Source organism: Zootoca vivipara, chromosome 6 (assembly GCF_963506605.1).
Source record: "Zootoca vivipara chromosome 6, rZooViv1.1, whole genome shotgun sequence".
Lineage (NCBI taxonomy): Eukaryota > Metazoa > Chordata > Lepidosauria > Squamata > Lacertidae > Zootoca > Zootoca vivipara.
This window is the reverse complement of record NC_083281.1, coordinates 24,519,957-24,591,593: the sequence shown is the minus strand read 5'-3', so window position 1 is coordinate 24,591,593 and position 71,637 is coordinate 24,519,957. Positions and strand designations below refer to the sequence as shown.

At 45.0% G+C, this 71,637-nt stretch overlaps 2 protein-coding genes across 2 annotated transcripts; both read left to right on the top strand.

The window, feature by feature from the left end:
• The first annotated feature begins 11,419 nt into the window (after positions 1–11,419).
• LOC118086231 (phospholipase A2 inhibitor and Ly6/PLAUR domain-containing protein-like) lies at positions 11,420–22,661 on the top strand. Its single transcript, XM_035117617.2, has 6 exons — positions 11,420–11,480; positions 12,657–12,861; positions 18,290–18,429; positions 20,242–20,394; positions 21,158–21,295; positions 22,453–22,661. The coding sequence occupies exons 1-6, from the start codon at positions 11,420–11,422 to the stop codon at positions 22,659–22,661; spliced, it is 906 nt and encodes a 301-aa protein (XP_034973508.2).
• A 26,512-nt stretch (positions 22,662–49,173) lies between these two features.
• On the top strand, positions 49,174–61,724 carry LOC118086230 (phospholipase A2 inhibitor and Ly6/PLAUR domain-containing protein-like). The gene is made up of 5 exons (XM_035117616.1): positions 49,174–49,222; positions 57,633–57,749; positions 58,301–58,453; positions 60,179–60,316; positions 61,609–61,724. Exons 1-5 carry the CDS (start codon positions 49,174–49,176, stop codon positions 61,722–61,724), a joined length of 573 nt encoding a protein of 190 aa, XP_034973507.1.
• The last annotated feature ends 9,913 nt before the right edge of the window (positions 61,725–71,637 follow it).

Genomic DNA, 71,637 nt, shown 5'->3' with positions numbered 1-71,637 from the left:
TTTGTCTTTCGTCTCCCCTTTTTTCAATATTATTTATTGTTGTTTTCCAACACCTCGGAACCTGATGTCCCATCCAGTACAGCTTTAACAAATTATTATCAACTCTCATTGCTTTGTTCCAGGAAACTCCTCTATGGGATACTATTCGTTCCCTTACAGTGCTAGCAAATGGCAACAAGAAGCGAGATGCAAATATTTGTCAGTTATGCTATCTACAAAACGGTGCAAATCTTTGGGGCTGGTCTTTCATTTTCTGGTGTCTTTGTTAAATGTAATAAAGTTCCACCATTCTCCAGCAAATTTGTCCTTGTGTAGCTCTGGGTTTTGTGTTAATTTCTCTGTGGGTGCTGTTTACCACACACTCTCATATCAGGATAATACAGGTTCCCTTAGTGTCATACTTGCTGCTGCCAACAAAAATCCAGTTAAGTGTTTATCTACCAGGTCTTTGTTGTTATTCATATACAGATTCAGTAAAGCTAGCTCTGGAGTGCTGGTGATAGGCTGATGGGTCATTTTATCTATATCACCATCACCTGGTCTCAAAACATTGTCCCCTTGGGGTATATCCATAGATGTGCCAGTAATGACCCCTTTCTCTGCAGCCAAGCCAGCACAATGGTGAGCTATGTTGCAAATGTTAGTGAGGTAAGATGCCATTTTTGCACCATTTCCAGTTTCATACCTTTAATGTGGTATTTCATATATTTAATGCCGTTCCATATCTTTAATAATGGTATTCATGTTCAATTCCAGTTCCTTAATCTGTTTCCCACATACATTTCAATCCCCCAGATTTGTCCATAGCCATCCATTTATAAATTTGGGGGACAATGCCCCCCCTTCCCTTATCAGGGACCCTGGTTATCAGATGTTTCTTTCCAACAAGTGTATAAACTGCACACTCTCTTTTAGTGAATTCGGTGTTTAAAGAAGCTGGCAGATTTTTCACTTGATGTCGCAGTTAGATCTTTCCACTTTTAATGCACAAGAGTTTAATGTTTCATCTAGCAGATGGGGGCAACTGCTGATTTCTTTCTATACGTGTTGTATTTAGGGTGAATTTGCTCTAGGTAGTAACGTGGAACTAAATAGATGCTAATCAAAGTTTTCCAAGTGATTCCTGGGGTGTGCCAGGGTAAAGAGAAAGCTGTGATTCTTCAAAGGCCCCCCTCCAGGGCATTATAATAACTTTACAGCACTTTTTTTAAAAAATACATAAGATGGTAATGGGCCAACCTACCTCACAGGGTTGTTGTGGGGATTAAATGAGGAGGGGGAGAACCACATATGCCACCTTGAGCTCCTTGGAGAAAAAAGGTGGTCTATAAATGAAATAAATGGATGGATAGAGCATATAGTGCGGATTAGGTAACATACATGGTCATGGGTTGTGATGGGACCTGTTGTGATAATATTGGTAGGCTACTGTCACTTGAATGTGAAAAGAACCTTAGAGGCTCCCTTCCTATCATGCACTTCTTGCACCTCCGTCTCTTTTTAGTAGCGTATTAATATTTATTAAATTTGTATGCCGCCATTCGAAGATCCCAGGGAGGTTCCCAATATACGCCCAGTAGAATCACCCCAGGCCCATTCCCCTCCCTCCATACAATGGTGGGGCTTCAAGGATGCCTTTTATGGGCCTGTACACCAGGGCTGGCCCACCCATGAGGCAACGTGCAGCAACCGCCTCGGGCGGCAGGATCCACGGGGGCAGAAGATCCCGAAGCAGATCTTGTTCCCCTCTTGTTCCTTATCTTCACTAGCTCCTCCTCTGGCAGGGCGGAGGGCAGCATTTTTGTAGTTTGCCTCAGGTGCCAAAATGCCTTGGGCCAGCCCTGGTCAGGACAGTTCAGGCCCATCTCCCAGAATCCTTTGGGGGAAGAAGCCATAACTGTTTAAACTGGTATTCTAGATCTCTAAATGCGGGGCGTCGACGTGGCCTCAGGGGCTGCCTGCCACAGAGAATTCATTCATTCGTTCTCAATATTAATTTCATAATGGCATACACCGCTCTGCTGTAAAAGATCTCAAAGCGGTTTGCGAAAAGAAGGCCCTCCCGTGTGGCCACCATTGCCACCACTGAGCTTTTCAGGGTGGTGGGACAAGCAGTAGGGATTGTTCCCCCTTGCTAAGGGGTTCTATAGGGAAGGAGGAGGCCTTTCAGGTATTTGGGGCCTGAGCTGATTAGGACTTTAAGCGCAGGAGCACCTTGAAATGGGCCCAGAAACAGACTGGCAAGCAGCGCAGATGTTTTAAAATGAGCCTCGCAAAGTCTAATGGGGAGACTTCATTAGACCCATGGGCCAGAAGTCCCCCTGCCTTGCTGTAGGAGACTGCTTTAACTTGTTCCTATTCTTGGGGCAAAGATAGATAAATTCCTATCTCCAGTCCATCTTGTCTTGCACATTTCTGTATTTCCCCCTCTAAGCTTGCATTTCTGACTGCAATTAAAACAACAGCTAGCCCAACCTAGATGTGCTTGAAAATACAGTACATAACGTACATTTGCTATGAAGGTAGTCCAAGGACTTTCTTGAAATGTCCATACTCTCCAAGTGTCCCTATTTTCCAGGGACGTCTTGGATTTAGAGAAGCCGTCCCTGTTTCTGATTAATGTCCCACTTTTCTTTAGGGTGTCCTTATTTTCACTGATGAAATGTTGGAGGGTATGGAGTTATCCAACTGTGCCCCCCCCCAGCTGTCTGATGGCAAACCTGTATAGGAAAGGTTTTTTTTAATGTTTAATGTTTTATTATGCTTTTATATATGTTGGAAGCTGCCCAGAGTGGCTGGGGCAGCCCAGTAAGATATGTGGGATATAATAGTAAAATTATCATTCATTGGAGAGATGTTGAGGGTATGGAAACGTCCCTATTTTGTTTTTTAAGAACTAGTGATGGAGGAGAACTTTGCTTTTTAAAAAGCAAACAAACTTAATTTACACCTCTCTCACTAATACCTCAGTCAGAATGTATACTTCAGTTGAGTTTTGTGACAGTTTTTAGCTCGGAAAATGCACAAAAATGCGTATTTCCTGATATGATAGGTTCAGAATTGCAAATATTGAGATAAAATACACATTTAATTGCAAATTTTCATATATCTATATTTTAAAAACCCAACAGCAAGTCATACATTAATGGGATTGAAAATGGACTTCTGAATGCACACTTGATATGGGTCACATTGAAAATCAGTTAGAAAAGCCAGCTCTTGATTCTATAGCTCTTGCTGCCCATGTTCAAAGTGCCCCTGAGTGCAGCAGGCTGTGATTCTGTGATCTGCCATCTCAGGAATTTCATATGGAAATATAAAAAGATATGTCTTTTCCATGAACATTTGTGCTGTCATACTCTGCCAAATGTTCTAGTTCATTAAATATAATATAATATAATATAATATAATATAATATAAACATCATTATCATTGCATTATTAGTATTTATTACCCACACTACACAAAAACATCTCTGGATAGATTATAGCATGTGGGAAGGGAGTCTGACATTCATGGAGCCATCACTGAGAAGACCCTCAACTGAGTTATTGCCCTCCAAATGTTTAAGGTGGATCCTTCGCTGATCTTATTCTTCAGGCTGGCTTATAGGAAGGGAAGTGCTCATTCAGATATTTGGGGTCCAGGTCCAGAATGGGATAAGGGTTAGGAGTTTCCACATTTTACACACACACACACACACACACACACACACACACACACACACACACTGTACACATTCCACCAAGTGAGAATTGTATCACCCCTCTGCTTCTGAAGATTACTAGCAAGTCAATTATGCCTTATCAAGTGTTTGCATTTGCATGCACACTGCGGGAAGTTGCCATTTGACACACAGACATTTCCCTCTGCATACTCTTGCAGGCTCTTGGTGCCAGAAAATTGCTTCATTGTAGAGAGTTTCTCCACTGCTTGTCCCCTGTAGCTGTCCTACCAGGATGCAGACTCTCCTGGCATCTTTCCTCTTCTTTGTACTTCTGACAAAGGGTAAGAAGTAGCTGGGAGCAAGTTGGAGATGGGCATGCAAGACTGATAATATGCTGAGTGTTTGTTGTCGCAGAGTTGGAAGGAAAGAATTTAAAGTCTCCTGAGTAGAGGCTCTTTAGAGCCCGTGTTTCCAAAAAATCTTGAAAGAAGGGTCACAGCTTGGTGGCAGAGCACGTGCTTTGCATGCAGAATGTCTCAGAGTCAGTCCCTGGCATCCTCAAATATATCTGGGGGTGAACGCATCCTGAGAGGGCTGCTGTCAGTCAGTGTAAACTGCTGAGCTAGAGAGGCCAAAGGTCTGGCTTCAGTGATCTGGCCTGACCCTGCTTCTAATTCCTGGCTCCAGCACAGATTCCATTCTTGGAATCATTGAGGTAGCTTCCTGGCGAGGCCCTCTAAATATGGGTCATTAAGGTAACAAAAGAAGTGGCTCTGTGCCAGATTAAACAAATGGGTGGCTGCATCTCCCTCAACTCACTGGTAGTTAGAAACACAAAGGCCAGACTTGAGATTTGAGTTATGTGAGCTAGTGGCTGGAAGCAAAGCTGAAGGCTGGGAAGCCAGCAATACTCTGCTTGAATCCAAGGCTGCAGCTATGGGAGAAGCAAGATCCTTTTGGGGTGCTAATGCTGCAAACCCCTCCATTGCAGGCTCTGATTGTATATATGTGTAAATAAAGCATATACGGTGGTACCTTGGTCATCGAACAATCCGTTCTGGGAGTCCGTTCAACTCCTGGAACTGTTTGAAAACCAAGGTGTGGCTTCCGATTGGCTGCAGGAGCTTCCTGCACTCAGTTGGAAGCTGCGTAAGCCGCGTTGTGCGTTTGGCTTCCCAAAAATGTTCACAAACTTCCAGGTGTGCGGCGTTCGGGAGCCGATTTGTTTGACAACCAAGGTACCATTGCATCATAAAGGCACCACAATCCCCGCTGTCTTCCTTCCTCCAGGTAATTCTTTGGAGTGTGAAACTTGTACTGATGTTGGCAACATCTGCAACGGCAGGAGAAAGACCTGCGCTGAGGGCCAAGATACTTGCATTGTTGTGTTTACTGACACTATTATAGGTAAGTGTAAAGGGACACACACACACAATTAAACCCACCAAACCAGGAAAGGACTACACCAGTGTTTCTCAACCAGTGTGCCTCCAGTACACACACAAAGAAAGGAAAACACTATTGGGGTGGAACGATAGAAAAAGGTTTCTTTCAAGCTTAAGCAAGAAAGAGGCACAGAGAGTTAACACTCCAAGATTCTGCGCACCATGCAAATGCAAGAAGCTCATTTTTATCTGCAAAGTTTCACGCGAACACTACATGTTATGAATATGCATAAACCATAAAGAATATGAACAGCTCTTCTTAGCCTCCCTGGAGCAAATTCAGGAATCCCATGATGCGTCAATAGCTAGACTACTAAATACGTAGAAGGAATTACATCTCCCTCCTAGGCTCTCCTGCTCCTCTGGAATTCAACCTTGCCACTTATACTACAAAGCCTATATCCAATGAAGAATAGGCATGAAGTCTTTTTTGTCCCCAGGGGAAATGGGCTCTCCAGTACCCCCAACAAGACCCAGGACACATCAAGCCGAAATAGCTGTGCCGATGGTGGAGAACAGCTCAATCCTTATGGATAAACTGGGATCCCTGGAGGTTATTCAGGCAGAAGAATGAAAGACGGGCATGGAGAGTGGGCACCTTGATGGAAAAATCAATCAAACCAAACTACTACAGTGGTGCCTCGCTTAACGAATGCCCTGCTTAATGAAATTTCTGCTTAACGAAAGGATTTTTTGAGCGGAGCTTGCCTCGCTAGACGAATGCGTTTTACGAAAAATTCGTCTAGCGAATCACGGTTTCCCATAGGAATGCATTGAAATTCAATTAATGCGTTCCTATGGGCAAAAAAAAATTCAATGCATTCCTATGGGATTCGCTAGACGATTTTTTTCGCCATAAGAAAAGACCCGTGGAACGAATTAATTTCGTCTAGCGAGGCACCACTGTATCTAGTATAAGTGACCTCATTACTCCACCACATCACACAGTTAATATACCAGAACATACCCATCCAAAGAATGACCGTTTTTTTAGATCTAGACGGAGCTAAAACTCCTAAAACCCAAGAACCAGCCAATGTCATAGACAACCCTTCCGGGCCACTATTACCGGCAAAATTACGGATAGTACAGAAAGGATGGTACAGAAATCCACCCTTATCGGTCCTGTGTTGGAATATAGCAGGGTGGCAGAAGAAAAAATCTGATCCAGAATTCCAGGCGTATATTAATTTGTTTCATATTATTCTATTCCAAGAAAACTGGGAGGTTGGAAATATTATAAATGGATTTAAACTAATAACACTTCCTGCTTGCCCCTCTAGGAGGGGACGCCGACCTAAAGGTGGTCTTGTACTAGGTATTTCTCTTAATTTACAGACCAAACTTACATTACTGCAGACATCTCCCCCTTATGTTTTCTCTGGTTTGATATCTGCCGAAAAAGTTTCATTGTTAATCTCAAATGTATACTTACCACCAGGAGGCTCCTCTTCCGAACTTAGATCTAGATGGGAAATACTTGACGACCATCTAACATTATGTCATGCTAAGCATCCCAATGCCCAGGTTTTAATAGGAGGGGATTTTAATGCCTGAATAGCAGCCAACTGGGAAGCTTTGACTAAATCCAAGTGGTCTTGGTATTTATGATCTGGAATCCATCACTGGGCGAATCTCTAAAGATACTAAAGTGAATGAGGCGGGTGTTCTTTTCTTCCAGCTGGCTATACATTTAAACTTAGTCTCCTTGAATGGTAGTTGCCCCCCAGATGTACCGGGGGAATTAACCCATCTAGGCACAAAATCAAATAGTGTATTAGATTACCTCCTGATTTCGAGGGACTTGCTGCCGAACATATTTTCCTTCAAGGTCGACAATATGCCAACCAGTGACTATCTCCCCTTAGTATCTGCACTCTCCCTAGACTGGCAACGTCACCCAGTCACCCATTTTGGATAGAATCTAACACAGTGGCTACAGTGAGAGGTTTAAACTGGTCCAAGGTACAAAATCGTCTGTACTCTGACTTTTACGGTATCAAAAAGGGATTCGTGTCCAGTTAACTGATACAACCTGCGAATCACACGACCCCATTATGATACTGGATGTATTTAATCAATTTACTGCAGAACTTACTGCCTTCTTCACGTCGTCTCTCCAGGCGGCTAAGCGCACCCAGCACAATGCCTGGGCCCCTTGGTACGATTCCCAATGTAAACAGGCCAGAGTGCTCTTGCCCTCAATTTATAACGATTATAAGGCTTCAGGAGCTACCAACCTCCCAATTACATACTTCCAAGCCAAAACTGCTTATAAGCAGGCCCAGTTAAAGGCTAAACGCAGCTGGCAAAAAAAAAATCGCTGGCAGGCCTTAATTAAAGCACCTAAATCTCACAATCCGCGTGAATTCTGGTCAGTAATCAACAGAAGAACAAGGCAATACCCCCCAGTTTCTTCTCGCAAGCAGATCCTCCATCTGCACCTGCTTCTCCATGTACCTAAGTGGCCTCCTATGGACCCAGAGTTAATAAAAGACTTGATCAGCCAACTGAAAGCGGGTAAAGCACCTGGGCCTGACCTGGTTCCAGCTGAGGCCATTAGGTCACATCCTGAGTGGTGGGCTGAAATCCTGGCCAAAGTATTTGATGCCATAAACACCACTGGTCTCATTCCTAGGGCCTGGAAGGAGGCTATTATTATTCCAATCCATAAAAAAAAGGACCTACCTCTGACCTGGGGAATTACCGCAGTATTAGCTTACTATCAACCTTAGGGAAAATTTATGCCCGTTTTTTGTTGTTGTCCAAATTAGCCCAGTGGACGGAAGAGCATAGCTGCCAAGTTTTCCCTTTTCTCGCGAGGAAGCCTATTCAGCATAAGGGAAAATCTCTTTAAAAAAGGGATAACTTGGCAGCTATGCGGAAGAGTCAAACTTAATTGGGCATGAACAGGTGGGTTTTAGGTCTAATCGCTTCACAACTGATCACACCGTAATTCTGTACCATCTTGCACTGAAATACTCGGCCCCTAGGCGGGGCCATTTATGTGCAGCCTTCATTGATTTGAAGGCAGCTTTTGATAGTATTCCCAGGAACAATCTATGGGTGAGGTATATACGTGGGGTATAGATAGAAGACAGCTATGGCTCATGATTCAATTACATGGTTGATCAGCTGCCAGAGTGAGATTAACTCCTTCAGGTGAACTCACGAACAGCGTGCCTATAAATAGGGGAGTCCGTCAAGGCTGTATACTGGCACCCCTTCTCTTTAACCTGTATATAAGCGATATGAGAAAGCCCCTAGCTGATTCATCTGCTAATATCCATGCCCCCCCCCCCGCCTTGTGGATTATAGATGCCCGCTGCGCCTGTATGCAGATGATGCAGTGATTCTTGCCTACTCACGAGTTGCTCTAAATAGAGCACTGAAGATTTTTGTGTCCTATTGTCAATCCAGTCATCTAGCCATTAACCACTCCAAAACTAAAATAATGATCTTTTCCAGAAGCCGGAAACAATATACTTGGAAGCTTGATGGAGAGGCAGTGGAACAAGTTACTCAGTTCCAATACCTAGGCATACTCTTTCAACAAAATATGAGGTGGACAGCACAGATACAATACCTTCTTAACAAGGCAAAAGCTTTGTCTTATGCACTACTCCAATTCTATTTTATGGATAGTGCCCTACATGTGCCCTCGGCGTTGAAGGTGTATAAATCGAGAGTTGTTGCCACGGTTGGTTATGATGTGCCACTTTGGGCTGCCTTGGCAAATGTCTCAGCTCTTGAGTCTCTCCAAAATCAATTATTCCGTCACCTCTTGAAAGTTCCCACTTGTGTGAGTAATGTGTGAGTAATCCTTGGAGACACTCCTGTGGAAGCATGTTTTTAGCTATTGGTTAACACTTTGGCACAGATTACCTAATTATTATCTAGCCCAATCCTTATGGCGCGATGAGTTTACTGGCCCTTGGGCTAGTAAGATCCACGCCAAACTCTCGCTTTTTGGAATTTCGCCTTTAGAAATTCTGAAGTACGATCTTACTACAGCAAAAAAAGTTTATTACCCAAAGATTGGACGATGTAGAGATGCAACGCAATCTTATGCTTGGTGGGGGGGACATGTTCTCTGCAACATTTGGGCGTTAATCCTTCATTTCATGTGCCAGCTTGCTTATCATCCCTTCCCATTTCCACACATCGTTTTGCTTTTATTTAGGCACGTTTTAATGTCTTCCCCTCAAATGCCCTCCTTCACAGATTTTCTAAGGGCCAAGTTTCGGTTTTATGTGCCTGTGATAACTCTTCGATTGAAACCCTGCAGCACATAGTGTTTATATGTCCTTTATATTGTGCTGTCCGTAAGAATTTATTGCTCCCACTAATTCAAAAACTCCATGGGCATCTGGAAGATTCTCACCTTGCTTTTTTATTGCAAGACACAAATCTGTTTGTAACTCTACAAATGGCAAAAATTTTAACTTCTGTTTTGACATATAAAGAGACAGAATGGATTGTTATATACAACTTGAAATTCTTTTATTATATCCTTATCTAATTCTGTATATCCTTTAAGCTATTTTACCTTTTAATTGTAAATCAAATCGTGCACGGTTCTGTTTTTATTTTATTATGTCTATGAGCTTAAAGCTGAAATAAAGTGATTTGGATTTGAATATGTATAAGTTACTTGAGGGATCATCTCACACGTGTCCATGGTTTCTGTACATGGTTACAGAAACATGCTCCTACCTTCATTAAACAATGCCATGGCAGCGGGGAACTTTTCATCAAAGTTGCGTTCTCATATCTTCCAACTTTTCTCAGATGAAAATAGGGATGTCCTAAGGAAATGCAGGACATTCCGGGATCAAATCAGAAACCTGGACGGCTTCTGTAAATCCGGGACTGTCCCTGGGAAATAGGGACACTTGGAGGGTCTTGCATTCTTTAGCTAATTCTACTATCCCATATAAATGTTGCATTCTCTACTGCCTGCCTTATCAAGCTGTCTGGAATCACTTGAGTCCCTATTCCTCTTCTTTGTCCCAAGGCCCGTAGCTCCGACAACAGATAGAAAAGCCTTGCGGCTTCCAGGGAGCCGAGAGGGGAGGTTAGGCTTGCAAAGAAGAGAAAAATATAAGTTATTCACAAGGGGGAGAGCAGGGAGAGGAGAAAAATCTCAGTTTTTAAAAACAGAGAAGAGAAGGCCCTTTGTACCTTGCCCCTGTTCACATCAAGCACTCTTAATATTGTGTGAAATAAGGTGGATGCTTTCATTGTGAATGAATGAACCTCTTTCTCTTCCCTTCTTCTGCAGATGGCAAGCTGCTTCAGACTATAGTGAAAAGCTGTGCGTTCTCTGACAAGTGCCATTATCCCCCAAAGCACATGACTATAGGGAAAGGGAAAAGCATAAGGAGCACTCTGCACTGTTGCACTGGCAATGCCTGTGCATTGATAGCCCCTCCACACTGTAAGTGCATATATTTTCTCTTCCCCCTGTCCAGCCACCACTATTTCCTGTTCGTAGAATCATGGAGTCGGAAGGGACCCAAGGGTCATCTAGTCCAACCCCCTGCACTCCAGGAATCTCAGCTAAAGCATCTATGACAGATGGCCATAGCCTGCAGGCTGGTGCTTTCTGCAACACTGCATTCCGAAGGTTGCATCACATTGAGAGCCAGTGTGGCGCAGTGGTTAGAGTGCTGGGCCTCAGTCAGCAGAGCACAAGACTTTTAATCTCAGGGTTGTGGGTTCAAGCCCCACATTGGGCAAAAGATTCCTGCGTTGCAGGGGGTTGGACAACCTGATCCTTGTGGTCCCTTCCAACTCGATGAGTCTATCACCTTGGAGACCAAGGTTCAAATCCTTGCTCAGCCATGAAGCTCACTGGGTGCCCTTAGGCCAGTCACCATCTCCCAGCCTAGCCTACTTCACAGGGTTGTTGTGAGGGTTAAATGAAGAGTGGGTGAACCACGCCACCTTGTGCTCGCAGGTGTGGTATAGAAATGTAAGTGTTGTTGTTGTTGTTGTTGTTGTTAATTTCATTGCACTTGTTGCTGGATTCATAAATTGATGACCATCATAAACCTGAGTAGGATTTATTCTCAGTGACTTAAGTTCTGGGGTGGTGTGTGTGTGTGCGCGTGCGTGCGTGCGTGCGTGCAAATTGGTTGTTTCTGCTGTAGCATCTCTGTTGCTTTCTTCTCCAATCCTTCGGACTGAGAATCTTCTCCACTACCCCACCCCATCCCCACTTTCAGCGCAACCAATAAATCTGAAAGCCAATGGAAAACAGTGTCCTTCCTGCTACTCTTGGTCTGGCGCATGCCATGCAGATATGGTGAACTGTACTGGAAAGGAGAAGTTCTGCTTTGATGTGCTCTCACGCTCAAAAGCTGGTAAGATGCAGTGTGCCTTTTCAGCCCCAAACCCTCATGCATTTTGTAGCTGGACTGGTTTGGGATTGGCGTGGCGCATGGAACAAATGGGTGTTGTTGCCTTTCAGAAAATAAGAGGATGCTTTTACCAGAAAAGGGAGGTGGTCACTTGGGGAAAGGGTCATGGCTCAGTGCATGAACATTTACTTTGCATGGCAAAGATCCTGGGTCCAATCCAAAGAATCACAGGCTAGTTTGGAGGGACTGTTATCAGAAACTACAATTCCTTTCTAATCTGTGGGATATGATCCATGAGAGGCAGTCGAGTACAGTGGTACCTCTACTTACGAATTTAATGTGTTCCGAATGCACATTCGTAAGTCAAAAAAAATTATTGTAAGTCGAATCCCATAGGAATGCATTGGGAGAAATAATTCGTAAGTCGAAGCAACCCTATCTAAAAATTCATAAGTAGAAAAAATCCTATCTAAACCGCATCCAAGATGGCGGACGGAGCTTTGTTCATAAGTAGAAACAGTTATTCGCAAGTAGAGGTACCACTGTACAACATTCCTTGTAATGCTAGAGGAGACATGTGAGGGAATGTTTGGTCCAGCCAGCTGAAACTTCCTGTTGCTCCTGGCTGGAGTATCCTTCCTTTTACATGTGACTAGAAGTGGGCATAACCTAACCTGTCCAGGTAACAAAAGGACGAGTCACGCAGCACACCTCCCTCTTTTTGACTTCCTTCTTCTTTTGAGCAGCTTCTAGCTAGGACTGCTCTGCTAGCTCTCAGCTAGCAGAAGCGCTGGGATTATTCCCCTATATGGAGTAGACCCACATGTACATATTTGTAACTAAGTCTACCTTCAGGTATCCAACTGTGAACTGATGTGAGTAAACATCTTTAATTGACTTTGAATAAGATTGTCATGTCTTTATTCTTTTAAGAGGGATTCAAGGGAATTTACCAGGAACGTACAATTCAATCTGAGACAGATTGAATTGTATAATAGTGAGAGGCTCACACAAGCCTGCAACCAGCTATCTGCTGTGCATATAAAAAGGGGCAATGTAACTCTGCTACATAAAGGAACTTGCTAGCGCAAGTTGGGAAGGATATTAATAAACAATATATCCTCTCCTGCCACCCTGAACATTCCCACATAATCAGCCCATCTCATCTTCTGTTTCCAGATGGAGAAGTCAAAGACATAATTATGAAGGGCTGCACTATCAAGTCTACCTGTGTCACAATGAACAGAGGCATACCTCCCATTTTGGAAGAAAAAGATACTACCATCGTAAATGCCAGGTGTACCCCAGATCCTTCTAGGGGATCTCAATCCTCTGGGCTCTACCTGCCAATCTTCTCTGGGCTCCTGTTCCTGAAGATCCCCTGGTAAAAGGCACCTGTGGGAAACTTGCACCATCTCTGCATTCATTCCCTGCTCTGCTTACCACTTTTTCTTAACACAGCTTAGCCTTCCAGATATGGGCCTCTCCACACATCTGTTTGTCCTGCCACTTGCTCCCAGGGAAACCCAATATTCAGCACTGAATCAGAAGAAATGGGGTTTTCCCGTGGATTGCTGTTTGTTCCAATTTAGCAACGAAGAGTGGGTTTTCCACAGGAACGCAGCAGTGCAAAGGTGAAACCGCTCAGACCTATGCCTAGAAAGTGTGGGGCAAGCAGAAAACCCATGCTTTCCAGGCAAGCAGAAAACCCACTACGTCCTATGCTTTCCAGGCAAGTGTGAATGGGCCCAGTTTCCTTGCTTTCCTCAATGAAAATAGCAACCAGGAATAAAGCAAATAAAACATGAATGCATGCTTCATCTTTGTTTGGTTTTTTTAACTGACTCTCTGCATTCATTTATGCCTCTCTTTTGTTCATTCACCACTTTCTCTGAAGGCAGTTTGGCTCTCTAGATGGATAAACACAGTGTTTTTTGGATACACACCCACCCACACCAATTTATATATATAATTGAGTTGCCAGTATTCATATCTTGATAAAAATGTCAGCATACCGTGAGTACTTATCAGAAATAAATCCAAATGAGTGTGTGTGTGTGTTTATATGCCCCCCTTACATGTTATAAAACAGCTGCACTGGTTACCAGTTTATTTCTGAACCGCTCTCACATTATACAGCTTTGGGTGAATGCTGAAGACGCACCTCTTTCCCTTGGCTTAGGCCAGTGTTTCTCAACCTTTTTTGGGCCACGGCACACTTGTTCCGTGAAAAAAATCACGAGGCACACCACCTCCATAAGACATACCTCCATGCCCTGTAGAGCGAGACCACCGAGCGCCCCAGCCAGCCAGAGGGGCCTGGAACCGGCTGCTGTTGCTCTCTGCTGTAGAAACAGGGAGCGCACGGAGCGCCCTGCAGCGCCTGGCCTCTTCTTTTGGGGGGGGGCTGCCCGAGGCCTGCCGCCTCGGTGCCTGGAACCGGCGGCTGCAGAGCGGAGCGCTCTGAAACGGCGAGCGCTCGGAGCGCCCTGCAGCGCCTGGCCTCTTTTCTTTTCTTTTTTGCTGCCCAAGGCCGGCGGCTGCAGAGCGGAGCGCTCCGAAGCGCCGAGCACTCGGAGCGCCCTGCAGCGCCTGGCCTCTTCTTCTTTTTTTGGGGGGGGGGGCTGCCCAAGGCCGGCGGCTGCAGAGCGGAGCGCTCCAAAGTGCCGAGCGCTCGGAGTGCCCTGCAGCGCCTGGCCTCTTCTCTCTCTCTCTCTCTTTTTTTTTGGCTGCCCAAGGCCGGCGGCACGTGACAAGGCAGCAAGTCGCCCTTCTCGCTGCGGCATGTCGCGGCACACCAGCCAGCCTCTCGCGGCACACTAGTGTACCGCGGAACAGCGGTTGAGAAACGCTGGCTTAGGCACTTGAAATGTATTTTTTAAGGACCAATCTTATTTCTGTGATGGCAAGTACACACACACACACACACAACGACCCACCCACACCTATTTTTAATATTATGTCCTATTATGTTTTAATATTAATGTTCTGTTTTAATTGCTTTCATCTGCCCAGCAACCCTAGTGTGAAGGGCGGATAATAAAGTGCACCAATAATAACTACGACAATAATAATATCCTACGAAGACATCTTCTCTCAGCTAAAATTGTCTGTATATCCTACCCCCAATCCTGATGACTTATTTCAGGTCATTTGCATTCACTTATTTACACTGTTGAATTTATCTTAATGTGGCCAACGTTTTCAAATGTGCACACTTTTCACCCATATATTCATTAAACATTTTTCAATCTTCTTTAAATGCATATTCTTCTTGTTATCTTATTTTGTAAGTTAAATCTGCCAGCTGCATGTATTCCATTGAGATTCTTATTTAGTTGGGACCTCACTCGTTTTCCATTTTCGGGCTAACAAAACACAGGCTGCAGTAGTGGCATACATAAATAGCCTTTTTTTGACACCTGGGAATTTCCATCTGAATTATGCCCAACAAAAAGGACTCTGGTTTTTGTTTTGTTTTTTTCCAATTCATTATAAATTATTTCCCAATACTCTTTTACCCTTTTAGAAGTCCACCACATATATAATAGAACGTACCCTCAGCCTCCTTGCACCCCTTGATTCCATGCCAAGGGAGACACCCTCCTGCCTCCAAGTGTTGTGAATGACTTAGGTACTGTTGCTTTAAGGGAAACAGAATCTTAGTGGCTTAGACGACAGTTAGTGGAGGTAGACTGAACATCGGCTTCAAGGTGGGGTGCATTGCGTTCAGCGGGATTCAGCTATGATCAACCCATCTCTTCAGCTGTTTGGTTATTCCTGCTGATGGCGTGTACCTGAACGCAACATCCACTTATCAACAGGTGCCTACATACCGTAGAAGTTGACCTGGTTGGCCCCTGCCAAGGATTCAGGCCCCAGGGGTGTGTGCGCAAAAATCACACCTCTCCACTCTGGCTCAGTGTGGCTAGGAGCCCGCCTGCCTGTGCACTCTCTGGGCCATTCCTGTGCTGCTCTGGGCAGCCAGGCAAGCTCCTCTGAGTGCCAGTTTTTGATTCACCTTGGTGGCAACTTCTCTGGATTTCCCATCACCATGCAGAATGTCCTGGAATTCTTCTTTTTTGCCCTCCTTACAACAGGTAAGAAAGGGCAGCTCACTCACTGGAGATTTATTCCACTTGGGTAGCTGGGGTCAGATGCAAGCTGGTTTCACGAGACTGGTAGGGGCATAAGACGCAAGGTCTTTTGTAATACTTTTAGATTTGAATTTTTAAAAGAAATAGTGTGGAAAGCAATTGTTGCGAGCAATTTTTAAACTAAAGAAACCAAGGAGCATGATATTGTTGAAAAAAGAGGTGCAAATTGCACATTTTCCAACAGCTTCAATCTAATAGGTCACATTTTCGCTTGCCTGTACATAGCATGTTAAAATGAATAAATAAGAGTCCAGTAGCACCTTAGAGACCAACTAAGTTTGTTCTCGGTACTGTATAAGCTTTCGTGTGCATGCACACTTCTTCAGATATCGTTGGTCTCTAAGGTGCTACTGGACACCTTTTTAATTATTTCAACTGCATTAGACCAACACGGCTACCTACCTGAATATAGCATGTTAATTTATACATTATTGCTGTGCACTGTTTTCTGAAAAATGTGTGCACTTCCCTTCCTGCAGAGATGCACTGCGGAGGTGCACCTCCACATGCAGCTGCTGGGTGACCTTGGGCTAGCCACACTTCTTTGAAGTCTCTCAGCCCCACTCACCTCACAGGGTGTCTGTTGTGGGGGAGGAGGGGAAAGGAGATTGTTGGCCGCTTTGAGACTCCTTCGGGTAGTGATAAAGCGGGATATCAAATCCAAACTCCTCCTCCTCCTCCTCCTCCTCCTCCTCCTCCTCCTCCTCCTCCTCCTCCTCCTCCTCCTCTTCTTCTTCTTCTTCTTCTTCTTCTTCTTCTTCTTCTTCTTCTTCTTCTTCTTCTTCTTCTTCTTCTTCTTCTTCTTCTTCTTCTTCATTGTACAAATTTTTCATATGCTGTGGCAGACCCTCCAAGTGTCCCTATTTTCCAGGCACAGTCCCAGATTTAGAGAAGCCGTCTTGGTTTCTGATTTGATCCCAGAATGTCCCGCTTTTCTTTAGGATGTCCCTATTTTCATTGGAGAAATGTTGGAGGGTAATAGAGTTATCCAACGCTTGAGCCACCTGAAGGCAATCCTTTATAGGGAAGTGTTTTTTATTTATTTAAATGTTTAATTTTTGATTACGTTTTTATATATGTTGGAAGCTGCCCAGAGTGCTACTAAATAGTAAAAAATATCATCATGAAATGGGACGTCCCTATTTTCATTGGATAAATGTTGGAGGGTATGCTGTAGACTCACCATTTTACCCTATCTTTTGATTGTAAATTGAGGGATATTTTTGGGAGAAGAAATAACCAGTAAGCCCTACAACACATTCCAAATGGAGTTCCTAAGACAGTTGGAAGGTGTTTTGTACGCCTCCTTCTGGCAATTCCTACAGCCAAGCTGGTGCCAGATAAGATCCCCTTTGATTTCCTTTGGACCACACATCAGTGAGGCCGAGAGGGGGATCTTATTGCCTGGGCAGCCCAGGAGTTACCAGTCTCTGCAGCCCCAGCAAGTGCTGTGATTCTCTACTGGTTTGACCTCACCCCTGAAGGTACACTCCATTGCCTCTCAAGACAGGTAGATGCTCAACGACAAAAAGAAATGGTTTTCACTGATTTTCATATTGTGTTTTCATTTTATTAAATGTATTTTATCAACAACATGGATCAGAGAATACAATTTGCACAATGAAAAATTCCAGTATAATGAACACAGTTCCCTAAGATGAATAGTCAAGGAGTTTCAGAAGATGGGAACAAAATTATTATTGCTGCTGCTGCTGCTGCTGTTGTTGTTGTTATTATTTCGTTTACTTCCTCCCCTTCACACCAAGGTTACAGGGCAGGTTACAATGATTTTCTTTTTATTATGAAAGATTTTCTTGATTTACAAAAGTGTGTGCAATGTCTCTCGTAACATTTTTACAGATCAGTTTCATTTGTTGAGACATTGGGAAGAAAAGGGGAAAAGAGGTAGATGGGGGAAAGATGGGTGGGGGTGGGGTCAGGTGACAGTGTTTCTATTTTGCTTAGTATATGTGGGGGTTTTTTGGTGGTGAGAGATGTTGGAGTTGGCCTAGGGTATGATTGTTCATTTGTGGTTGGCTGTGGTGTTCTTTGTTTCGTGTGTGAGTGGGTGTGGGTGCGTGTTTTGGATCAGGTTAGCCATATTGATTTGTATGCTGTTGGTGGATTTTTGTCATTGTCTTGTTGGGCTGTGTATGTGATAAAGGGGAGCCATACCAGGGTGAAGCCGTCTTCTTCTATTTGTCCCCATGTCAGTTTCAGCTTATTGGTTAATTTTTCTAGTAAGGCTGTTTCCCATACTATTTGGTACCATTGGTCCATGCTTACTCCTGACAGGTCTCGCCAGTGTCTGGTTATGGTGTTTCTGGTTGCTGAGAGTAAGTGGGTTATGAGTTCTTTGTGGTGTAGGTGAGCATTATTGTCTTGGAAGATGTTTAGTAAGGCCAGTTCTGGGGTTATTTCTAATTGGGGTTACAATGATTTAAAACACAACATGAATAATAGTATCATTGAATTGTAGAGTTGGAAGGGACCCTGAGGGCCATCCAGTCCAATCCCCTGCAATGCAGGGATCTCAACCAAAGCACCCATGACAGATGACCAGCCAACCTCTGCTAAAAAACCTCCAATGAAGGAGGTTTGAAATAAAGTACAATCAACTGAATAGGGTGAGTCCTTAAAAAAATGGCCTCCCAGCCTCCTTCTTTTCCTTCTTCCAGGTGCTTCTTTAGAGTGTGAGATTTGTTCAAGCGATGGCATCCACTGTACCGGACCTAAGAAAACCTGCCCTCTGGGGAAAAACACCTGCATGACCGCATACACTGAAAATACTGTGGGTGAGTGGGATTATTGAAGCGGAAGAGGAGTCAGATCATCGCTACATTTGGCTCAGTACTGTCTATGCTGGCTGGTCCCATGACCTCAGACAGGGAATCCCTCTCCCAGTCTTACCCGGAGATGGCAGGGATTGAACCTGGGATGTTCTGCATCCACAGCAGGTGTTCTAACACTAAGCTATGGCCTTTTTTGGGATGGCAGAGGGCAAAGGACAGGATCAGTCAAGGTCACTTACTACTAGTATTGTATGGGCCCTCCGCCTTGTTAATTATCTCTAGCAAACCATCCCAGGGGACAAACTAATTGAATCATGCCTTCAGTCTGACACAGACTAAGATGATTTAAGGGCCAATGAAGTGTAACTGCTCTGCTTCAATAGTGGGTTTCAGTGGGTTTGATGCTACCCTACAGGGTGCCGCAAGAACCCATTGCTACCAGATTCCAAGCAACAAATGGAGCAGGCGGCCTCTTAGAAAATGAGGAATAGAAGGTGCCTTACAGCACCCAGATTGGATCAGACATTGGTTTGAGGAAGATTAGGCTTCATCACCAATATGCATAATAAATAGCCAGTTCCTCAAATCCAGTCACATCCTGAAGTGACTAACAGACAAGATTCAATACCGCGTAGGACTATGCTGGAGAAATAGACAATACTATCAAAAGAATTTTCATAAGGATCAATAATGTCACATGATTTTCCTAGCTTTGCCAAACCCAGACTACAGCCTTGCAGGCAGCCATGAGCAATGTGATGTCTTCTGACGGCTGTATAGGTCTTTGCAATCAATCAATCAATCAATGAATCAATCAATCTCCTAGGACATTCTATACAAGATCTCAAAGCAGCTGTTTTATTACAGAAAAATTTCAGAAACAGACTGGAAAGAGAAGTTGCTGAATTTGAACTCATTACCAAACTTAAAACCATGGAGCCACCTGGGATGAACAAAGACCTAGGATTCTTATCTCATTATGCATGATCAAGCTTTCTTTAGCGCCTTGCCCTTGCTTTCCCCCCGCAGGACCTATTGCAGTCATCAGCAGTCGTTAACAGCCATCAACAGGTTTACCACTCCTATCAGCCCATCACCCATTCCCACAAACAAACAAACAAACAAACAAACAAACCAATATTTTGGACAACAGCTCCCATCAGCACCAGCCACAATAGCCAATAGCTGACAGGGAACTGTGGTCCACAATATCTCAAGGTGACTGTACTCGTCTGCCCTTGTTTTAAGGAATGGACTAACTCTGGGATCATTTGTAGGAGTTGTTAAACTATTTCCCCTTCTCTACCCCCACCCTGCCTCAGATTAAGAAATCTGAAGAACTAAAGGGGAAAAATACTGAAAAATCAATTGTGTGTTTTATTGTGAATTGGCCAGAACAATTTCTACTCCTTTGGGAAAATATAAAACAACATGCTACATTTGGAAGACATATCGTTCTCTGATGTAGAAATGTGGAGAACTGAATAAGATTCGGAAAAGGGAGAAAAGCCAAAATTGACATATCCACCCATTCCTAATCTTTATATCATCCTCCCAAACACAACCCTGTTCGTTATCTTGATGACTGAACAAAATGGAAGCCAGTCTGGCATGCTGGTTTAAGGTGCTGGATTATGGCTGGGGAGATGGTTGAAGCTGATTGGATGACCTTGGCCCAATCTCACAGACTAACCAATCCTGAGGATGGAATGGGGTGAACCATGTCAGCAGACATGCATTCCTAGGAGGAAAGGTGGGAAGCAAAGGTTATAAAATTAAATTAACAATCTCCCTCCCCCCCGTCTTCCATTGCAGACGGAAAAACTGAACATACTATAGAGAAAGACTGTGCAACTGCTGACATCTGTACCAGTTCCGCCATTGAGTTGTACTTTGGACCTGGAAGAGCCATGAGGACAATTGTGTACTGCTGCATCGAAGGTTTATGCAAAAAAATTGAATCCAAATGTAGGTATACAATGCGGTTGAGGGCTTGCTCCTCTCCCCAGTCTTCTTCCCTCGCCATGTCCTTCCTTCCACCTGTTCCCTGAAGCCAGGTGTACACATGTGACATGAGCATGTCATGCAGCCCTGGCCCCCTCAATCGCAGGGGCAAGCCGGTGCCCCTAAGTATCTGATTCTTGCTGTATGGTCTGTAACTGTGGAAGTGGCCTTTAACCTTCAAAGCTACTGGCTGCCTTCCCCATGAATATATCCCATCCTTGAAGGTAGATATAATTAGCCGTGCTTTGGCCTAGTAGTGGCCGGTGCCGCTTGGGACCTGCGGGGAGTGGAAAGCAGAGAGTTATGGTCCTGTTCCTTCTCACTGCTGAGTTCTACAAGCGGCAACGCTGAGAATAAGGAGGAGGAAGCTGCCACAGCCAGTTCCACCTACTGGGTGTAAGCAGGAAGGTTGGCAAATGGTAGATGGCTGAAGACTGAAAGAGTTTGGTCAGGCAGCATGCCCTCCCTCTACAACCAGGGCCGGGCTGTCCATGAGGAAACGTGAATCAACCGCCTCGGTCAATGGGATTCACAGGGGCAGCAAAACCCAATGTAGATCTTCCTCCCCCCCCCTGTTCCCGATCTAGATATTCCCTGGTGGGGATGGGTACGCCATTTTGTGGCTCCCCGTAAGGTGCCGAAACGTCTTGGGCTGGTCCTGTCCACAGCTGTAAACAACCGAGCTGCCTCCTCCAAATCCTTAAGCATTTCCACACCTTGCTTTCAGTTCCACCAATTGAAACCAGAATGAACGGAAAGCAGTGCCCTGCCTGCCATGTGTGGTCAGACACGTGCAAAGAAGAGATGGTGAACTGTACAGGACACAACGTGTACTGCTTTGACGTTTCTTCGCATTCACATGCCGGTAAGCGCTGCCCCAGACATTGCGTCCCTTGAAGCCCACATCCTCCCCACCTATTTTCTAGGTTACGTATCATCATCATCTTCTTCTTCTTTGGCGACCACTCGTAGCCGAGTAAGATTGCCTTCCATAAACACGGTTTTAACAATGAGTCCGTAAGTGACTGTGGAGGCCAATTCTGGATCCTCACGTCCTTCCACAGTGGGGACATTGGTTTCCGGGCAGGAGTTGATCACGGTGTGGATTTGCCAAGCGTGCCTTCCTCTTAGCACGTTTCTCCCTTGCGTCCTGAGTTTGAGCATCTTCAAAGCCCATGACACCTTTGGTAAAGGCTGTTCTCCAACTGGAGCGCTCGCAGGCCAGTGTTTCCCAGTTGTCAGTGTTCATACTACATATTTCTAGATTTGCCTTGAGACAGTCTTTAAACCTCTTTTGTAGACCACCAGCATTATGCTTTCCATTTTTAAGTTCGGAATAGAGTAGTTGCTTTGGAAGACGATATCATCACATATAATCACCACATATAATCTGAGCCATGCTGAGTAGGGAGGAACAAGCAGACTGTCACTATTCACTTCCATAAGATGTGGGTTTTTTTAAAAAATAAAAAAATACCTACCTCTTATCTTCTGAGTTAAATCACACAGGCTTCTTCTTTCAGCTGTTTCTCACATAAATGCTTTGGTTGCATGTTGCTAGAAAGCTGCCTGCCGAAATTTGCATTGTGCTAATTTTTGCTATGCTGTTCCCCAACCCGGGAATGTCTAGGAAAATGCATTTATTGGGGGTAAACCATGCAAGAAGAAATATGCACATTAGTAAAAATCACATACAAAATGCATTCTATTGGGTAAATTTTCAAAATATAGAAAGGTGTATATTTGGCAACATTTGGCTACAACCCAGTGTATATTGGAGGAAAGACTGAAATGGTAATGAGTTTTCATGGGGATTATTTCATGGGGAAAATAGCAATCTGATGTGCAAATGTGGAGAACTGAATTTAAGACTGGAAAAATGAGAAACTGAGATGGACAGATTTGCTCATCCTTACACTGGACCATCATCGAGCTCCACTATCCAGGAAAAACGAGCAATTTGGAGAATAGCTGAATGCCAATATGGTTCCCATAATCCCCTCTCTTCTCTTCCATTTCCAGCAACTAACAGTGTGGACAGAACCATGAAAGGCTGTACTACTAAGTCTGTCTGTTCCTCAATAAGAAGTGGCCGCAGTCCCATTTTGCAACATTCTGATATGATTATGAGGGCAACATGCATTCCAGAGGTTTCTCGGGGATCTCGATGCTCTGGCCTTCTCCTACCAACCTTCTCTGGGCTCCTCCTGCTCTTGAAGATCCTCATGTAAAGGGACCTGCATGGGATTGTATCAGCTCTGCCTTCAATCAAGCCTTCCATCTATCTATAGGCAACTTATTCCCACCTCAGTTGGGCCTTCCAGATGGATTTTCTCTGCTTCACTGAGTGAAAATAAACCTCAGGTTGAAATCAATTGCAATTGGAGTTGGGGGGTTTTCTTCTCCTTTATACGTAAAAAAATGTATTTTGTGTAAGGAAGCTATGCAGCGAAGCATTCTGTCCTATTGCATTTCATAGGTTCGAGGTCCAAGCAATAAGGCTATATATTTACTTTGAACAAGGCAGGAGCAAATACCCCCACTTACAGTAGATAGATACTTTATTGTCATTGTAGATAGTACAATGAAATTGAATGCCACCCCATAAAAACAAAACAAAAACGCAATTACAGCCACACACATACATACACACACACCCACCACAACTCCCCAAGATCATATTATTTAGTTGCAGCATTTAAGATGGTTATAGCTGTTTTTTTATCTATTTGTTCTTGATTTAATTATTCTGTATCTCTTGCCCGAAGGCAACGGTGCAAAAAGACTATATCCAGGATGAGATGAATCCTGTAAAATATTATTTGCTTTTTTTAAGGCAACAGGAATTGTATAGTTCTTCCAGAGATGGGAGAGGATGACCGATAATCTTTCTGGCTGTGGTTATGACCTTCTGGAGCACTTTCCTATCCATGATTGTGCAAGCTGGAAAACCAAGCACAGATATAGTATGTAAGAATGCTCTCTATGGAACCTCGGTAGAAGGACTTTGTGGGTATTCACAGACCACCTTGGATTCTGAAGTGGTTGTCAATGAAGCGGGCTGGCAGCGATGTTTCAGAATCAGCCTTCAAAAAGGTTTTGTGGTGGGGAAGTCCTTCGGGCTCAATTTGATCCACTTTTAACCCCTTTCAAGATTTTAATAAATGGAAAATGAGAGGGAGGGAAGGAGGGAAAGAAGGGGTTAAGAACAGAGGGCAAGCCCTGTTGCATTAGCTCAGGGGCTCATCTCATCCAGCATCCTGTGCTCGCAGAAAACAAAATTATTATTATTATTTTTAATCGTTAAATTTGTATACTGTCTGTCAGAGGGTCGTCGTGGCTACTCTAGAGTAGCTCCGCTTGAGTCCAGTTTGTCTTTAAAGATTTTTATTGTGCAAAGTATTTACAGTGCAGAGACAACTTAAAACATGACCTCTCAGTCCGAATCAGAATCCGGCAATGGCGTACATCTGTTTCTACGCCAGCAAAGTGGTCTGGGTACCCCAAAATGCCTCCCCCTTGACCTGCGTCGCGGTGCTCTCCTTAACTCTTGCGCCGGAAGGAGCAATGCCCTCTTAGCCTCCACCTGCTCAAGGGAGTGGAAGGGCTCTCCAGCATCCTTGAGCCCTTGCATCTCTCCTCCCCTGAGCTTTCCCATCATTCCGCAAGCTGGCTTCTCTCTCCCTCCGAGTCTCTCCCCTCCCCCCTGGCTGCTTCAGACCCACTGCTGCTCCCTGTGCTTGGGCGAGGTGGACGTTAGGATGATGGGGGCTGGCTCCCTGTAGGGAGTCACCCTTACACTGTCCTATGCCCGCGGGTCTCAGGACGGTTCACAAGATAAAAAGACATCATATTAGGGGAAATTACTTCAAAAATGTGTACATTAGTTTCAACTGCGTACAAAAGTGCAGGGCCGGCTTATCGTAGACCCCCGGTGGCGCAGGGCACCATGGCGCCGGCCCGCCAGGAGGGCGCCACGAGCTGCGCCCGCCTGTTGGCCGGCCGGTCCGCTGTGCAGCTGCGTGTGGCGCCCACCTGCCCACCGCGCTGGGAAACGGGGCGGGAGGGCGCCGGAGAGATCGTGCTTTGTCTGCCCGCCCGCCCGCCGCGCAGCAGCGCCGCGCCCACCCGCCCACCGCGTTGGGAAACGGGGCGGAAGGGCGCCGGAGAGATCCGGCGCACCATGGCGACAGGGGTGCTTAAGACGGCGCTGCAAAAGTGTGCTTATTAGATTCTGCCCCCAAATGCAAAAGATTACAAAGAGTGCTTTTAAAAAAGGGAAATCTGCCGCAGAAATGTGAACTGCATTTAAGACTGGGAAAGCAAGAAAGGGAGATAACCGATCTTGGCTGATCTTCCCATCCCTAGTTTGGGTGGAGGAAAGAGTGGGGTGAATGTTTACTTGGCAAAGGTGGAATTTGCATTCATGGTTCTGCACAGTTTTCCCTCTGGCCTCACCCCCCCACTCGCAGGAGTCCCCGAAAGGTCGGCTCAGAAGGTATTCCAGCTGTTGGGCTGAAAAAGATTCCCCCCTCCCCTACTTTAGATACTCCAAGCTGATTAGGGCAGGTGTGGAAAAGCTTTGGCTCTCCATATGTCACTTAGCTATAGCTCCCTGTATCCCTAGACTTTGGCTATGTTTGCCAGGGCTGATGAGAGTTGCCTTTCAGCATCATGGAGGGACAAAGTTGCCTCACACTTCATTTCGGTCTTTCAGAGTTATCCCCTATATTTTGGACTGGAAGCCAAAGGAGTTCTTTTAATAGCATTAGCATGCTTCAAGCAAGTCGTCTCAGTGAGCTGTGTTCAGTATTGGCTTCAGTTTGAAAAGCACCTTCAAGGAGAGCCCCACATGCAACACTAGAAGTTACGATGGATGGATAATGCACGACTCCTCCAGGAGATGATGATGATGACGACGATGATAGGACTTGCGCTAGGAGCAAGTCGCAAAAATCGGAGCTCCGCGGACAGAGGGGGGAGATAGACGGTGGTAAATGAAGGGGGGCAGTTGGTGTCTGGAAACACCCCCCCCCGAAAGGCGAAAGTACGAAGCTTTCGCCAGAAGGAAAAAAGCGTCGAAAAAAGGCAGAACTCCGTGCTGGCACCGGCAAATGGTGGAGCCTACGCAAACTATAACGAGTACATACTGTCTCGACGCCCGAGAACCTGCTTCGGTAAGCACCTGGGACCCTTTGACTAAGGGGGCTGAAAGAAAGAAGTTACCTCCCCCGTGAAAGAACCAGAGGATTTTATTTGAAGAAACGTGGAGAACAGGGGGAGGGGAGCGAAGTCAGAGAATCATTTTATATTGTGAGAGAGAACTGCTTCTAAAAGACTGCTTGTGGGGTGGTGAAATAAAGACAAAAGAGAGCATATCACTGACGATACAGCAGAGGGAAACTAAAGAAAGTGAAGAAAGAGGAGCGGAGAAGAGAGGAGGAGGAGGAGGGGGGGGGAAGAAGTGGAGCGGGAATAAGAGCAGAGCAGAACCATATTTCTAAGCGATCGGGAAGTCTAAAGAACGGAGAGAGAAGGATATCAGAGAGATTACAAGAGAAGACAAGGGGGGAATCCCTGAGAAAAGAACACGAAGGAGGGTGACGAGAAAATGGAGGACTTATTTTAAGCTGAGTCAAGCAGAGACACTTATTTCTGTCGTGGAAGTGGGGATAAAGGGAGATTCAGCGGTGCAGCGAGTGGCGACATCTAGTGGACAATAAGTAACACCACTGAATAAATTTAACAACCAGCAGGAAGTGATTTCAGGACTTTTTACTTGAGACTGGCTGTATATTTGATCTCTGATTTTTATTGGGTATAGGAATATGCGCTGATGATACGATAGACATTCAATAAAGGGAACTCCCGGGTAAAGAAAGAAGGGCTAATTATAAACCTGAACCTCAGCAATTGTTTGGCAATTAAGATTGGACATAATTTAATTTGAATAATATGGGATCCAGAAGTGCGCAAGCTCTATCAACAAGAAGACAGTTGACAGAAAATGATCATGACAACTTGGCTGATATTAAAGAATTGATAACGGAAATGAATAAATCTCTGAATGATAAATGAGATTCGGTGAAGGCCAAATTGGAGAACAACTCGAAAATAATTTTGGAGATGACAGGCCAGATAAAAGATCTATATGGTAAGAATAAAGAAATGGAGAAGACAATGAAGGACCTAAGCGCCAAAGAGGAAGGCTGATAGCTGATGGCAAGGAATCAAAGAAAACACAAGAAAATGAAGAGAAGAAAAGACAAGATATTAAGAAAATGCAGGAGGAACTGGCTGGCCAACTTGCCATGGGCTAATCCATTAATAAAAAAATGTGAAATCATGGCAAAGTCTATAACAGAACACAATCCAATTATGACAAGAATTAAAAAGAGCTATGGACAAATTTGAAGATGGCGTCTAGATGAAAGAATTTTGGGTGATGAATTGTTTGTAGCTAAAGTGAGAGATTTGTTGAAGGAATTCTTCCAGAATAATGTCTTGGAAGAGATGGACTTAACTACAGCCTGGGATTTGAGCAAAGCCTATATCAGAGGAATGTATATCCAACAAAAGAGTAGACTTAGAAGGGAAAAAGGAGAAAGATTGGGAAAAAAGAGATAGAGTTGAAGGAGAAAGAGTTAGGGAAGAATCCAAAGGATGCAAATTTAGCAACACAAATTAAAATTCTACAAAATAATTTTAAAAATTTGATGGATGAAGAAATTGAAAATAAAATTAAATGGGCCAAACAAAGAACATTTGAATATGGGGGGAAAACAGGAAAAATGCTGGCGTGGCAATTGAGGAAAAGACAAAGTGAAAGGATAGTTACATCAATTAAGGAGGGAGAGAAGAAGTGGACAAATCCGGAAGATATACAAAGATGTTTTGTGAAATTTTATAAGAAATTATATAAGGAGAAAGAAGTAAATGAAAATAAATTAGAAGGTTATTTTAATAAACACAAAGCAAAGCAAGTTAATTCAGAGGAGAAAGATTTGTTAAATAAATTGGTGTCAAAACAAGAAATCTATACAGCTATTGCCAAACTTAAAATGGGGAAGACAGCAGGAACGGACGGCCTTCCTGGCTGACATTATAAATTATTTAAGGATGAATTGGTTGTGATATATCGAAAATTAGTAAATAAAATTTTGGAAGATTGGATAATGCCCAAAACATGGCAGGAAGCATATATAATTTTAATCCCAAAAGACAAAGAAGGAAATGTAGAAGTAGGAAACTTTAGACCAATCTCTCTCCTCAATATAGATTATAAAATCTTTGCAGAAATTTTGGCCAATAGAATAAAAGGGGTTTTAAATAGGATCATAGGACAGGAGCAACAGGGGTTTCTGTCAAAGAGAAAGATGTTTAACTATATGAGAATCTTTTTGAATTTATTGGAATATATTGATTGGAACCTGAGTAAAAGGGCAGCATTCATCTTTCTCGATGTGGAGAAAGCATTTGACAATCTGGCCTGGGGATTCTTGAAGAAAGCATTGAAGAAAATAGGGGTAAGGGGTATATTTTTGGAAGGAGTAAAAGCAATCTATAACAAACAAACAAACAAACAAACGGCCAGATTAATTATAAATTCTTCTTTCAGAAGAATTCGAGATATCTAAAGGTACTCGCCAAGGATGCCCACTGTCTCCACTATTGTTCATCTTATCGTTGGAATTTTTATTACAGGATATTAAAAAGGATGAGGAGATTAAGGGAATTTCAGTAGGGAGGGCTTTTGCAGATGACATTATAATAATGATGGAGGAACCAGTGGAAACAATAGTTAAGCTGAAAGATAAATTATCAAAATATGAAGAAGTAGCAGAATTTAAAGTTAATGGAAGGAAAACTAAAATAATTGTCAAAAATATGAGAAAAGAGGAAGTAAGTAAATTAAAAGGAATTACAGAATGGGAGATAGTGAATAAAGTGAGATATTTAGGAATAATGGTAACCCCAAATAATGTTAATCTATGATAATAATTATGCTAAAATTTGGACAAATATTAAGGAAGATTTTAGAGAGATGGAAAGGACTAAATTTGACGTTTTTGGGAAGATTAGCGGCAATAAAAATGATGGTATTACCCAAGATTTTATTTATATTTCAAATGCTGCCCATTAGGATTAAAAAAGAAACATTTGAGATTTGGAGAAGGGATTTTAAGCAAATTCATTTGGCAAGGAAAAAGGCTAGAATACAGTTTAGACTATTAACGGATACAAAACAAAGGGGTGGTCGGGGGGTTCCAAATTTGAAATTATACCACGCAGCGGCATGTTTTTGTTGGATGAAAGATTGGTTTTTGCTCGAGGACTGGGATTTATTAGAATTGGAGGGTTTCAGAAATGTAGGCGGCTGGCACGCATATCTATTAAAAGGAAAGGGGATTATAAAGGAAAGGGGCGTATAAGAATTTATTCGAGCCAAATATACCATGGTAGATCTCACCGCTGGAGATGACAGCAATGAATGGAGAGCCCAAAGGGGGAAAATAGCTAACCTATAAAGATCTATTACCGGTAGTAAAATAAAATGAGCAATTAGTGTTAAAGCCATACCAACAGATAGAACAGTATTGCATGAGCCGGCTACATTATCATCAAATACAAAGTTTATTTTATAAACATAAAGTAATAGGATTTTCAGAAAATAAATCTAAATTGCAAGAGTTATTGATAGAGAATTCGGTGAAACCATTGACCAAAATATATAAATTCTTTTTAGAATGGGATATGAAGGACGAGGAAGTAAAAAATGTGATGATAAGATGGGCACAAGATTTTGGCAGAATAATTAATAGGAAACAATGGGACAAATTGTGGAGGGTGGATATGAAATTTACAGCATGTATGAGAATCAGGGAAAACATGATGAAATTGACATATAGATGGCATTTGACGCCAGAAAAATTAGCAAAAATCTGTAAGAATAATTCGGATAAATGTTGGAAGTGTAAAGAAAAAATAGGTAATTATATCCATTGTTGGTGGAAATGACCTAAGGTTTTCAGATTTTGGTCAGAAATTTATGAAAAATTTAAGAAAATGCTGAAAATGACCTTCGAGAAAAAAGCAGAGATTTTTTTTATTAAGTTTAATACCTGATAATATCCCAAATGACAGAAAAAATATCCTCCTGTATGCGTGTGCAGCAGCCAGAATGCTATTGGCCCAAAATTGGAAGGGGGACAAAATCCCGTCAATCCACGAGTGGCATGTTAAGCTGGTTGAATTCATGAATTTAGCAAGAATGATGGTGGTAATTAGGAATAGCTCAAAACATAAACTAAAAGAGGAATGGAGGTATGTGGAAGAATATCTGTGTAAAGAAGGTATAAATGCGAAACTGGTGATTTGCTTAGACTGAGACTCACAAGAAAATAAATACAGAGTGAGGGTATTTAAAAGAGATACTTTAATTATATTAAATAAGGAAGAAGCTAAGTGAATGTAACATATTTGAAAAGGGAAGCGGTATTAAAATGATTGGAAGTTGTTCTTTTTCTTTTTTCCTTTTTCCTTTTCCTTTTCCTTTTTTTCTGTTTTGTTGTTGTTGCTTTCTCTCTTCTTCTTTCCTTGTTAGTTTTTTGTGTTCCTTTATATTTGGATGGAGTTTGATATGCTTTGATATGCTTTGCTATATCCATGTGTGCATTTGTTATGATTTGTGAATGTTTTAATAAGAAATAAAGCTTATTTTAAATCTTAAAAAATACCATCATAATAATGATACTACTACTACTACTACTACTAATAATAATTTATTTCTTTATACCCTGCCCATGTGGCTGGGTTTCCCGAGCCACTCTGGGAGACCCCCAACAGAATATTAAAAACATGATAAAACATCAAACATTAAAAACGTCCCTACAGGGCTGCCTTCAGATGTCTTCTAAAAGTCAGATAGTTGTTTTTCTCTTTGACATCTGATGGGAGGGCATTCCACAGGGCGGGTGCCACTGCCAAGAAGGCCCTCTGCCAGTTCCCTGTAGCTTCAATTCTCGTAGGGAGGGAACTGCCAGAAGGCCCTTGGACCTCAGTGTCCGGGATGGAAGATGGGGGTGGAGATGCTCCTTCTGGTATACTGGGTTGAGGCCGTTTAGGGCTTTAAAGGTCAGCACCAACACTTTGAATTGTGCTCGGAAATGTACTGGGAGCCAATGTAGGTCTTTCAGGACCGGTGTTATATGGTTTCAGCAGCCACTCCCAGTCACCAGGTCTAGCTGCCAGATTCTGGATTAATTGTATGCCACCATTACAGTCCATGACAGTGTCATCTAGTGAATACCGGTAGGCATAGAATGATTTCAATGGAAGAGCGATCCCATTGATAAGAAGCGCTAAACAACAATGTACTTTTCTGGAGCAGTCATACCATATCAGGCAAATTATTAGCTTGGGGCTCAGGGTTCAAAGGTTTGGCTGCTTCTGCTTTTTTAAAATTTTAAAACTTCAAACAAAGTTAAAGGTTGTAATCCAGCTTTGTCCATTGCTACAATACTACAAAATGATCACAAAAAGCATTAATTATACCAGTGCTTTCCCCTCTAAAAATGTTTAGGGGTACTCTCATTTTGACTCAAGAAAATCACCAAATTATAGGCTGCCATGGGGGGGGGGGTAGCAAAGGACCTGACAATTCACCATGCTAGAGAAGAAACTTAATAATTTTTAGTTTCTTCTCCTGTTAGATTCTTAAAATCTTTAGGGGTATGTGTACCCCTGCGTCCCCCCAGGAAAAAACCCACTGAATGATACATTACTGCCATGTTGGCTCATTTAGTGTTTTCAGTTGATATCTAACTCTACTTTCACTGATGTTTTTAAGCAGAGATTGGATGGCCATTTGTCATGGATGCTTTTGCTGAGATTTCTGCATTGCAGGGGGTTGGGCTAGATGACCCATGGGTCCCTTCCAGCTCTACAATGCTATGATTCTAACTCCCACAGTGGCTCATTAAAGGTTTTTAATCAATATATCCTGTTCATAAGCATTCTTCCAATGTTGATGGCATTAAAACTTTTTCATTAATAATAAAAGGAAAAGAAGAAGTCAAAATAGTGCCAAATGTATCTTTTTTGGAAATGCCTTTGGCCGCTCTACATGTGAGGTGTTCTGATAGAGATATGTTCCAGATATGGTTAACCTAAGCCTCAATTGGTCTATTAGAAGCTTCCTTCCGTTGCTGGGCAATAACTAGCTTGGCTGCTGTGAACAAGGAGGAAATAAATTCTTTAGATTTGAGAGTAGAATTTGGAATCACCTCTGGCTTCTATGGAATCTCAGGGGTGTTTGCTAATAGAAGTCAAGATGATAATGCTTCTGTCCCCTTTGAAGTCATGGAATCTTAAAGGCTTATACATCTGCTGTTGAGAGGTAGGCTGAACTTCCTTTTAACCACTGCTGACTTGAATCATCTTTTGAATACTCTTAAATACCTGCTTTTAACTGTGTTTTAGCAATCATTTTAATGTTCTGTTGTATGTTTTTGTAAACTGTTTAGAAGCTCTCTTAGCATCATGCGGCTTATAATATATAATAACAAATTCAATTTAAAAAACACTTTCAAACAGAGTTTCAGCCTTAGTGCAACATACTATTCAGTAACTGGATGTTTGTAACTTCTGGGGCTGGCATGCAAAAAAAAAAAAAAAAAAAAAAAAAAGCCTTCAGCTTCCCCCCCCCCCCCCCCGGCTGTCCTCAGGAAGGCCTGGAAAAAACCTGCTTCTCATGTCAAGTTTGTGGGTCAGCAGTGTGATGCAGCAGCTAAAAAAGCCAATGCAATTCTGGGCTGCATCAATAGGAGTATAGCATATAGATCTAGGGAAGTAATAGTACCACTGTATTCTGCTCTGGTCAGACCTCACCTGGAGTACTGTGTCCAGTTCTGGGCACCACAGTTCAAGAAGGATACTGACAAGCTGGAACGTGTCCAGAAGAGGGCAACCAAAATGGTCAAAGGCCTGGAAACGATGCCTTATGAGGAACGGCTTAGGGAGGTGGGTATGTTTAGCCTGGAGAAGAGAAGGTTAAGGGGTGGTATGATAGCCATGTTCAAATATATGAAAGGATGTCATATGGAGGAGGGAGAAAGGTTGTTTTCTGCTGCTCCAGAGAAGCAGACACGGAGCAATGGATTCAAACTTCAAGAAAGAAGATTCCACCTAAACATTAGGAAGAACTTCCTGACAGTAAGAGCTGTTCGGCAGTGGAATTTGCTACCAAGGAGTGTGGTGGAGTCTCCTTCTCTGGAGGTCTTTAAGCAGAGGCTTGACAGGCATATGTCAAGAATGCTTTGATGGTGCTTCCTGCTGCCTATGGTTCCTATGAACACAAATCCATCTTCCACAGTTATCCGTCTCTGGCAAGAAACCATGCAAGCTGTTGTTCCCAAGAGACATTGTATTATAGGAAATTTGCTTTGCAAAAAGGTGTACATTCAGAAAAACTGCAGAGAAACATGTTTATATCGGGAGAAATTCGCACTAAAATGCTGGTGGGTTTCCATGAGGACTTTTCAAAAAAACATACACTGATGTGGAAAGGGGGTGGTGGTGGTGGTAGTTTTGGGGCTGATTTTGTTTTTATAATGTATTTTGTGTTTTTATATAGTGAGCTCAGTATCCTACGCTGTGGCCAAATTTTGCACCTTAGCTCTTAAAAAACGTAAATCTCTTTTATTGAATAACATATTACAATTTGTCCTGCCCTCCGACGATGATATTGCTGCTACAGCTTTTAGTTAAATCTCTTGTTTTTTTATGGTGTTTTATTCCTCTGGACCTGTATTTTAAGTACTGTACATTTAATTAGTATATTGACTGTTAAAACCCCATATCAGTCATTTTTATTGTTTATGTAGAGAATTATGCAGAATTTCTGGTTTGATATGCTGGCTGTTTGCTGTAATAAACATTGACTGACTGACTGACTTTATATTGTGATTTTATGTTGTCACTGCCCTGAGACCTGCGGGTATCGGATGCCATACAAATTTAATAAATAATAATATTAAAATGTGGGGGACCAAATTCAGGATTGGAAAAAATGAGAGAAACTGAAATGGACAGATCTCCCCCATCACTCAGTACAGTGGTACCTCGGTTTATGAACTTAATCCGTTCTGGAAGTCCGTTTTTAAACCAAAACCTCTCTTAAACCGAGGTGTGCTTTCCCTAATAAGGCCTCCCGCTGCCACTGGCTTCCACCCTTCAGCTTCCGTTCTTAGACCGAGGTAAAGTTCGCAAAGCAGGACACTACTTCTGGTTTTGCAGAGTTTGTAAACCGAATAGTTTGGGGCTACCTTTGAAGGTGACCTGGAAACTACAAATAATCCAGAATGCGGCAGCTAGATTGGTGCCTGGGAACGGCTGCCGAGATCATATAACGCCGGTCCTGAAAGATATACATTGGCTCCCAGTGTGTTTCCAAGCACAATTCAAAGTGTTGGTGCTGACCTTTAAAGCCCTAAATGACCTTGGCCCAGTATACCTGCAGGAGTGTCTCCACCCCCATTGTTCTGCCCAGACACTGAGGTCCAGCTCCAAGGGCCTTCTGGCAGTTCCCTCCCTGCGAGAAGTGAGGTTCCAGGGAACCAGGCAGAGGGCCTTCTTGGTGGTGGCACCCAGCCTGTGGAACGCCCTCCCATCAGATGTCAAGAAAATAAACAACTATCTGACTTTTAGAAGATATCTGAAGGCAGCCCTGTTTAGGGAAGTTTTAATGTTTGATGTTTTATCGTGTTTTTAATATCCTGTTGGGAGCCGCCCAGAGGAACTTCTTCAAGATCCTCTGGGCATTTTACCCAGGTCAGCTGACTGGGTCCCCCCCACTGTTGTTTCAGGTCCTTTCAGCCAGGGTATTCAATTCACCTTGGACACAGTTTCTCTGGCTCTCCCCTTACCATCGCCATGCAGGATCTCCTGAAACTCTCCACCTTCTTTGCCCTCCTTACAACAGGTATGGAAGGATGGCTCACTCGCGGGAGATTTATTCCACTGGGGTAGCTGGGGTCAGATGCGAGTTGGCATCACGTGACTGGCAGGCATATATGACGGAAGGCGTTTCCAAGGTCTTTTTAATCTTTAATTATTATTTTTAAAATTTGATTTGATTTTTGATCAATTACGGGAAGACCAAAATTATGCAGTTTAAAAAGAGAGGAAACCCAAAAGACTATATAATTAGTGGACATCTAATATAGGAAGTGAAGCAGATTAATTATCTGGGGATTCTATTTAAAAATAACATGAACTGGAATGCACATATCTCTGTGGCAATAGCCAAGGCCAAAGGGACAGCCCACCATATCAAATCTCATTTTTTCTCCCCTGAAGGAAATAGATATATTCCAGCGGCACTGCAAGTAATTGATATGAAACTTTGCCCGCAACTTTTATATGGCGCCCCACTATGGATTTCAGGTGACCTCAAGAAGTTGGACAAATTCCATGCATCCCTCTTGAGGTCATTATTTGGACTTACAAACTCTGTTAAATATGAGTCAATATGCTGCGAGCTAGGAATACTACCTCTATCAATAAGAGCATGGCTGAGGACTTTGAAATACTGGATCTTCCTTCATAATAAAGCCCTATCTCCTAACTCTCTCCTTTACGACCTTCTAAGTGATAATATAAGCTATAACCTATCACTGACTTGCAGGAGAAAGTTGAACTCAATAGGACTAAAGATAACTGATTTTGAAAACGTTGACCCCAAAGACGTCTGGAAAATTATTAGAAAGACTCTTATAGGGAAAAGCACTCTCTACTTGAGATGGCGGGGCGCAGCACCTGCTCCCCATTACACCTGAACCTCCCAATGTGTAGAGACTTTAAAGGGGGATATATGGCAAACTTGAAGAGTCAGGAAGGGTGCAGGCTCTTCATGTTGGCTAGATTCAACGTGTTCCCCTCTATGGAGACAGAAGGAAGATATCTAGCTCTCCCAAAAGCCGAACGTTTATGTAAATGCGGGAAGAATGAACCAGATACATTGGACCACATTTTCTTTTCCTGTAATTACGGTATTAATGCGAGAAGATGATTGCTGGATGCTTTGCAGGTGGATGCCAACTATTCAGGGGTTATTGTCAGATAATAATGATGGAGTTACTTTAGTGGTGGCTGAGTTTTTGTGCTCGGTTTATGCAGAGAGATTGGGCCACTGTGGAGAGGACCAGGGGATGCTAATTGAAAATTGATATATTGTTCTAAAATATTACATCAATTAATATGTATTTTATTTAATGAAGTTTATAATGCGAATGTTTTATTCATAATTTTGTTCTGAAGCTTCTGAATTTGTCATGCCTAATAAAGGTTATTGATTTGATTTGATTTGATTTTTGTTTTTTAAAACCCCCAGCTTTGGAAGCAATTTAGAATACAGCATTAATAACCGTTTTCAATAAAGCTTAATCACACAAATAGGGTTAGTCATTTTTTAAAAAGGCCTGCCACCTTCCTCTTTCTCCAGGAGCATCTGTAACATGTGAAGTTTGTTCGAGCGAAGGATACATCTGCAATGGCACACGGAGGACCTGCCCTCCCGGGAAAGATACCTGCATGGTTGCATACTCCGAAAATACTCTACGTGAGTGGGATCGAGGTTATTGGAACATAGGAGGAGGAGTCAGAATGTTGGTCCACCTGGCTCAGTATGGTCTACGCTGACCTGTCCAGGATCTCAGACAGGGAGTCTTCCTCCAAGTCCTACCTGGAGATGCTGGGGAGGGAACCTGGGATTTTCTGCATCCACAGCAGGTGGTCTACCACTGAGCTACGACCCTTCCCCTCAGGACAAGTGGGCACAGGACAGGGTCAGCCAAGGACACTGACTGTTAGGGCAGGGATTGCATGTTGGACAGGTCCTTGTCTCATCTTATCTTCAGTAATCACCTCAATGAACAAACTGGTTGAGTCATGCATCTACTGCGCTAACTGCCCATTAGTTTTCAGGCCCAATTCAAAGCGCTGGTTTGGACCTATCGAGCATTAAACAGCTCAGGACTGCAATACCTCATGGACTGACAACGGACACTGTGGTCATCATCTGAGGCCCTTCTTCATGAGGCTCCTTTGTGAGAGGTCAGAAGGGCAGCAACATGAGAATGGGCCTTTTCTGTGGTTGCTCCCCACTTGCGGAAGTCCGCTCACTCTTCTTGTTTAAATGTTTCTTTGGTTGTCCTTGAATCTTCACGACACACTTGCTACACTGGTTTAGAGTGTTGGAAGGGACACGGGTGGTGTTGTGGTCTAAACCACTGAGCCTCTTCGGCTTGCTGATTGGAAGTTCGACAGTTCGAATCCCCTTGATAGGGGTGAGCTCTCTTTGCTTTAAGCCAGCTCCTGCCAACCTAGCAGTTTGAAAGCACACCAGTGCAAGTAGATAAATAGGTACCGCTGAAGCAGGAAGGTAAACGGCATTTCTGTGAGCCCCACAACCCCATAGTCGCCTTTGATGGGACTTAACTGTCCAGGGGTTCTTTACCTTTTTATCTAGAGTATTGGACTAAGGCTGGGGAGACCAAAAAAGCTTATTGGGTGATCTTGGCCCGATCTCTCAGTCTAAGCTTCCTTACATGGATGTCATGAGCTCTGAATGAAGCAAACCACGGCGGCTGACTTGAGTTCCTTGGAGGAACAGGTGCGATATACTTAATGTAGGAAAGAAAGAAAGGAAAAAGAAAGAAAGAAATGTGGTGAAATCAGATTGACCCACTCCCTCTCATCCATTGTAGGTGGAAAAGCTGAACGCAGTGTAGACAAAGAGTGCGTCACTGAGGACGACTGTGCCAATGCTGCTATGGAATTGTACTTTGGACCTGGGAAAGCTTTAAGGACAGTTGCCTTCTGCTGCAATGAGAAGTTCTGTGGCACAGTTAAACCTAACTGTATGTCTATCATTTGTTGGTGTGTGTGTGTGTGTGTGTGTTTGATCCTCTCCCCATGCTTCTTCCCCCATCATGGAATCTCAGATTCAAACCCTGACCTTTCCAGATAGGAAGCAAAATATCTTCAAAATACCAATTTCTTTCTATCTAGAGCTGAAAGCAAAACACTGCCTCTCCAAACTGCTTGCATTGCAGCCTGAGGCTGTGTTCTTGGGGAGAGAATGGCTTAAACATCCTTTCTCTTCAGTGCTTGAGAACCAAGAGCTAACTCTCATGCCCAAAATGGAGACCTGTAACACAATCCTTTCTTGTGTGATCTAAGTTAAACACCTCGTGACAGAGCTAGCAGAGCTGCATTCTCAGTTAATCATTTCCTGTTAGGCTCTTTGCAACTCTTTTGCTTAGCTTCAGTGGACAAACGTTTCCATATTGTGCTGTCAGCGGTACACAGACAGACATATAGAGTTATTTTCTATTTCAATTGTACAATTAAACAATTTACTTATCAGTAGAATGCTGGAGGCAGGGACCCTGTGCAAAAATAGCAAGGAGTCCTCAACCCTCTGCAACCACAGACCACTAACCTCTGACCCTGTCCCATGAAAACACCTCTGATGTGCACTGTCAATGACTCCCTCTGGAGGACCTTTCCAGACAGCTTGCCAGTTTGCAGAGGAAGAAATGTCCATTTGCAGGCACAGTTTGAATCCAATCCAAACATCATCATCATCATTCATACCCCGCCCATTTGAATGGGTTTCCCCAAGTGCTCTGGGTGGCTTCCAGCAGAATATGAAAACATAATAAAATGTCAAGCATTAAAAACTTCCCGATACAGGGCTGCCTTCGACAATCTTACTCGGCTACGAGTGATTGCCAAAGATCATCTAAAAGTTGTGTAGTTCTTTATCTCCTTGACATCTGATGAGAGGTCTACCACCGAGAAGGCCCTCTGCCTGGTTCCCTGTAACTCATGGCGGTCAGGGGAGGTCCTGTCTGCCACTCTTACCAAACAGCCTTTAAACATGGAGTTGGGGTTTAATCTGGAAGGTTACTAGCTGCTGGCGGATGCCTCCTTCAAGAGTGAACCCCATCCCCTGTCAAAATTTATTTAGCATTGCTTTTGCCCACCGGTGGCTGGCGCCATTTTGGACTGAGCATTGGCAGCGGAATGTCAGGATTGTGCCCCCCCCCGGGCGCAGCAGAAGGGTCAGTTTTGGAAATTGTGCAAGGAGCTGACTCTTCAGCTGAGAGCTGTCTGTGTGAGTAAGAGAACAAAGCCCACACCCCTTCCTTCCCAGGCAAGACACTGTTAGCTCTCAGGGTGAAAGGAGAGTTGGAAGGCAGCCAGAGCGGGGGGTGGGGGGTAGGCCAGGTTTCAGTCCCTGTACTAGGAGATTGGAGAGGCTCAGAGAGTTGCTGAAGGGGAGGAGGAGAAAGGCAGAGTTCTGGCATCCTTCCTGTTGGGGAAGGGATTCTGAGTCAGTCTGAACAACTCCTTTGCCGAGAGAGGGCGGGAAGTTTTGCTGTGGAGATGTTTTTCCCCCTCTTTGTAAACAAACGTACATAAAGCTTTGTAAATAAACGTACATAAAGTCTCCGTAAGCAGGGCCGTCTTTAGCATATGCACTGCCGGGGTGCAAAGAGCCGCGCAGTGCCTGCAAATTACGTTTAGCCACCCCCACATTTTTTTGGGGGGGGGGTGAACGCAAAGTTGTTGAGCTTTTCTTGGGAGAGGGTGGAAATAAGTGTTTTTGTTCTTCGGGAATATTCGGGAATATTTGACACCACGGAGTAAGTAACAGAGCAACGGAGGAGGGGGGCAGGGACTTTCGCTCCATCGCTTTTCACTGCCACTGATTGAGAAGGACCGGTATACAGTAGGTATACATTTTGTGCCACTCAGAATTCGGCGCCCGGGTGCCCTGCAGCCCTTGGACCCCTTGGGTAAGGACGGCCCTGCTTATGGAGACTCATTACTGCTTAGCAGGCTGGTTGCATGCCAGGGATCATTAGGCTGAAGTCAGAATGGAGCATGCCATCAGCCTCCAAAGCTGTAAACTCTGAGCTGCCTCTTCCAGATCCTTGAATGTTTCTACACTTGTTTTCAGTGCCACCATTAGAAGGGGATTTTAATGGAAAGCAGTGCCCTGCCTGCCACGAATGGTCAAACACATGCAAAGAGGAGGTGGTGAATTGCACGGGAGCCAACATATACTGCTTTGCTATATCTGCACACCTGTATTCTGGTAAGTGCAACCCCAGATGCAGCAAGACCTGGGACCCCAAATCCTCCTTTCCACCTATTTTCACATAGGATCATGTGTAAACAGAGCCATGCTTATTTAAGGCACATTCTTCAAGACATGAGTTTTTATATCAAACAAAATACCCACCTCTAATTCTCTTCTTTAAATTGCTTCCATTGCATTTGCTTCTTACGTGAATGCTTTGATCTCATTTTGCAACACAAACGTTTGTCTTTCGGAATTGGCACCTTGCTGAATTTCACTATGCAGTTCTCTAACCAAGGCGTGTGTACAAAAATGCATTCTGTTAGGGTAATTTGCTGCTTTATTATTATTATTACTAGTGTATTTCAGCCCGTTCAATAACGGGCGCTAGAACATCCCGGGGTTCGGAGAAGCGCTTGCGCAGCGCTTCTCCGAACCCTGGGACCTGTCCTTGCTGTCGGCGATGGGACCCTTGGTCTGACCTAGTGCAGCAGTTCTTGTGTTCCTAGGCAGCAATGATTTCTAGAAGAGTTTCACCAGAAGTGCGAGGGCAGCTGTGCCATTAAAGATCAAGGGACCATTGATAGCCCCACCAGGTTTGGGGGCTCTTGCATTAGCTCAGCATTACATTAGCAATTTATTTCAAATTATAAATTCATTATAGTGAGAGAAGAACAGAGTGTGGGACACATTTAGAGGAGGAGTTCTTTGCATAATTTGCCTCCTGTAATGTGCAACTTTATTCTTGGATGCCAAAACCCATGATTGCAACGTGGTGGATTTTTTTTTAAAAGCAAACTCTTTTATTTTCCAATATGTACTGTATGAATACAAAATACAAAAAAGAAGAAATACAAAAACTTTCCAACCGAAATACAGAGTCAACTTATAAAATAAACGGGCGCTAGAACATTCGGCCTTTTTCGGTGGCCTTTTTCAATTTTGGGCCTGTTAGTGAGGAGAAGCCGGGGCCTCGATTTTTTGGTCGTCCCGGATTCCTCCTCAGGCCCTTGGGCACGTTGAGAGAGGGCCCGCCCTGCTTAGGAGCCTTGCTGCCTGCTCCTGCCTTCCACCTGATGGCCTCTGTTTTAACTGCTTATTGAGCCAGTGCAGGGCAGAGGGGTGGGGGTGGGGTGGGGAGAGCGCGCGCGTGTGTGTGTGCAGTCTCTGCGTCCAATCCCTGTGTCCCTGGGGCACATGCTCAGTAGCGCGGAAAACGGGACACAGGGAATCTGGACGCAGAGACACAGGGACTTTATTATATAGGACTAGTGTCATTCAGCCCATTTAATAAATGGGCGCTAGAACATTCGGCCTTTTTCGGTGGCAGCGGCGCGTGGGGGGCTTTTATTCCTTGTCTAATTGATTGTTCCTCCCCCTCCCTTTGATCCTTAATTTATCCCTAATTTTCTCCCCCCCCCCGTTCCCAAACCCCAAGCCAAAGCCCCCCCCTTTTACCTTTACAACCCGGGCTCGGCTGGGGGGTGCGGGGGGTATTTCTTCCTTTACCCCCTCCGAAGCTTGTGTTTGGAGTGCGGATCCCTCCCCACCCTGTTTTCGCGCGCTTTTTGTGCCTGCCGTTTGGTTCCTAATTTTTCCTTGTCAACAGCGCTGCTGCTGCCAGGGCCCAGTGGCCGAATTCTGGCTCCTGGACGGCCCGGGCGGCTGCTCCGGGGTGTACACCCAGTTTTTCGGGGGGTGGCTCCCGCTACTTTTGTTGGCCTCCGCGGCTGTTTTTCAGTCACCTGCTGCGTCCGGGAGGGAGCTTTGCTGTCCGGGGGGCTTGCGCCCGCCCCGGCACTTTCTGAGGGTCCCACGGTTGGCGCTGAGCATTCGGTGGCCTCCCCGCTCCTTTCCTGGCTGTTCCGGCCCAGCGGGGGTCTCCCGGTTGCTTGCGCTGTTTGGGCCTCAATTTCGGGCCTGTTAGTGAGGAGAAGCCGGGGCCTCGATTTTTTGGTCGTCCCGGCTTCCTCCTCAGGCCCTTGGGCACGTTGAGAGAGGGCCTGCCCTGCTTAGGGGGCCTTGCTGCCTGCTCCTGCCTTCCACCTGGTGGCCTCTGTTTTAACTGCTTATTGAGCCAGTGCAGGGCAGGGGGGTGGGGTGGGGTGGGGAGAGCGTGTGTGTGTGTGTGTGTGTGTGTGTGTGTGTGTGTGCAGTCTCTGCGTCCAATCCCTGTGTCCCTGGGACACATGCTCAGTAGCGCGGAAAACGGGACACAGGGAATCTGGACGCAGAGACACAGGGACTTTATTATATAGGATTATTGGCAAAATTGCATGCAAATGTGTGTGTGTTGGGAGAAACATACTAAATTTTTGATGTGTTTTCATGGGGGATGTTAAAAAAACACACAAAGTGATATGAAAATGTGGAGATCTGGATTTAAGATTGGAGAAAAGAGAAACTGAAATTGACATACTTGCTCATCCCCATGGGATTGCTAGCCATTTTTTTGAGCTCCATTCCATAAGTACCAGATTTGTTTAGTAGCAAGGACAGGGTAAATTTCATCTAGATGGGATTTACTGGTTTGGAGAATAGCTGGAAGAAATTAACATCTTCTCCTGTCTTCCATTTCCAGGAAAAGTTGTGGACAGGACCCTTAAAGGCTGCACTAGTGAGTTTGTCTGCACCTCAATGAAAACTGGCCGCACTCCCATGTTGGGGGGTTCTGATGAGCTCAGGAAGGCAGAATGTTCACCAGATGTTTCTCGGGGAGCTCAGTGCTCTGATCTCCTTCTTCCAACCTTCTCTGGGCTCCTGCTCCTGAAGATCCTCTCATAAGAGGCACTTGCATGGGATGGCATCAGCTCTGTATTCAATCGAGTCTTCCTTCTATCTATAGGTGACTTTTTCCAACTGCAATTAGGCCTTCTGGAGGAATTTTCTCTGATTCACAGAGTGAAAATAAACCTCAGGTTGAAATCAATTGCAAATTGAATTGTAATTCTTTTTTTTTTGTTGTTAATTGTAATTTGTGTCAAGACCCCCATTGTTCAGCCTGAACATTGAGATCCAGCTCCGAGGGCTTTCTGGCAGTTTCCTAACTGTGAGAACAGTTTCATTTCATAGGCCCCTAGGATGCATAAAGTTGCTTCTTTGTGGTGCGAGTCAAATCCACAGCCCAAAGTTGGCACCCATAACTCAGCTACATACAGTTTTAAAGTGAAGTTTGGAAGAGGACTGAAGTGTCAACCATGGCAACATTGAAGTTGTGTAAGGAGCTTGATCGTTACAGTTGTGTCAGCACATCATCATAGGAGGGGGGTGGGTGAATCACCAAGGGCTCAGTCCTGGCTTTTTGTGTGTGGTGGCAGGGTGTTATTGACAGACTTTGGTGGTCTGCCCCATGTGGCTATAGGGCTGTATTCTCACTTGACGGGTCTCAAGTCATCTAAGTTTGGTACTTGAATGAGCAGCTAGGGCTGACCAATGGCAGAGTGAATTGTCAGTTCCCCACAGTTGTCTGGTTGATTCCATGCCAAGGAAGGCACCCGTCTGTTGTGGTGACTTATGGTTCTGTCACTTTAAGAGATGTGGAATCTTAAAGGCCTATGTGTCAGTTACTGGAGGTAGGTTGAACAGGAGTTTAAATGCAGTTCCTTTTCATAACAACAGAAGGACCTGAGAAGAACCCTACTGAGTCAGTGGAGAGCAGACTTCCACAAGAGGTGGTAGACTCTCCTTGCTCAGAGGGTTTTAAGCAGAGGTTGGATGGCCACCTGCTATGGGTGATTTAGTTGAGATTCCTGCACTGCAAAGGGGTTGGACTGGATGACCCTTGGTGTCCCTTCCAACTCTACAGTTCTACAAGTGTAGGATAGACCAAAAGCATACCTAGCCCCTTCTTTGTTATACTAACTACAGGTAAGGAGACACAGGTAGCCTACTGGAGAATTTCTTTTCTTTTCCTTTACAGTGGGGTAAACAGTTGTTATTGTTGTTTAGTCGATGAGTCATGTCTGACTCTTCGTGACCCCATGGAAGAGCATGCCAGGGGTAAATAGGGCCAGGACCAAATTGAGGTCGCTCAGGGTTGGCATCAGTAGTTGGCACTGTTAGGCAACTGTTGAGGCTCATGCCTGTTTGGGAACCCACTGCTGATTCCCAGAGCATCCTGGTTCTGCTCTCTCTCCTTACTGCCTCCCCCACGGTTCCCCTGCCCTCTCTGAGCATTCCAGCAATGTCCAGGGGAAGGACATGAGATAGCTGTTTCCACCTGCTTTGTGCTCTCTTGCGTGGATTAGGGCCAGAGGGCATATGAATGGGCAGAGAAAGGAGGAGGTAGGGAAGGAAGGGGCAGAAATTGGGCTAAGCTTGCATTTATAGGCAGACCTTTCTAATTCACAAATCATGAGCTACCACCATCATTTGAAATTCACCCTTCTCTGCTAATTGGCTGTGTTCCACCTAGAAAAGCTGTCTAAGAGGGGATTTACGGGTAGGTTGGATTGGACAAAAAAAAACCCACACAGAAGAACGATTTTCTCTCAAATCTCATTTGCTGCTCATCTCAAAAGCTGTGATAAGAGAGGAGATAACATCTAGAGGATTTGATGGGAAAAGATCGGGAATAGAATGGATTACGAGGAAGATTTGGACATTAGAACTAGGATGGCAGGGCGAAACGTTATTTAGAATCCCTTTATTCTGAAGCATGGGAAGTCAAAATATTGTATGATTTGGCATAATATTCTGTTTAATTGATTGTATTTGTATAATTTGAAATAATTGATGTGTTATAATTGATTTGTAATTGGAAAATTTAATAAAAATTGTTTATTAAAAAAATGAAATTCCCCCTTCTCTGAATTTTGCAATGCAATTCCCCCAGCCAAGTAATGTGTGGGGAAATGCATAAAAAACAAAAAATGCACTCAGGAATGCATATATTGGTGACTGGAACATTAAGAAAATGTGTTACATTGGGGGAAACTGATCTGCTCAATGAATTGAATGAATGAATGAATGAATAAATGCATGCATGTGAGGAGAAAATCACAATAAACGCTGCTAAATTTTCATGTGTGTGTGTGAGAGAGAGAGAGAGAGAGAGAGAGAGATGTGGAAATGTCCAGAACTGAACTTAAGAATAGTAAAATGAGAAATCGAAATTGACAGATTTGGGCCCATCACTAGAAGGAGGTACACTCACTCAGAGAGGGAGGTGGCGGGGATGGGGAGGGAGTTGAAGGCACCTCACTCAACAACACAGTGATAGAGCATCTTTTCCCCATGCAGAAGATCCCAAGTTCAGTTTCCAGGAACTTATAGGTAGAGCTGGGAATGTCTCACCAAACTGTGGGAGGCAGTGGAAGACAGGAGTGCCTGGCGTGCTCTGGTCCATGGGGTCACGAAGCGTCAGACACGACTAAACAACAACAAGGGAACCGCATAGCAGACCAATAAGCCTGCATGATGGTCAACAATCCATTAGAAAAATCTCCTGCTCAAGCCCCACTAAAATAAAGAAGATCTGCACAAGTACATTGCTCCATTTCAGAACACTTATGCCCAAGGAAAGAGCCCCTTTTGAGTTATAAATAGGTAAAGTGTCAAAGGTATACAATGGGCTCCTTGTTATGTTCAATGCCACATTCGCACCATCTATTTAAAGCAGTATCATACCACTGCAAAAAGGCATGGCTTCTCCCAAAGGATTCTGGGAGCTGCAGTTTGTTAAGAGTGCTGAGAGCTGTTAGGAGACCCTCTATTGCCCTCAAAGAGCTACAGCTCCCAGAGTAGTTTAACAATCAATCCTTCTTCATGGGGAACTCTGAAACTAGAAGCACAGGAAAGAGAAGGCATAGATAAAGCAAAAAGTCAAAGTCTTAGACTTCTCAATACCACCACAGTGAGAAACGAAGTTTCTTACAAGGTGGAAGAAATATAATAAAGGGAGAGGTCTATATATTATGATTTATATTGTGATTTCATTCTGTGAACCACCCTGAGACCACCAGGTATAGGGCAGTATATAAATTAGGAGGAGGAGGAGGAGGAGGAGGAGGAGGAGGAGGAGGAGAAGAAGAAGAAGAAGAAGAAGAAGAAGAAGAAGAAGAAGAAGAAGAAGAAGAAGAAGAAGAAGAAGAAGAAGAAGAAATCCTCACTGATACTTACGGTACCTGCCAAGAAGGAAAAAGCAGAGGTGAAACTGCTTAAGTAAAAAGCAAATTTCCAGAAGGATGTGTGGAGTCTGACTTCCGATCAACTTGGAGCCCAAATACCACTACAGCAATTGTTGTTGTTGTTGTTTAGTTGTTTAGTCGTGTCCGACTCCGAGTGACCCCATGGACCAGAGCATGCCAGGCACTCTTGTCTTCCACTGCCTCCCGCAGTTCGGTCAGACTCATGTTGGTAGCTTTGAGAACACTGTCCAACCATCTCGTCCTCTGTTGTCCCCTTCTCCTTGTGCCCTCCATCTTTCCCAACACCAGGGTCTTTTCCAGGGAGTCTTCTCTTCTCATGAGGTGGCCAAAGTATTGGTGTCTCAGCTTCAGGATCTGTCCTTCAAGTGAGCACTCAGGGCTGATTTCCTTCAGGATGGATAGGTTTGATCTTCTTGCAGTCCATGGGACTCTCAAGAGTCTCCTCCAGCACCATAATTCAAAAGCATCAATTCTTCGGCGATCAGCCTTCTTTATGGTCCAGCTCTCACTTCCATACATCACTACTGGGAAAACCATAGCTTTAACTATACGGACCTTTGTCGGCAAGGTGATGTCTCTGCTTTTTAAGATGCTGTCTAGGTTTGTCATTGCTTTTCTCCCAAGAAGCAGGCGTCTTTTAATTTCGTGACTGCTGTCACCATCTGCAGTGATCAAGGAGCCCAAGAAAGTAAAATCTCTCACTGCCTCCATTTCTTCCCCTTCTATTTGCCAGGAGGTGATGGGACCAGTGATAAGAAGCGCTAAACAACAATGTACTTTTCTGGAGCAGTCATACCATATCAGGCAAATTATTAGCTTGGGGCTCAGGGTTCAAAGTTTTGGCTGCTTCTGCTTTTTTAAAATTTTAAAACTTCAAACAAAGTTAAAGGTTGTAATCCAGCTTTGTCCATTGCTACAATACTACAAAATGATCACAAAAAGCATTAATTATACCAGTGCTTTCCCCCCTAAAAATGTTTAGGGGTACTCTCATTTTGACTCAAGAAAATCACCAAATTATAGGCTGCCATGGGGGGGGGGTGTAGCAAAGGAACTGGCAATTCACCATGCTAGAGAAGAAACAATAATTTTTAGTTTCTTCTCCTGTTAGATTCTTAAAATCTTTAGGGGTATGTGTACCCCTGCGTCCCCCCAGGAAAAAACCTACTGAATGATACATTACTGCCATGTTGGCTCATTTAGTGTTTTCAGTCGATATCTAACTCTACTTTCACTGATGTTTTTAAGCAGAGATTGGATGGCCATTTGTCATGGATGCTTTTGCTGAGATTTCTGCATCACAGGGGGTTGGGCTAGAGATGACCCATTGGTCCCTTCCAGCTCTACAATGCTATGATTCTAACTCCCACAGTGGCTCATTAAAGGTTTTTAATCAATATATCCTGTTCATAAGCATTCTTCCAACGTTGATGGCATTAAAACTTTTTTTATTATTAATAAAAGGAAAAGAAGAAGTCAAAATAGTGCCAAATGTATCTTTTTTGGAAATGCCTTTGACTGCTCTACATGTGAGGTGTTCTGATAGAGATATGTTCCAGATATGGTTAACCTAAGCCTCAATTGGTTTATTAGAAGCTTCCTTCCATTGCTGGGCAATAACTAGCTTGGCTGCTGTGAACAAGGAGGAAATAAATTCTTTAGATTTGAGAGTAGAATTTGGAATCACCTCTGGCTTCTATGGAATCTTAGGGGTGTTTGCTAATAGAAGTCAAGATGATAATGCTTCTGTCCCCTTAGAAGTCATGGAATCTTAAAGGCTTATACATCTGCTGTTGAGAGGTAGGCTGAACTCGGGTTAAAATGCAGTTATTTTCTTTTCACAAGAACAGAAGGACTTGAGAAGAGCCTTAATGAATACCTAGTTTGGCACCCTCTTTTCCACCGTGGCTAATCTGTGTGTCCCTGGAAACACAAAAGCTTCCAGATAGACTCAGCCCACAAGCAGGGCATGAGCACTTTTTCCTTTTCCCATTCCCAGATGACTACTCAAAGGTGTGCTGCCCTGATACTGGTGGAAATATGTGACCATAATAGCTAGTGCCCATTGATAGCTTTACCCTCCCTGAATTGGTTTAATCCCTGTTCAAATCCATCTAAATCGATGGTTATACCCACATCTTTGGGCAGCAGATGCCATAGTCTGATGATACACTGTTTGAAAAAGGACTTATCCTCTTGTCTTCTCCTGAATCTTTTCTTCCTCCAGGTCATAGCTGCCAAGTTCTCCCTTTTTTAAAGGGAAAATAGGCTTCCTTGTGAGAAAAGGGAAAACTTGGCAGCTATGCTCCAGGTACTAAACCAGGGGTCAGCAAACTTTTTCAGCAGGGGGCCGGTCCACTGTCCCTCAGACCTTGTGGGGGGCCAGACGATATTTTTTTAAAAAAATTGAATGAATTCCTATGCCCCACAAATAACCCAGAGATGCATATTAAATAAAAGGATATATTTTACTCATGTAAAAACACCAGGCAGGCCCCATAAATAACCCAGAGATGCATTTTAAATAAAAGGACACATTCTACTCATGTAAAAACATGCTGATTACCGGACCGTCCGCGGGCCGGATTTAGAAGGCGATTGGGCCGCATCCGGCCCCCGGGCCTTAGTTTGGGAACCCCTGTACTAAACATTAGGTATGAGAGGAACAAAAACCTCTCTCAGGATGCAAACACTTCTCAGTTTTCTTTTTCTTTTTTTGGTGACACATACTTATCATTAGTGAAGATGGCTGTAGCTCAGTGTTAGAGCTACAGATGGGAAGGCCTGGGGGGAAAAAAACCCAGAAAAATCGGGGTGGGGGGGGACCGGTGACCGGGACCAGGTTTCCTCCCATTTTCCCCCAAAGCCATTTCCCCCCTGAAAAAAATAAATAGTTTGATATAGTTTGAATATTCCACACACTTTTTTTTCATTTTCCGTGAAAATTCCAATTCCAATTATTCCTCTTAAATCATGGAACTTGGCACGCTGACGGGGATGGCATCAGGGAGTTCTGGGCCATCCACGGGGCTTTCCACCCAGTGCCCCCGGCCTCTCCTTTGGGACCGGGTAGTAGGCAACCGCGGGCGAGACTGCATCTCCCCTTTCCCGGGAAGAATGGGAGGCTGCTTTATTCCCACAACAGCCTCTGTGACCCCTAGACGGTCAGAGCGATGGAATGCTTCAGCCATCTTCTGTGCGCCCAAGCGGAAGTCTGTTAGAAAAGTTTTTAATGTTTGATGTTTTATCGTGTTTTTAATATCCTGTTGGGTGCTGCCCAGAGGAACTTCTTCAAGATCCTCTGGGCATCTTCAAGATCCTCTGGGCATTTTACCCAGGTCAGCTTACTGGGTTTCACCCCCCTGTTGTTTCAGAGCCTTTCAGCCAGGGTATTCGATTCACCTTGAACACAGTTTCTCTGGCTCTCCCCTCACCATCACCATGCAGGATCTCCTGAAACTCTCCATCTTCTTTGTCCTCCTTACAACAGGTATGGAAGGATGGCTCACTCACGGGAGATTTACTCCATTGGGGTAGCTGGGGTCAGATGCGAGTTGACATCACATGACTGGCAGGCATATAAGACGGAAGGCATATCCAAGGTCTTTAATTATTATTTAAATTTGATTTGATTTTTTTTTTAAAAAAATAACAGCTTTGGAAGCAATTTAGAATACAGCATTAATAACCGTTTTCAATAAAGCGCAATTACACTAATAGGGTTAGTCATTTTTTAAAAATGCCTCCCACCTTCCTCTTTCTCCAGGAGCTACTATAACATGTGAAGTTTGTTCAAGCGAAGGATACATCTGCAATGGCACATTGACGACCTGCCCTCCCGGGAAAGATACCTGCATGGTTGCATACTCCGAAAATACTCTACGTGAGTGGGATCGAGGTTATTGGAACATAGGAGGAGGAGTCAGAATGTTGGTCCACCTGGCTCAGTATGGTCTACGCTGACCTGTCCAGGATCTCAGACAGGGAGTCTTCCTCCAAGTCCTACCTGGAGATGCTGGGGAGGGAACCTGGGATTTTCTGCATCCACAGCAGGTGGTCTATCACTGAGCTACGACCCTTCCCCTCAGGACAAGTGGGCACAGGACAGGGTCAGCCAAGGACACTGACTGTTAGGGCAGGGATTGCATGTTGGACAGGTCCTTGTCTCATCTTATCTTCAGTAATCACCTCAATGAACAAACTGGTTGAGTCATGCATCTACTGCGCTAACTGCCCATTAGTTTTCAGGCCCAATTCAAAGCGCTGGTTTGGACCTATCGAGCCGTAAACGGCTCAGGACTGCAATACCTCAAGGACCGCCTCTCTCCATATATACTGACACGGACACTGTTTTCATCATCTGAGGCCCTTCTTCATGAGCCTCCTTTGTGAGAGGTCAGAAGGGCGGCAACATGAGAACGGGCCTTTTCTGTGGTTGCTCCCCACTTGCGGAAGTCCGCTCACTCTTCTTGTTTAAATGTTTCTTTGGTTGTCCTTGAATCTTCACGACACACTTGCTACACTGGTTTAGAGTGTTGGAAGGGACACGGGTGGTGTTGTGGTCTAAACCACTGAGCCTCTTCGGCTTGCTGATTGGAAGTTTGACGGTTCGAATCCCCTTGATGGGGTGAGCTCCCTTTGCTTTGAGCCAGCTCCTGCCAACCTAGCAGTTTGAAAGCACACCAGTGCAAATAGATAAATAGGTACCGCTGAGGCGGGAAGGTAAACGGCATTTCTGTGTGTTCTGGCTTCCGTCACGGTGTCCCGTTGCACCAGAAGCAGTTTAGTCATGCTGGCCACATGACCCAGAAAGCTGTCTGTGGACAAACGCCGACTCCCTTGGCCTGAAAGCGAGATGAGCCCCACAACCCCATAGTCGCCTTTGACGGGACTTAAGTGTCCAGGGGTTCTTTACCTTTTTATCTAGAGTGTTGTACTAAGGCTGGGAAGACCAAAGAAGATTATTGGGTGATCTTGGCCCGATCTCTCAGTCTAAGCTTCCTTACATGGATGTCATGAGCTTTGAATGAAGCAAACCACGGCGGCTGACTTGAGTTCCTTGGAGGAACAGGTGCGATATACTTAATGTAGGAAAGAAAGAAAGGAAAAAGAAAGAAATGTGGTGAAATCAGATTGACCCACTCCCTCTCATCCATTGTAGGTGGAAAAGCTGAACGCAGTGTAGACAAAGACTGCGTCACTGAGGAAGACTGTGCCAATGCTGCCATGGAATTGTACTTTGGACATGGGAAAGCCTTAAGGACAGCTGCCTTCTGCTGCAATGAGAAGTTCTGTGGCAGAGTTGAACCTAAATGTATGTCTATCATTTGTTGGTGTGTGTGTGTGTGTGTGTGTGTGTGTGTGTGTGTGTTTGTGTTTGTGTGTGTGTTTGATCTTCCCATGCTTCTTCCCCCATCATGGAATCTCAAAATACCAATTTCTTTTTATCTAGAGCTGAAAACAAAACACTGCCTCTCCAAACTGCTTGCATTGTGGCCTGAGGTTGTGTTCTTGGGGAGAGAATGGCTTAAACATCCTTTCTTTTCAGTGCTTGAGAACCAAGAGCTAACTCGCATGTCCAAAATGGAGACCTGTAACACAATCCTTTCTTGTGTGATCTAAGTTAAACACCTCGTGACAGAGCTAGCAGAGCTGCATTCTCAGTTAATCATTTCCTGTTAGGCTCTCGGCAACTCTTTTGCTTAGCTTCAGTGGACAAACGTTTCCATATCGTGCTGTCAGCAGTACACAGACAGACATATAGAGTTATTTTCTATTTCAATTGTACAATTAAACAATTTACTTATCAGTAGAATGCTGGAGGCAGGGACCCTGTGCAAAAATAGTAAGGAGTCCTCAACAGCTTGCCAGTTTGCAGAGGAAGAAATGTCCATTTGCAGGCACAGTTTGAATCGAATCCAAACATCATCATCATCATCATCATTCATACCCCGCCCATTTGAATGGGTTTCCCCAAGTACTCTGGGTGGCTTCCAGCAGAATATGAAAACATAATAAAATGTCAAGCCTTAAAAACTTCCCAATACAGGGCTGCCTTCGACAATCTTACTCGGCTACGATTGATTGCCAAAGATCATCTAAAAGTTGTGTAGTTCTTTATCTCCTTGACATCTGATGAGAGGTCTACCACCGAGAAGGCCCTCTGCCTTGTTCCCTGTAACTTCACTTCTTGCAGTGAGGGGACAGAACAGACGACCTTCATTCAGCTGATCAGTGCTTACTGCAAGACCTTTAGAAAGCACATTGCCAGTGCCAACCAGCTGCTTGGTGAGCCTGTTTGATGGACAGGTGATGACAGGACTGTGGCCCAGCCCACCTAGTAAAGTTGGCTCACGGCGGTCAGGGGAGGTCCTGTCCGCCACTCTTACCAAACAGCCTTTAAACATGGAGGTGGGGTTTAATCTGGAAGGTTACTAGAAGGTGGCGGATGCCTCCTTCAAGAGTGAACCCCATCCCCTTTCAAAATTTATTTAGCACTGCTTTTGCCCACCGGTGGCTGGTGCCATTTTGGACTGCGCATTGGCAGCGGAATGTCAGGATTGTGCCCCCCCCAGGGCGCAGCAGAAGGGTCAGCCTTGGAAATTGAGCAAGGAGCTGACTCTTCAGCTGAGAGCTGTCTGTGTGAGTTAGAGAAGAAAGCCCAGGCCCCTTCCTTCCCAGGCAAGACACTGTTCGCTCTCAGGGAGAAAGGAGAGTTGGAAGGCAGCCGGAGCGGGGGGGGGGTAAGGCCAGCTTTTCAGTCCCCATACTAGGAGATTGGAGAGGCTCAGAGAATTGCGGAAGGGGAGGAGGAGAAAGGCAGAGTTCTGACGTCCTTCCTGTTGGGGGAGGGATTCTGAGTCAGTCTGAGCAACTTCTTTGCCGAGAGAGGGCAGGAAGTTTTGCAGTGGAGATGTCCCCCCCCCCTTGTAAATAAACGTACATAAAAGTACATAAAGCTTTGAAAATAAACGTACATAAAGCTTTGTAAATAAACGTACATAAAGCTTTGTAAATAAACGTACATAAAGCTTTGTAAATAAACGTACATAAAGCTTTGTACATAAAGTCTCAGTGGACCCAGGTGGCGCTGTGGTTAAACCACTGAGCCTAGGGCTTGCTGATCAGAAGGTCGGCGGTTCGAATCCCTGTGACGGGGTGAGCTCCCGTTGCTTGGTCCCAGCTCCTGCCAACCTAGCAGTTCGAAAGCACGTCAAAGTGCAAGTAGATAAATAGGAACCGCTACAGCGGGAAGGTAAACGGCGTTTCCGTGCGCTGCTCTGGTTTGCCAGAAGCGGCTTTGTCATGCTGGCCACATGACCTGGAAGCTATACGTCGGCTCCCTCGGCCAATAATGCGAGATGAGCGCGCAACCCCAGAGTCGGTCACGACTGGACCTAATGGTCAGGGGTCCCTTTACCTTTACCTTTACCTTAAAGTCTCAGTAAGCAGGGCCGTCTTTAGCATATGTACTGCCAGGGTGCAAAGAGCCGCCCAGCGCCCCCATATTTAGTTTAGCCACCCCCACATTTTTTGGGGGGTGAACTCAAAGTTGTTGAGCTTTTTCTTGGGAGGGGGTGGAAATAACTGCTTTTGTTTCCTAACTCTTCGGGAATATTTGACACCACAGAGTAAGTAACAGAGCAACGGAGGAGGGGGGCAGGGACTTTCGCTCCATTGCTTTTCACTGCCGCCTATTGAGAAGGACCAGTATACAGCAGGTATACATTTTGTGCCACTCAGAATTTGGCGCCCGGGTGCCCTGCAGCCCTTGGACCCCCTGGGTAAAGACGGCTCTGCTTACGGAGACTCATTACTGCTTAGCAGGCTGGTTGCATGCCAGGGATCATTAGGCTGAAGTCAGAATGGAGCTGGATGGGCAGCACGCCATCAGCCTCCAAAGCTGTAAACTCTGAGCTGCCTCTTCCAGATCCTTGAATGTTTCTACACCTGTTTTCAGTGCCACCATTAGAAGAGAATTTCAATGGAAAGCAGTGCCCTGCCTGCCACGAATGGTCAAACACATGCAAAGAGGAGGTGGTGAATTGCACGGGAGCCAACATATACTGCTTTGCTATATCTGCACACCTGCATTCTGGTAAGTGCAACCCCAGATGCAGCATGACCTGGGACCCCAAATCCTCCTTTCCACCTATTTTCACATAGGATCATGTGTAAGCCGAGCCATGCTGATTTAAGGCATGCCACTCTTCACTTCATTAAGACGTGAGTTTTTATATCAAACAAAATACCTACCTCTAATTCTCTTATTTAAATTGCTTCCATTGCGTTTGCTTCTTACGTGAATGCTTTGATCTCATTTTGCAACACAAACGTTTGTCTTTCGGAATTGGCACTTTGCTGAATTTCACTATGCAGTTCTCTAACCAAGGCGTGTGTACAAAAATGCATTCTGTTAGGGTAATTTGCTGCTTTATTATTATTGGCAAAATTGCATGCAAATGGGGGTGTGTTGGAAGAAACATACTAAATTTTTGATGTGTTTTCATGGGGGATGTTAAAAAAAAAGGCAAAGTGATATGAAAATGTGGAGAACTGGATTTAAGATTGGAGAAAAGAGAAACTGAAATTGACATACTTGCTCATCCCCACGGGATTGCTAGCCATTTTTTTTGAGCTCCATTCCATAAGTACCAGATTTGTTTAGTGGCAAGGACAGGGTAAATTTCATCTAGATGGGATGTACTGGTTTGGAGAATAGCTGGAAGAAATTAACATCATCTCCTGTCTTCCATTTCCAGAAAAAGTTGTGGACAGGACCCTTAAAGGCTGCACTAGTAAGTCTTTCTGCACCTCAATGAAAACTGGCCGCACTCCCATGTTGGGGGGTTCTGATGAGCTCAGGAAGGCAGAATGTTCACCAGATGTTTCTCGGGGAGCTCGGTGCTCTGATCTCCTTCTTCCAACCTTCTCTGGGCTCCTGCTCCTGAAGATTCTCTCATAAGAGGCACTTGCATGGGATGGCATCAGCTCTGTATTCAACCGAGACTTCCTTCTATCTATAGGTGACTTTTTCCAACTGCAATTAGGCCTTCTGGAGGAATTTTCTCTGATTCACAGAGTGAAAATAAACCTCAGGTTGAAATCAACTGCAAATTGAATTGTAATTCTTTTTTTTTTTTGTTAATTGTAATTTGTGTCAGCCTGAACATTGAGATCCAGCGAGGGCTTTCTGGCGGTTTCCTAACTGTGAGAACTGAAGTGTCAGCCATGGTAACATTGAAATTGTGTAAGGAGCTTGATCGTTACAGTTGTGTCAGCACATCATCATAGGAGGGGGGTGGGTGAATCACCAAGGGCTGGGTCCTGGCTTTTTGTGTGTGGTGGCGGGGTGTTATTGACAGACTTTGGTGGTCTGCCCCATGTGGCTATAGGGCTGTATTCTCACTTGACGGATCTCAAGTCATCTAAGTTTGGTACTTGAGTGAGCAGCTAGGGCTGACCAATGGCAGAGTGAATTGTCAGTTCCCTTTTATAGCCCCCCACAGTTGTCTGGTTGATTCCATGCCAAGGAAGGCACCCGTCTGTTGTGGTGACTTACGGTTCTGTCACTTTAAGAGATGTGGAATCTTAAAGGCCTATGTGTCAGTTACTGGAGGTAGGTTGAACAGGAGTTTAAATGCAGTTCCTTTTCATAACAACAGAAGGACCTGAGAAGAACCCTACTGAGTTAGTGGAGAGCAGACTTCCACAAGAGGTGGTAGACTCTCGTTGCTCGGCGGGGTTTAAGCAGAGGTTTGATGGCCACCTGCTATGGGTGATTTAGTTGAGATTCCTGCACTGCAAAGGGGTTCGACTGGATGACCCTTGGGGTCCCTTCCAACTCTACAGTTCTACAAGTGTAGGATAGACCAAAAGCATACCTAGCCTAGCATAATCTTTTGCATACTGGCCAACCTGGTGCCTCTGGAAGCCCACCATGGTCAATGACCAGGGATGATCCGAGCAATAGCTCAAGAAAAGGTGGGCAGGCTACTGGTCTCCCGTCCTAGGTGTAAATGCACACTGGTGAAAGCTGCCACTTGTCAAACATGCTTCCTCTGGATGTCATTACAGGCTCTTTGAGCCAAAGAAGTTGATTCGTCACATGTATTTCTCATCATCATTACCATGCAAGATCTACTGAGGCTCTTCCCCTTCTTTGTTATATTAACTACAGGTAAGGAGACACAGGTAGCCTACTGGAGAATTTCTTTTCTTTTCTTTGTACAGTGGGGTAAACAGTTGTTATTGTTGTTTAGTCGTTGAGTCATGTCCGACTCTTCGTGACCCCATGGAAGAGCATGCCAGGGGTAAATAGGGCCAGGGCCAAATTGAGGTCGCTCAGGGTTGGCATCAGTAGTTGGTACTGTTAGGCAACTGTTGAGGCTCATGCCTGTTTGGGAACCCACTGCTGATTCCCAGAGCATCCTGGTTCTGCTCTCTCTCCTTACTGCCTCCCCCACGGTTCCCCTGCCCTCTCTGAGCATTCCAGCAATGTCCAGGGGAAGGACATGAGATAGCTGTTTCCACCTGCTTTGTGCTCTCTTGCGTGGATTAGGGCCAGAGGGCATATGAATGGGCAGAGAAAGGAGGAGGTAGGGAAGGAAGGGGCAGAAATTGGGCTAAGCTTGCATTTATAGGCAGACCTTTCTAATTCACAAATCATGAGCTACCACCATCATTTGAAATTCACCCTTCTCTGCTAATTGGCTGTGTTCCACCTAGAAAAGCTGTCTAAGAGGGGATTTACGGGTAGGTTGGATTGGACAAAAAAAAACCCACACAGAAGAACGATTTTCTCTCAAATCTCATTTGCTGCTCATCTCAAAAGCTGTGATAAGAGAGGAGATAACATCTAGAGGATTTGATGGGAAAAGATCGGGAATAGAATGGATTACGAGGAAGATTTGGACATTAGAACTAGGATGGCAGGGCGAAACGTTATTTAGAATCCCTGCTTTGTGCTCTCTTGCGTGGATTAGGGCCAGAGGGCATATGAATGGGCAGAGAAAGGAGGAGGTAGGGAAGGAAGGGGCAGAAATTGGGCTAAGCTTGCATTTATAGGCAGACCTTTCTAATTCGCCAATCTTGAGACACCACCATCATTTGAAATTCACCCTTCTCTGAATTTTGCAATGCAATCCCCCCAACCAAGTAATGTGTAGGAAAATGCATATAATACAAAAAATGCACTCAGGAATGCATATGTTGGTGACTGGAACATTAAGAAAATGTGTTACATAAGAACTGAACTTAAGAGTGGTAAAATGAGAAATTGAAATTGACAGATTTGCCATAGCTGCCAAGTTTTCCCTTTTCTCGCGAGGAAGCCTATTCAGCATAAGGGAAAATCCCTTAAAAAAAGGGATAACTTGGCAGCTATGCAGATTTGCCCATCACTAGAAGGAGGTACACTCACTCAGAGAGGGAGGTGGCAGGGATGGGGATGGGGTTGAAGGCATCTTGCCCAACAACACAGCGATAGAGCATCTTTTTCCCATGCAGAAGTTTGGTTCCCAGCAACTATAGGTAGAGCTGGGAATGTCTCCTGCTTGAAACCATTGAAAGCCACTGCTGGATCAATGGATTCGGCTCATTCCAAGGCAGCTTCTTATGTTCGAGGTTAGCTATCACATGATTGGCATGGCTACATGATGGAGGATATGCCCCAACCTTCCCTTTTCTCACCCCATTTCTCTCTTTATTCCATCCCTTCCTTTCTTTCTCTTCTTCATCTCATCCCCTGTGTTTTCACTTCTTTGCCACCTACATGGAAATCAGCTTGAAGGTCCCTCAGACCATAAGTTGTTGGAAGTCAATGGATTTTTATAACGATATTTACTTATAGAAAAGTATATGAATGGATTCCCTCTCTGCATCTCCCTTTTCTTTCCCAGGTGCTTCTTTGGAGTGTGAAGTTTGTTATGGCCTTGGGACCAGATGCAGTGGCAGGATGGCGACCTGTTCTCCTAAGAAAGACACCTGTGTCGTTGCATTTGCTGAAACTACTCTGGGTGGGTGGTGTTCGAGGTGTTGCTGGTGGAATCCCTGATCCAGACCTTGTGCAGAGTAGAAACGCATTTGCTCTCCGCCGCAAAAATGACTTTCAAAGCTTTGCTGCAGAACAGTCTTAAAATGGTCACAAATAAATGTTGCACAATACAAAATGCACAGTCGATCTCTATCACTGAGCTATTGCCCTTCAATTTCCCCTTGAGACTTGCTGGTTATTGAGTCCAGTTCCTTGGACCTGTTACTGAGTTCATAATCTGTGGTATATGAAGCTGGTAGGATATGTTCTCAATAATCAGGGTCTCTGGGAGAGGGGCAGAAGTCAGATTATACTGTGCCCTTTTTAATGAAGATATGCCCTTCAATCCAAGAGGAGATTGCGGGGATACTCACCCCCCTCCACTGGCTCCCAAATACTTGCCATCAGTGGTAGAAATCTCAGGAATCTGAGAAATGTGCATCTTCCAGCCAAAAACACAATGCTTGACATAATGATGTTTTGCTCATCACTGAACAAACCTGTCTCTTTTTCTCACTCTCGTTTCTACCATAGAAGAACATAAAATTCACACTGTAGAGAAAACCTGCGATTCTTCCAAGGTCTGCTCCACTCCCCCAACGTACTTTGTTTTTGGGTTGGGGAGAACCTACAGGATGTACTTGGTCTGTTGCACGGGGGACAACTGCAAAAATGCCAGGCCTAAATGTAAGTATTATTATTATTATTATTATTATTACATTGATATCCCACCACTCCTTCAAAGAACTCAATGTTGTGTACTCAGTTTTCAATTTCTTCATTTTATCACCATGAGGAAGGTTAGGCTGAGAGACAGTGACGAGCCCAAAGGCCCCAGTGGCTGAAAAGGAACTGAAACATGGTCTCTCAGGTTCAAGTCCAGAACTCTAACCATTACTCCACTCTGCTTCACCTAAATGTATTTATTTTAAGCCCTTTTTTACCTCACTCGATATTCATAAAAGATTCCCAGAGCACCTTGAATGAGATCAGCATCCTCAGAAATAAGGCCACATATACTGAGGCCTACTGTAGTCATGTCCATTTCTTTTAGTGGGCCAACTCTGAGTAAGACTAGCATTGGATACACCCTGTTCCAATTTCCTTGTTGTGCTTCCACCCTCCACCATTTGTGAACGTAGGAAGCAGCCTTATATGGAGCCAGACCATTGGTCCATCTGGTTCAGTATTGTCTACACTGATTGGCAGGCCTGTCCAATGTTTCGGGAAGGGGATGTTCCCTTTTCTGCCTGGAGATGCTGTGGATTGAACCCAGGATTTTCTGCTTGCAGAGCAGATGCCCCACCACTGAAGCATGATCCTTCCTTTCCTCTACTCCATCACAATTGTCAATCTGTAATCAATTCAGTTCTATTCGTCATCAACATCTGTCTCTAGCACAGGCTCTCCTCAACCTGAAGACCTCCAGGTGTTTGGGCCTACAGATCTCCACACCCCAGATACCCCTGCTGGCTAGGGCTCATGACAGACCCTCCAAGTGTCCCTATTTTCCAGGGACAGTCCCTGATTTAGAGAAGCCGTCCCAGTTTCTGATTTGATCCCGGAATGTCCCACTTTTCCTTAGGATGTCCCTGTTTTCATTGGAGAAATGTTGGAGGGTACGGACTTATCTGACCCCCGAGTTGTCTGAAGGCAATCGTGTATAGGGAAGTTGTTTTTAAATGTTTAATGTTTTATTATGTTTATATATATGTTGGAAGTTGCCCAGAGTGGCTGGGACAACCCAGTAAGATGTGTGGGGTATAAATAGTAAAATTTTCATTATAGAATGGGACGTCCCTGTTTTCATCGGAGAAATGTTGGATGGTACGTTAGGAATGTGGAACTCAAACAACATCCAGCGGGCACTGTGTGCGGGAAGGCTGCTCTAGGCTACAGCCACCTATAAATAAAATGTATTTAGCCTTTAACGCTTTATTAACCAAGATAGCAACAAACATGGATGGCTTTAAAAGAGGACTGGAGCAAGTTAATAGGTGATTGTCCCCACTCCAATCTACTTGGCAATGGGCCTAGGCTAGAAATTGCCATTTCAGAGGCAGCCCAATACATAAACGACGGAACTCGCTCCCAAAGGAGGCAGTGGTGGCCACCAACTTGGACGGCTTTAAAAAGAGGACTGGACAAATTCATGGAGGACAAAGCTACCAATGGCTACTAGCCATGATGGTGATGCTCTTCCACAATGGTCAGGGACAGAATACCAGTTGCTGGAAGTTGGAGGATGGCAGTGGGCTCATGTTGTCATTCTAGCTGGCTACTGTGAGAGCAAGATCCTGGGCTAGATAAGCCATTGGCCTGATTCAGCTGATTCTTCTTATCTTCTTAGCCTCTGCCTCCTACTTAGTCCATTCCTGAAGCTGATTATGAATCCTATTCTTCGGCTTGCAGTACCCCAAGTAGAAAAGAAAGTCAATGGAAAGCAGTGCCCTACCTGTTACTCCTCGTCAGACGTGTGCCATGCAAAGGTGGTGAATTGCACCGGCTTGGAGAGCTACTGCTTTGACGTGGCCACAACCACCTATATTAGTAAGTCTTCATGCACAATGTGCCTTTGAGTCCAGTTGGTAGAGCATGAGACTCTTAATCTCACGGTCATGGGTTTGAGCCCTATGTTGGGGGCTCGTGGTCCCTCCAAACTCAACCATTCTGTGATCTGTAGGTGAGCTGATTCTCAGAGCAATGGCATCTTGCCCTTGCGTAGCTGGAGACACAGAGCAAACTGGTTCTGCTGTCTTGTGTCAGGCACAATATGGGGGCATTTCTTCGAGACAGGCCATGCAGCAACCCCAGATGCTTGGTGGGTAGAAGGGAACACAATCACCCTACCAATCCAATGGGTCCATTTTAGCCAGCTTGCCAATTTTAATTAATGGATATTTTTAAATGTTTTGATGGAATTTTATTGCAGCTTTTAATGATGTGAGGAGCTCAGTGTTGTGTGTTCAAGCCCCGTGTTGGGCAAAAGATTAATGAACTACAGGGGGTTGGACTAGATGAACTTGTGGTCCCAACTGTACGATTCTATGATTCCATAATTCTATGTGTGGATTTTATACTTGATTTCATAATTGATGGAAACTGCTTAGAACTAATTTATGTCATGGAAGCAGTATATAAATTAGCATAAAGTAATAGTAAAAATAGGGACCCAGGTGGCGCTGTGGTTAAACCACTGAGCCTAGGGCTTGCTGATCAGAAGGTCGGCGGTTTGAATCCCTGTGACGGGGTGAGCTCCCATTGCTCGGTCCCAGCTCCTGCCAACCTAGCAGTTCGAAAGCACGTCAAAATGCAAGTAGATAAATAGGAACCGCTACAGCGGGAAGGTAAACGGCGTTTCCATGCGCTGCTCTGGTTTCGCCAGAAGCGGCTTTGTCATGCTGGCCACATGACCTGGAAGCTATACGCTGGCTCCCTCGGCCAATAATGCGAGATGAGCGCGCAACCCCAGAGTCGGTCACGACTGGACCTAATGGTCAGGGGTCCCTTTACCTTTACCTTTAATAGTAAAAATATGCAAGTTACTTGCAGAGAACAATGAAGTATAGAGTACAAATGAGCAACAAATGATATTAATGAAGCCCTGAACATCAGCACATCCAACCAGGATAAAAGCCCAGGGATGCAGTTAGGACTTCACTATTGGGCTGACCAAAACCCTTATTTAGAGGCGACAAGTTGACTGGCAACAATGATTTCCCAGGCTACTTAATCTTATCTTCCCTGTTCAGATGGACAACGGCAGCACAGTATCATGAAGGGATGCACTACTAAGTCCATCTGTTCCTTAATAAACAGAGGCCAGGCCTACCTCTTAACAGGTGCGGACATTGTTAAAAAGGCCACCTGTACTCCAGAGATTTCAAGGGGATCTCAGTCCTCTGCGCTCCTTCTGCCAACCTTTCCGGTGCTTCTGCTGCAGAAGATCCTTTCGTAAAAGGCTCCCGCGGGGGACTGCATCAGCTCTGCATCCGTCTATGCTTGCCTTGTATCCGCTTAGCACTTTTTCTTAATGATGTTGGGCCTTCCAGATAGATTTCCCTTGCTTTCCTCAATGACAGTAAAAAACAACAACCAGGATTCAAACAAAATCTGTCTGAGCGATTTCATTTGCCTGCCTTTATGAAACAAGTACCGACAATCACAAATTGGTAGCAAATCTAAATTCTCGAGGAGAAATACCTACCAAGGAAGCAGGGTCAAAACACAGCACTAATACAGAACACTAAAAATTATCAGTGCAAACAGAGATCGACAACAGCATCAAAGTTCTATTGTGAATGGTCCTTGCACTGCATGGCAGATATCTTTTAGGATTTTTTGAGCTGCTCCTGCGAAGATGGCAACCTTGTTTGCAATGGCATCTTTATGGTCTGCCAACAGATCACACACAATATCAGTCAGGGTCCAGCCTGCTTTGGCTGTTGAAAGACGTCTCAGGGAACAAGCTCTGAGATCTGTATACGAGGGACTATTGCAGCCCCCTCCCCAAGTGTCCATATTTTCCATGAATGTCCCTGATTTAGAGAAGCTGTCCCAGTTTCTGATTTGATCCTAGAACGTCCCACTTTTACTTAGGACAGTGATGGCGAACCTATGACACGCATGTCAGACGTGACACGCAGAGCCCTCACTGCTGGCACGTGCCCCATTAGCCCATTTGCACAGTTGTTGTTGCCCCCCCCATTTGTTCTCCCGCTCCTCCTCACGCTATGGCTTGTCTCCACTGTTAAAACCCATTGTCTCCGCTGTTAAAACCCGGATCCTTTTTTTGTTGTTGTTGCTGGTAGCAGAGATTGGTTTTTTAACCCTTTCTGTGCTGTTTTTTCTGGCGCTTTGGCAGACGATGATTGGGTGTAACAGCGTTCGTTTTTTAACCTGTTCTGTGCTGGTTTTTTTGGTGCTTTCGCAGACTATATCGGTGCTGCGTGTTAGTTCCAGCGAAGGTATTATTCGTCATTTATTTCTGTTCTCTTTACCCCCCCCAAAAAAAGCGCAGCAGCTTTGGGGCACCCCCCCAAAAGCAAAGCAACTTTTGCACCACCACCCCCAAAAAACTCCAAAACTTTGGTCAGCAGCTCCCCCCAAAAAGCTCAACAACTCTGGGCACTTTGTGATAAATAAGGGTTTTTTGGTTTGGTTAAATAATTAGTTTTTGATTTATTAAATACAGTTATATATTACAATTATACATTTTTGTTATTTAAACTATTAATATCGTGAAATTATGGGTTTTTTTTCTTGAAGTGACACACCACCCGAGTTATGCTCGGTTTTTTTGGCGAATTTTGACACACCAAACTCAAAAGGTTGCCCATCACTGACTTAGGATGTCCCTATTTCCATTGGAGAAATGTTGGAGAGTATGGAGTTATCTGACCCCTGAGGTGTCTAATGGCAATCCGGCATAGGGAAGTGTTGTTTTTTAATGTTTAACATTTTATTATGTTTTTAAATATGTTGGAAGCTGCCCAGAGTGGCTGGGGCAACCCAGTAAGATGTGGGGGTATAAATAGTAAAACAATCATTATGGAATGGGACGGCCCTATTTTCATGGGAGAAATGTAGGAGCGTATGCTATCGTCTTTCACATCCCCACAAACACATACCTGCTGTGCATAGGAAATCCCTTTCTACTTTCCCTACAAATAGGCTGAAGACATTGTTTGGGGGCAGTAAAAGCTTTGCTAAGCGCAACAGAAGTTGAAATTCTGTTGAAAATGTTGTTGGAAATATTGCTCTCCCTTTAGTAAACCAAACCAAGGGGGGAAATGCTTGGGTGTTGGTGGGCAAAAACATTTTCACGAGAATCTACCCCAAATGCGGGTGGCGCTGTGGGTTAAACCACAGAGCCTAGGGCTTGCCGATCAGAAGGTCGGCGCTTCGAATCCCTGCAACGGGGTGAGCTTCCGTTGTTCGGTGCCTGCTCCTGCCAACCTAGCAGTTCGAAAGCACATCAAAGTGCAAGTAGATAAATAGGTACCACTCTGGCAGGAAGGTAAACGGTGTTTCTGTGCGCTGCTCTGGTTTGCCAGAAATGGTTTAGTCATGCTGGCCACATGACCTGGAAGCTGTACACTGGCTCCCTCAGCCAATAAAGCGAGATGAGCGCCGCAACCCTAGAGTTGTCCGCGACTGGACCTAATGGTCAGGGGTCCCTTTACTTTCACCTTTATCCCATAAATTATTGTTTCTAATGAAAAAAAATTCTCCTTATGGACTAGGGAAGTACATAAATCCGAATGCATGGTATTTTTTAAAGTAAATGACTCCACAGTTCATGAAAACATTTCACCTTACCTGAAATTGCCTATAGTGGGGCTTCCCAAACCATGATCTAGAAACCACCAGTGGTCTGCAAGCTTCATTCAGTGGTCCATGTTTTTTGTATGAAGAATGGTGGGAGCAGCCAACTGAGCGACTGATTCATTGCTCTTATAATCCAATGGTCCACCTAGATGGTGAGCAGGGTGAATCCCCCCCTTTGTATCACTTTATTTCTTTTTAGCCGAAAACTTTTAAATAAAATATTAATATCAAAAAAGAGAGAAATGATTGGAGGGCAGTTGGCTGGGGGGTAAGGAAGCACTTGGAAGGAGTGGAGAGGATTAGCAGTGAAGTTAATGGGAGTCTAGGGTGAATAATTTTAATGCTGAATCTGCATTAAGACTCAAGCTGACGAATATTACACTGAAGAACTTCGCTTAACACAACAGGTCCACCCATTGCATTAACTATTCATGTTGATTTTTATATAATTCGATCCGCAGTGCAATAAAATGCAATACAGTAAGCTGGCAATTTACATGGGGGCTACATTCCAGGCTTCATGGCTAAAGACAAAATTGTGTATAGTCAAAACCAGCATTTGAAATTTGCCAGGTGCCAGGCACATTTTGCAGCTGGGATGTTGGGATTTTGCCTGTTTTTTCCCCAAAGAAAGGTTTCATACAGAATTTCTTTTTTAAAAACAACCACCACCACCCACATGTCTTTTCAAGTTTTCCGAATAAGAGTGGCTTTTCAAATGTTAAAAATGGGTGGGTGGGTGGTTTCTCAAGTTTGCTTTAAAAAATGTGGGTAGGATTGTACGGCATGTTATGACTGCATATTTGTATATGCCTTCTCCTCCTGTCTCTTATCTTTCTCCGTCTTCCCTCTTTGTGAACAAAGTAAAAAGCAACCTGCTCATCCAGATAAATGGCTGCAGGGATGGCCAGCCCTGTTGTGATGCAGTGAGAGAGCTGCCCCAGGCAGCTGTCCTTGGGTGTCATGAAAGGCTTGCAAATTTGTTTGTTATTTTATCTGTTCTTACTGTAGTTATGAGCAAGTGAAGCCATTGGGAAATCTTCCGCCCCAGAGGCTAAATTCACTTGAGCTAGCTTTGGGACCTGTGCACCTGGACTTGGGGGGCAACCACCATTTACTGCTTTGTATTAGGCAGAAAAGTGTCATAAGAAGATAAGACGATCCCGCTGGATCAGGCCAATGGCCCATCCTGTTCTCACAGTGGGTGATCAGATACCCATGGGAATCCTGCAAGCAGGATCTGAGCACAAGAGCCCTCTTCCCCTCCTGCAGCTTCCAGTACCTGATATTCAGAAGCATTGCTGCCTCTTGACTGTGGAAGCAGAGCACAGCTATCATGCCTAGTAGTCATTGATGACCTTCTCCTCCATGAATTTGCCCAATCCCTTTTTAAAGCCATCCAGATTGGTGGTCATTCCTGCCTCCTGCGGGAGTGAGTTCCATAGTTTAACTATGCACTATGTCTCGGGCTGGCTCTGAAATGGCCCATGCCATGGCCATTTCTAGCCAAGGCCTATTGCCAAGTAGATGGACATGAGGCCAGAGCCATCTATGTATTTCCCCTTCAATGCTTGGCAGCGCCCCAGACTTAGAATCATAGAACTGTAGAGTTGGAAGTGACCACGAGGGTCATCTAGTCCAACCCCCTACATTGCAGGAATCTTTTGCCCAAGGTGGGGCTCGAACCCATGACCCTGAGATCAAGAGTCTCATGCTCTGACCAACTGAGCTATCCCATGATTTTGCTTGACTTATGTTTAAAGAGCATGGTGAGTTTGCAGCCAACAAACACAGAATGCTGCCTTGTGATAATCAGACCATTGGTCCATCTAGGTTAGTATCTCTGGCACTGGCTGGCAGTAGCCCTCTGGGATATCAAACACAGAATCTTTCACAGTGCTTCATGGAAATGCCAGGGATTGACGCTGGGAATTTCAGCAACTGAGATACAACGCTAGATTGCAGTTAGGTTTCGAGTACAGTTTATAAGCTAAAGGTTTGGTGCACATCTCTGTTCAATACAAAAACCCAGTTTTTAAGTTCATTAAAAAAGAAGAAGCATGCATGACACACACAGAGGCTTTAACTGAGTCAGATCATTGTATTCTCAGAGGGGCTCAAACTGCCCCCCTCTCTTTACTTCCTCCTTCCTTATTATCTCCTTCCCTGTTGATGGCGGTCATCATGAAAATCAGCATTCCCAGGAGGCTTAGCTGATCTAAATCCCGCTTTAAATTCCCACTCATTACTGGTGCAGTCAGTAGTCTAAACACACCCACCCACACCCATTTCTTAAAGAAGTCATCCTCATCTCATTGGCTGCAACAGAAGTGCAGGCAAACTAGCCAAGGGCATACAAGTAAGAAGAGCAGTTTGCAAGAGAGCGGAAACATCTCAGTCCCAGTGGAAAAACATCAAGGGAAACAGCTGGCCTGTCAGAGGAGAAGGTAGGGGACTCCAATTTATTCAATGTATTAGCGATCATTTGTAGCAGAAACCAGGGGATTGCATTTCAGGAGATTAATCTTGTAGAAATGTGAAGATCAGGAGAAGGTCCTGTAGAACAGCTTTCCCCAAACTTGTGTTCTTCCTTTGGGTATCTCTTTGGCTACCATGAGAACAGAGCATTGGACCTCATCTGGAACACCTAATGTTCTTATGGTTTTTTGACTACAACTCCGATCATTCCCAGCCACCACATTTTTGCTAGGTGGGGATGATGAGAGTTGTAGTCCAAAACCTAGAGGACACTAGGTTGGGGAAGACTGATGGAGAAACCTCCAGTTTAGGAGCTGAATCCCAAGTTATCTAGTTCTGTAGAAATATATAGTTCTTGCAGCTCTGCTCCAGCAGGGAAGCCTTGTCTTGCTGTAGCAAATGTGAAGCAGCAACCTTTCCTAATGCGCAAAGGCAGCAGCTCATGTATACTTCTCATCTGACAAAGCCCACAATGAAGAACTAGGGAGCGGAAGCTGATGCATAAAGGATAGGCTCAGCCTTCACTTTAAGCTTGGTTTATGTTAAGCTTTACAGGCCAGAGATGGGGAGCCTGTGGCTATCAACCAGAGACAGTATAGCTACCCCTTTTAATAAGCTAAATCACGGAACTGTAGTCCTCCCTTCAGTTTAAAAATCTGCCAAGTGAATCTTACAGAATTAATCTCCAAAATTTAAATCTGTTGCTGGAGCAAAGAGGGGAGGGGCTTTATTATTTCTCAAGCACGTGATCACGCACATGCATCTCAAAACAATAGAAATTATCCCTCTATAGCATGGGTGTCAAACACAAGGCCCGGGGGCCAAATCCGGCCCGCCAGACCTCGTCATGTGGCCCGCCGAGCGCCCCAGCCAGCGGGACCCAGCAGCGGGACCTTGCTGCTGAAGCGCCGCGCCGACAAAGCGCCGACAAACAGCTGGGGCCTGGGGGGGTAGAAAGGCGGCTGGAGCAGTGCTGCATGGAGCACCCCGAGCCACAGCAGAAGGAGGAGGTAGCTTGCCAGGTCAGCGCCCAGCAGCGCCGCACGGAGAGTCCCAATCCTCTGCGACGCAGCAGTGCTCTGTAGCACTTTGAATCCTCCTCCTCCTGCCACGGCTCGGCGCCTGGAAACGGCTGCTGCTGCTGCTGAAGCACAGACAAAGCACCCAGCAGCGCCGCGTGGAGGAGCAGGAGGATTCAAAGTGCAGCCAGCAGCAGCAACGCTCCCAGAGACTCAGGGCGCTCTGCGCACGCTTCTGGGTGCCGACCCAAGCCTCTGGGAGCCGGCAGGAGGAGGAGGAGGCTTGCCGGGTTGTCACCCAGCAGCGCGCGCGGAGCGCCCCGAGTCTCTGGGAGCGTTGCTGCTGTTGGCTGCCGGAGGCTAGGGGCGCTCTGCGCGCGCTGCTGCGTAACGACCCAGCAAACCTCCTCCTCCTCCTGCCGGCTTCCTGAGGCTTCGGGGCGCTCTGCGCGCGCTGCTGGGTGACGTCCCAGCAAGCCTCCTCCTCCGGCTCCCAGGGGCTTGGGTTGACACCCAGCAGCACACGCAGAGCACCCTGAGCCTCATTCAAACCAACTTTAAAGGAGAACACATTTTTTTTTAAAAAAATCAGCAGTAACATGGTCATAAAACCACATCTAAAAAGTCTGGGGTAATACAACGTTTTCACCTGGTACCAAAAAGAAGAAAAAAAGACTCAGGTCCAGATGAACCTCTGCGCGTGCTGCTGGAACCACTTGCAGTAATAATAATAAAAAGACACCCACCGAAAATAAGCCACCCTGTGTTTTTTTGAGGAAAAAAAGTTATAAGACGGTGTCTTAAAAAAGGGAAAACACGGTAGGATGCTGCTTTATACTTCTGGCCCTTAAACCCTGGAACCAGGAGAACCTCAGCCAGTCCCTTTGGTGAAGGGTGGTGGCTCACTGGCAGAACATCTGTCCTGCATGCAGAAGGACCCCAGCTTCTCCAGGTACTAGTAGCTCTGCAAAGCTCCTGCATGAAACCCTAGCGAGCCTCCACCACCCAGTGCAGTTACCCAAAAAATCATTTTTCAATAAATTGTACAATAATTGTACATTTGAATATCTACTTGCCATTATTCTGACTATGTTAGTTATTACATTATTACAAAAAGCAGTAATAACTGAATGCAGTGACAAAAATTTATGATAATAAAGATAATAAAGAGTGGACACATAGTCCTACAGATACTACCGGCCCTTTGAGGGTGACCAAACTGCTGATGCGGCCCCCGATGAATTTGAGTTTGACACCCCTGCTCTATAGTATCGTTTTAGACCTCATCAGAAGTAGTGCTCCCAACATGAGATGGCGGGGAGCAGGGCTATGTGAGCTGGGAAACAGGTTTGTCTTCTTGGCATATTTCTGCTTCCTTCTCTCTCTGCCCCCCCCCCCAATTTCCAAAAAAGAATTTTGGATGGTTCTTTAATATAACAACCCCTAATAAATCTGTCTTGCTCCTTACCCCTTGCCCCTCCTGTTTGCTTTTTAAACATGTGTCTGCTGGGGATTTGTAGTGCAGTCTTAAACATTGTTTTACTCAGAAGCACATCCCAGTATCCTTAACAGGACTTTGTTCCAGGGAAAGGTTTCTAGGATTGCGGGCTGAATCCCTGATCCATCTTCCCCCAGAATTATGAGCACGGAATGTCTTTCAACACTTGGAGTTGGGCAGTGCTCTTATTTTCAACCAGAAAAGGAATTTTAAGCTTTTGAAAAGGCGTGGGTTGACCCAGGCAGGCACGATCTGTGGGCCTGTGTGGTGAAGTAACTGGGACAGGATGCGGGGTTGGGTAAAAATCAGACCAAATCTTGATCGACCGCATCATGAAGTGGGGTTGGCATGGCAGTAGGGCAATGGTCCCATTGCATCAGTCCTTGCTGGAAAGCACTGTTCCCTGCCATGAGAATGTTCCAGGGCTGAGCCAAGCCAAATGTCCAGGATCTCGCTGGGTGCCTGGGGTGAGAGATTCCAGCCATGCGGGGGCCCTAACCTGATCTTAGGGTGTGCATGGCCAATATTTTCCCCTAGAGGCCTCCATTGCTATACTGATCCTGCCCAATGCCTATTCTGCTGATATACAGACCTTGGTTGGTTGGCTTCCGTATGTCTCGGGAGACAATGGAGAAGTGCGCCTTTGGGGGGGGGTGAAATCAAACAATTGGGGAGTTAATGGTGGCTGTGGCTGTACACCCAAATGGGAATACATGTTTTGTTGCAGTTTTGACCATCGCCTAACAAAAGTAAGCCTTAGGCCACTGAGGGATAGGTGAAAACCCCTCAAGGTTGGGAGAAAAAATTCCATTGACGGCCTGTCAACCAGCAACTGAAATAGCCTAGCAAAGCTCTGACGCAGAGGGTGGATGGAAAGTTCACTACAGGTAAAGTGTTGCCATAGCCCACGTGAATGAGACCTTTTAAGCCCTCACCCTTCTTCCCTCTTGCGAGATCCCACGGGACGATGCCGCTGTGTGAGATCTCTCTAGAAGGTGAAGGAGGTGTAAGGGTGCTCTCCTCTACGGCTATCCAGGCCCTGCACTGCCAGGTAAAGTCACTCTGTGTGTGGTGGCCCCTGGAAACATACTGTGTGTGTGTGTGTGTTGTTTTTGTTTAGGTTGCATGGCAGAACTCATCCATTGAGCATTCATTCTGATTTGCTTGTGCGAAAATTGAGGGGTGCTCTGAAGGCCTTGGCTGCTTATTTTTATTGAGCATTTGTTGAGATTTGTCGTGGGAAGGCTGTACAATGCTGTATCCCAAAAGTGTTAGCGCACATTTTCCAATGCATTTCTCTGGCACTTCCCTTGCGGAAAAGAAGTCTGATTCTGTGTGTGTGCAAGGGAGGGAGCTAGTTTGTTTCTCAGGAGCCCCCCAGCAACTGTCTGGGGCTGCTAGGAATTGAAGTCTGACAACATCTGGAAGGCCAGGGCTTCCCCAGTCTTGCAATCTTGGATTTCCCCCAGGTAATTTGGTGTCACTTGGCTTTTTACGCGTTTCTGCGTGCTTAAATGCACACTTTGTTAAGTAACACCTGGTGTCGACACTTCCTCTGTATATCGTTGCAGGTCCTTTGAACCAAGTACATCGTGGAGAGAGCTTCTGTTCTTGTGCTCTGAAATTTCCCATCACCATGCAGGCTGCCCTGACATGCTTCTTTGCACTTCTAAAGACGGGTGAGGAGGGTCTGGGAGGCTCCTGGGGGTTGCTTCCATCTGGGATGAATAGATTTGGAGCCAAGCTTGTGTCCCATGATTGGTATGGATACAGGTGCGTCGCTAGAGGGGGGTGGGGTGGGCCGCCCCGGGCACCACCCTGGAGGGGGTGACAGACACTCGCCGGGGCCCCGCCCCCACGATTGGCGACTCAGCCGATCCCAAAACCTTACTCGGCGTGAGGCGGTGGCTGGCTTGTGCTTGCTCTCTCGCTCTGCCGCTGCCGGCTCACGCTTTCCTTTTTCCCCCCTGGCTGGGGTGGGCCCTGGGGGTGGAGCCATGCACAGAGGCAAGGGGCGGGCCAGCGAGGAGGGGCGTCACACCAGCATCAAGCATGACACCTCGCTGACACGCCCCTCGCCTCTGCCAAGGGCCCACCCCAGTCGGAAAAAAACAACAAAAAAGAGGAAAGTGCGAGCTGGCAGCGGCAGAGCGAGAGAGCAAGCACACACTGAGCAAGGTTTTCACAGGGTGGCAGGTCGCGCTCCGCTTGCTCCCACCCTCGGCCGACGCGTTCTCTCCCTGGATGGAGTCGGGGGGGGGCAGCGAGGGGCATTACAAGCGTCGCCTCGCTGGCTCGCCCCTCAACTCCACCCAGGGAGAGCGTGCACCGCAGCAGGAAGGGAAAGCCGCATCGGCCGAGGGAGCAAGCCGGTCCCGGCAGCCACCCAGCAAAAAACCACTAGGTGCTGCAGGGCTTGGCTTGCTCAGCCAACACGCGTTCTCCCTTCCTGCTGTGGCGTGCACCAGGGCGAAGTTGAGGGGTGGGCCAGTGAGGCGGCGCCCCGCCCCTGGGGGTGCCTCCGCGTTTGCCGCCCCGGGTGACGG

Excerpts from the sequence above, each read along its gene's own strand:
- LOC118086231 (XM_035117617.2), top strand. The coding sequence starts at position 11,420 with ATGGTGAACTGTACTGGAAAGGAGAAGTTCTGCTTTGATGTGCTCTCA. Across the intron at positions 20,395-21,157 it reads CAAAAAAATTGAATCCAAAT|TTCCACCAATTGAAACCAGA; the intron begins GTAGGTATACAA and ends CCTTGCTTTCAG. Across the intron at positions 21,296-22,452 it reads TTCTTCGCATTCACATGCCG|CAACTAACAGTGTGGACAGA; the intron begins GTAAGCGCTGCC and ends TTCCATTTCCAG.
- LOC118086230 (XM_035117616.1), top strand. The coding sequence starts at position 49,174 with ATGCAGGATCTCCTGAAACTCTCCATCTTCTTTGTCCTCCTTACAACA. Across the intron at positions 49,223-57,632 it reads CTTTGTCCTCCTTACAACAG|GTGCTTCTTTGGAGTGTGAA; the intron begins GTATGGAAGGAT and ends TTTCTTTCCCAG. Across the intron at positions 60,317-61,608 it reads GGCCACAACCACCTATATTA|GTGCGGACATTGTTAAAAAG; the intron begins GTAAGTCTTCAT and ends ACCTCTTAACAG.